The following is a 72,089-nucleotide window of genomic DNA, read 5'->3' as shown; positions in this document are numbered from 1 at the left end:
CCATATAGTGAGACCCTATCTTTTTAAACGGTACAAAAAGTCAAAGTAGGCTATGGAAGACATAGAGAGAGCTCATGGAGAAAGGTCTTGCTCTTCCATATTAGGGGCCAGGCAGGCTGAATCAAGATGGTGACTTCAAAAGTAGGTTTAAAGGAAGTGAAGAATTCACCACTGGTGGGAGGCGATAAGTACAAAGATGCTGAAGGCCCTGGTGTGTGTTTGAAACAGTGGGGGAGGCTAGCGTAGTAGGCTAAGCAGAAGGATTGGCAGAGAGGAAGGATTGGTGAGGCGGGGGTGGAGTGGAGAGAGATAGCCAGCCAGTTGTGGGTAATTAGATCTGCCAGGAAGGGTGCCTAAGCACCAAGATGAAGATTTCCCTTTGTAACAACTGAGATAGACAGTGTTGGTGGGAGTTATCAGAACAAGAAGAACCAGGTCCTTTTGTGTGCTATGGTAAGAATATCCTGGGGCAGCAGGGCTAGGAAGCACACTGTAGTTCAATGGTAGAGCACTTGTCTCCTGTTAGGAGCAAATACAAAGCCCTCAGTGTGATCCTCGATGTGACAAGAAAACAAAGAATGTCCCCTGTAATGCAGGGAGGTCACCTGGGAGGCTCCAGGCACAAGAGAGTAGAAACATGGGGTGCGATGAAACATGCTTTGATTTTAAGAGTTGTTTAGAAGGTGGATCTATCAGGGTTTCCTAGCAACTTGAATGTATGGAAACAAAGAGAAAAGAGGAAGAGTGAAAGGAGAGAGGAAGAGGAAGAGGGCTGGATATGAATGACTCTAAAGTTTTGGTCTGAGTGATGGAAAACTAGAGAGAATGGTGAAAGAGGAAGACTTAAGACTTAAGTGATAGTGAAGAGGGCGAGGGGACATCCCTAGGAAATAAGCATCAAAGAAAGAAAATGGAGTCTGATTGCCTAACAAGATTATGGCCTGTCTCCATGTCTGTGGCTATTAATTTTAAGTGACATCATGGGTGAGTATTTTATTTTTTTGCTCATTGTATTTTGATTCTTTAGCCATTTTAAACTGCATATGAACAAATCTGCAGTGTCCAGACAAGGCAGGGAAGGAATGAGTTTACATGCACAGCAGGAACTGGGGAGTGGGAGTCTTGGCTGATAGTGAATGGAGCATGCATTTTAGTAAGGTAGAAGAATTGTTGGGGTGGGCATAAACAGAAGGAAGGATCTGGGTGGACAGAAGGTTGTGGGTGGCCAGAGAATAAAAGGCTTAAAATAGAGATTTGATGGAATGTAAAAATCAGTGGTTGAATGCTCAAAGAAATTAGAATGGCAGTGAGTGGCTCCTGGAACCATCTTCTCAGACACCTCCTTCTTGGATCCAATTCTTTTTCTTCAGCTTCTATGTGTTTCTAATACTCCATTTCTGCCATTCTGCTGTTCATTATCCTTAGCTGATATAAATTTAGCTTGTGTCCTATATCCTACCTGGGTTAGTCTGGTAGCTCATAAAAGATGGATTAACCACACAAGACTTGTCATTAGGGGCATTATTAGTGCGGAAGGCAATAGGTAGAGAGCGGGAGGAAGCTGACTCAGCTCTCATACAACTGTACAAGCTTATCCTACCCCAGGCAAAGGAGAATGGATGATTATGCAGTCTGAGGAAGGTTCAAAAGTTCTACAAGTCTACTGAGGAGTCCTTTAGTGGAAGGTATCTGTCAGAGGATTTTCCTTCCCAGAAATAGTCTGCCTTTCCTGCCTGACACAGTTGTTTCTAGGCTCGGGGCAGTCTGTGGGAAGTATGAGGTGGAGTTTCCTTGGGGTCCTGAGTCCAGCCAAGGGAGAGCTTGGTCCATTTTGCTGACCACCCATGGGGAGCGTGCTTTCACAGATACCATATTGCTCCAGTGCCGGAGCATGCTTAGGAGTGAAGCGACCACTCTCAGCCCTTTATTGTCATCTAGCCTTTCCTGAGATCTGGACGCTGAGAGCTTCTCCATAGAAGCCCAAGATGATTCCCTCACACACAGCAGCCTGGATACTGACTCACACTCTGGAAAGTTTATGTGCCTTTGACAGGAGCACTACGTACAGGCTGCCTGTAATGCGAGTGTGCCCCACCACTGTGGAATTGGGCATAAACCTTGGATTTGCACAGCTGGGCTTGGAGATTATGGCAAGGTGTGAGAGACCCAGCTGCCTACCGAGGCAGCAGAGAACTGTATTTGCTATTCCTCTGTGTACGCTAGCAGACTCCATGAAGATGGAAGGGCTGTTTTTCCTCTCTCTCTTTTGTATTCTTTGTGTCCTGCCAGATTCTTGGACCCATTATTTCCTCTTCTGACACCTGAAATTTTAGCCCTCACAAAACGGTACTTAAAGGCTTTGTCCTTTCCTCTCAGCCTGATTTCTGAGGCCCGGCATCTAAAGAAACGCCCTCCTTCGCCACCCAGGCGGTTTGCATCTTCCTCACAAAATACACCTTTGATTCCTCTTTCCCTCTGGAACCCCTTGCACTCCACATTTCCAGACAGATCCTGGTCTGTTATTTGTGCAGCATTTCAAGTCATCCCCGCCCTTTAATGCCTGCTGCCAAAACATGGCTTCCGCTCTGGTTGTGCCTCTCCTCAGCTAACACAATTTATTGCTTCCTGCCGTTAGCAGTCCTCTTTGAATCCTTTCCCTCACTGCTACATGTTCTCTGACTCAGAGCTCAGTGCTCCTCTGTCCACATCCAATTGGATCTCACTGTTCTATGTGACCTACTCATTTTCTCCTTTTACCCTTAAATAATCATGATTCCTAGAACTACTTTTCCCAACAAAAACAAAACAAATGGGGGAAAAAAAACCCTTTCAAGTCTGAGCACATGAAGACAGCAGAAAAGCCACTATTCAATAAGCCTGAATTGGCCCTTAAGAAGGGGGTGTGTAGAGGATTAGGATGGAGTCATAGTAAAGCTAAGAATGGCCACTGTGGGTCGACTTCCCAAGGTTCCACATTAATGATTGGCAAATCTGGAACTTGAGTATGTGATGTCCTATTCTAACCAAGTTATCAGTGCTTTCAATGAAGTGAAATTCAGCTTTGGTGTAAATGTGGCTTTCAATACCAGAATCTTGTGGGAATGCTGACCAAAAGGGCAGAACCTTGGCCTCAGTAGGCTTACTGAGTCACAAGCTGCATTTCAGTGGGATCCCCAGCTGATTTGTAGGCCCCTAAAATTTAAGAAGCCAAATCTGGAGAGCCACAGCTATACCTCCACCTCCCACTGAGAAGCTACAGACTCTGGAAAAACAGCTAGCAGTTTGTAGTCACCTAGAGAGGGCTCTCTCTAGCACAATAGAGGTGAACCAATTTTATTTACAGACAAACTCATTAAGTAATCCTGTGCCTTAGTTATTTTTGTCTTCTATATAATGACTCACCAAGGTATTCATTGTGCAGGGATTTTTTCCAAAAGAAGGTATTCTAAGGATTAATTTAGTGCATATTTTGTAGTTTGGGTACCATCCTTGGGTACTAAGAGGCCATGGGCAACACAGCTGAGGAGTATAGAAGTTGGTGGAATAAAAGAAACAACAAAAAACAGTGAATCCAGGTAAATGCAGAATCCCACTCCTGATCTCTGCCCCACCCATCTCCACAAGTGCACAGTGCCCCAAGCTATTCTTAGACTGACATGCTGCCTCTGGGTTCTCACCTGTCAGTATTCTCTATAATATAAAGAAAACGAGTGTTGGAAACATTGGTTTCTGATAATGTGAGCAACTTCCAAGCTCCAGACTTCTGGGTAGAAAGACAGGCCTATTGTAGATAAGCAGTCTAGGCTCTGCCTTGGTAAATGAGGGCAGGAAAACTAATCTGGGGAGAGGGCAAGATTTGGGTATCTCTAGCTAAAATGAGACAGTTATAAATGCACTCAAGAGGTCTTACTTTGAGACAGTGTCTGTGTATGTGAGAGCACAGGTGTGGTGTGTGTATGTGTGTGTGTGTGTGTGTGTGTGTGTGTGTATGTGTGCAAGCACACACACACACTCTGTAATTCAAAAATATTTGAGGGTTGGTATGGGTGCACCTGCCCAATAGACACAGAGAACATCTGGAGCCATAAAGTGTTCTTTCTGTATTCCAGGGCTGTTCTGGATCAATACCAAATGAGGAGGTGGATTTCTTCTTCCTGCTCAGGATGAAAATGTTCACAAAACACCTAAAACCCTCTGACTCTGCCTTCATTGAAAAAGCACCATAATTCCCAAATTGTTCAGTCTACTAGCACAGACAGCGTCCTACTCCAGTATGGCAATCCAAAATATCCGCCCATAATCCTCAGCATCTGCTCTGCGTGTAGCACCATATTTTGACATTCCAAAGAAATTGTTTAAAGGTTTTTTTTAAAGGAAGGAGAAAGAAAAGGGGAAAAAAGAATGGAAGGAGAGAAGACCAAAATAAATATCTTTTAAGGATAATTTCTCCTCTTGAAAGGGTAATAATATATAAGCTTTAAAAATATTTATGTTGGCAGAGTCTTGTGTTAGTTCATTGAGAGTCGACATATTTTCAGTAGAGGCCTGTTGGCAACTGCAATTGGAAACAATTAGTAACACATTCATTACATATCAATTTACTGTAAAGGTTAATAGCACTTTGTGGTATATAAGATCTCCACCAACCCTTCTGTAATCCGCAATGTTTCTTTACACTCTTTCCAAATCTTAATAGTCTTTTTTATATCTTGTACAGTGCTTGGTTCAGAGGCATCGTTCAATTAAAAGATTGCTCACTAAGTGAATGAATCAATGTTTATGTTTCTATGAATATTTCCTGAATAAACGTCTATAAAATGTTTGAATTTCATCACCCCTGCATTTATAGCTAGGATAGGATGTAGACTTAGTTTATACCTGGCTATTCCTATCATCTTAATGAAGCTATACATATTGATCTGTCATCAGAGAAGTCTTTTTGAACTACACATCAATAAACCAGCCAATAGACAGATGAAAAAAAGACATAAAATGAAGAATACAAATAAGCATACCTAGCCATCAGGAAAAATGCAAATTAAAACTTCCAGAAGACATAGTGTGCAGTCTACCCGGGGGACAACGACAATGACAGCAACACAGAGTGGAAGGCTGTGGGTTATAACATCAAAGCTCATGGCTCCTGAAGATAACACGGTGAGCACACAAGCCAAACCCACAAAGTCAAATATGTCGTACCATTCCTCACACATGGAACAAAAAAAGGAAAAGGAGACAGAAGGGAGAAAAACAATGACTCAGAATTCAAAGAGTGGCTCATAAGGCCCAGGAGGTACCAGGCTGCGAGCACAGAGTGGAAAGGCAGGAGGCAGGTAGGCGGAAGTCATCAATGCACACTGTAGGCACTGTATGCAGAAGTACCAGTGAATCTCATTAATTTGTACAATTAATACACTAAGGAAGAGAATGGGGTGGGTGTAGGGGGCCAGGGAGGGAGAGAGTCTGAGTCCAAACCCCAACCCTTCCACTGACTTATGTATGCTCCAGGACAAGATTCTTAACCTGAAAATGCCCTGTAATGGAATAACGGCAATATCTATCTCATTAAATGATTTTAACATAGACAAAGAGAGTGTCCAGAACTGTGCTCAGCAGGAAGCAGCCCTTTGATAACGTGAGACACATAAACTGTCTGATATTGTTGCTCTAATATAAATTAATACTGTCCACTTCAGAAGGTGTTCTAATACCTTCTGCTGAAAGTAAGTGTGTCCATCCCACAAGCTTGAGATGGTTTCTGAGTGCCTGATCCTCAGGAATGTGTTTCTTTGTTTTATTTTCAGGCATCTTCCAGCATCAGGGATTATGAAAATTATCTGGAAACCACTTAAGACTGGCCAACTACAGTATAACTGATTATATACTATGTAACATTTAAAATAACATCATAGATGTCTCTGTCCTGTTATATCCTTGTTTCTAATATGCTTTAATAAAAACAGCCTATATCCATAAAACTTGTGATAATGTTTGGATAACAAAACCATATGGATGTATGTGATGGCTAATATATCATTGTCAACTTGGTAGCATCTATAATCACCTAAGAGGCAAGAATCTGGTCACATCTATAAAGGATTATCTAGATTGAGTTAGCCTCTGAGCATGCCTGAGGGGTTATTTACATCAGATTAATTGAGGTAGGAGGAGCCACTTTACTTGTGGCTGGTACCATTGCTCTGAGATCCTACATGTAGTGAAAATGAGATAATATGAGTACCACTGTCCATCTCCATCCCTCTGTTTCTGGACAGTGGATACAATGTGACCAGCTGCCTGGAGCTTTTACAACTGTGCCTTCCTCCCCTCAACAGGCTACATCACCTAGAACTGTGAGCTGAAATAAACTTTCTCTCTCAAGTTGTTCTTGTCAGATTTTGTCAAATCAATAATAAAAGTAGCCAATACAATGTATATACACATAATAAGCTTACGGTTCTTTCTGTGTGCAGACCTACATACAGGTGCAAGTCAGTATACAGGGTAGCAACCCAATAGGATTTGAGATGATTTATACCATTCTTTGAAAGAATGTATCCTTCTTTTTCCATAATTGAAGTTTGGTGAAGAAGACATGGGAAATTTGTGGACAGTGAGCTTATGTTTGAAATGATGAGATCTTTCTAGAGAAGGGTAGACAGTAATGATGGGCATTAGGTACATGCACATTAAACTATACACTTAGAAATGGAAAAGTGGTAAAGTTTGTTGTCTGTACTTCATCATTATAAAAATAAGATTAAAAAATTAGATCTATGCTATAACATATTACAAAAGACTAGACAGATATTAGTCTATGACATAGACAATCAGATTCCTTTAAAGAAATCTAGGTGGGTAAGGGAAACTCGGTGAACAGAGCACATGTCTGAGAAAATAAAGGAGAGTGTTGTGGGGAGAAGGAGACTGTAGGTTAAAGTCCAGCGGTGGCCACTGATGGAACACAGCCTTAGTCTATTAGGAGAGAGAGAAGGGCATTATGCTCATTCCTGACTTCCTCTTTCCCCAGTCAGAGATCACCTAGAAACATCTTCACAGATGGGGAGGAGCTGGGGCAGGAAAGAAATGGGTCATAGAAAGGAGCATTACATAATGGCTTATCTTCCTGCTGCTTCTCTTTCAAGAAGCCTCTGCACACCTGGAGGGAGCTTGATTTCCTTGGGAGAATATGCCTTTCAAGTAGATTAAAAACTATTTTCATGAGTTGAGGTCGTTTACATGCAAACCTGTCATTCAGATGATGTGTGCCTTCACAGATGCCTACAGGGGCCTATTGACAGTTCCCTTCGCTCCCTTTAGGTTCCTATACATGTTTCTGAGTAACAGAGGGGGAAAAAGACAGAGGATGTTTTCTGGCCAACATAAGAAACAAAAGCACAAAGAGGATAATGGGAGTGGACCTAGAGCAAAAGTCTAGTGTGTTCTCCAGCAGGCACAAGGAAGGGACGTCTCAGAGGTTGACTGTGCCAAGCCAAGCTCATCTTTGAGTCAGGTCAGGTTCACTCTGTATTACAGACATGATGAAATCCTTATCTCATGCTGGAAACTTCTACCTACTCCTCAGCACCCTAATGCTAACTTCACTCAAAAAACAAGGTAGATTTGACACAAAGGACATACTAGTTTTAGGAAAGCTGGGCAGACATAGAAGAGTCTTAAATTCAGCCACTGAAAAACTTTTATTTTTATTTATTTTTAAGATTAAAATTTAATAACAATATTTCTCCCTTTCCTCCCTCCAAACTGATATATATATATATATATATATATATATATATATCCTTGCTCCAAACCGATCTTTTATATATATATATATATATATATATATATATATATATATATATATATATATATATATATATATACATATATATATATATATGTATATATATATATATAAAATACTCTTTATTCAACCTGTATTTGTTAATATCCTGATTATATCCCTTGCCTTTTGACTCTAATTGTGAAATAGTATTGATAAAACTCTTGCTGGAGTCAAGACACATTGTCTTAGGACTGGGATGTAACTTAGTGGTAGAGCACTTGACTAGCAGGCAAAAGGCTCTAGGTTCAATCCTCAACACTTGGGGTGTGAATCAAAATACACAAGAGCCATGTCATTTGGTATGGCCATGTTGTAATATGACATTTTTATATATATCTGTCTTTCAAATTTATGGCCTTTTCCCCCACTAATTGTTATTGTATACATATATGTATGTAGGCATACATCCCTAAATATCCCTCTGTCTTTCAAATCTATGGTCTTTTCCCCCCACTAATTGTTACTGTATACATATATGTATGTAGGTATACATCCCTAAATATAACCTATTCAGTTCATGTACTTTTACATATATTTTTGTCTCCTAGAAGCTATACTCAGAATGTCTCACCAACATGACTGCCCAAACATGAGCTGAACAAAGGCGACACCAATGAGTAGCTTGTATGTAATGCTATTGGACATCAACCCTTCACAAAAAACTAAAGGCAACTGAGAAAAGCTGGGAGTAGTAATGTGGTTTTTCCTTGAGCATTCTAATTAGCTGTCTAGCACCAAATGGTCAATCCTGAAAACACGCACAGCAAATATTAAATCCCTTATAATGATAGATATAACTGAATGTAAAAGCATTCTCTACAATTAGCATTGGTTTTCATTCTACAGAAATGAAGGAATTAATGGTCAACCTTTGGAAAGAAAAGGCTAAGCCAATGGCAGGGGAAGAAACCAATAGATGGGGCAGGGGAGGGAGTTGTGTTTGTCTGAAGTCATTAAACTGATCTTAGAAAAATGTCATATTACAACATGGCCATACCAAATGACATGGCTATTGTGTATTTTGATTCACACCCCAAGTGTTGAGGATTGAACCTAGAGCCTTTTGCCTGCTAGTCAAGTGCTCTACCACTAAGTTACATTCCTGTCCTAAGACAATGTGTCTTGACTCCAGCAAGAGTTTTATCAATACTATTTCACAATTAGAGTCAAAAGGCAAGGGATATAATCAGGATATTAACAAATACAGGTTGAATAAAGAGTATTACCCAAAGAATATGAATTATCTAAATCTAGTTGAGTTAGATATTCATGAATATCTGGATATTTCATAGCCTATGGTTACCTTACTCAGAGCAAGATTTTAAAAGATGTTTTCTAAGAATTGTCAAAGCCCAGCCTAGACTTAACATCAAATGTAAGAGACACATTTATAAAGCCAGGAAGACTTTATGGGGGTAGAAAATGTACAGCCTGGATTACAGAATCAGAATTCAAAATTATCACTCTGCCCAGACAATGTCAGCAACATCATAGTTTAAAATCAATGACATAAAATGTAACTCTGTAAAGTTTGATTTTTAAAACTCCATTCCATAAGGTGAATCTATCAGCAGCTCAGATAAAGAAGTCACTGGGATTTAATTAACTTTAAACACAGTGCAATAACAAAGATTGGAATGGCATATGCCAACCCCGGGTACAACAGAAGACTTAAAACAGGGTAGGGTTTGTGAATAAAATACGGAATCTTCCTCAACACGCTGCCCTGACTTTGAATACCATGTTTAGTATCAGGCACTAAGAAGATCATTATCAGGTCAAGACTATCCAAAAACAAGATGGTTGTTGAACATCTTAAAGGTGTGTGGTCAGGACACCTTCCCATCATCATCCTCCCTGTGCTCTGTCACAGCCTCTGTGTCCTGTGGATGTCCATCCTGGCTTGGTCTAATTTGGACAGGAAAACACTTGCCTGATAGTTCTGTTGCAAATCCTTCCTTTCCTGAGTAGGAATCTCATTCTCCACGATCAAATTCTTGGTTCTTGCACCCTGGCATTCACAAATCAAAAAAAAAAAAAAAATTGTTTTTTTCCCATACAGGTCTCATTATGCAGCTCACTGGCCTGGAACTTGCTATGTAGACTAGGTTGGCCTTGAACTCACAGAGATGTTCCTGCCTTTGCCTGCTGGGGGGGAGGGGGACTGAGATTAAAAATGTGTAGTACCACACCTAGCTCACAAGAGAAGCATCTTAAAAAATGCTCAACTTCATTAGTCATTAGGGAAATGCAAATCAAAATAACCCTGAGATTTCATCTTATACCAGTCAGAATGGCTAAGATTAAAAATTCAGGAGACAGCAGGTGTTGGAGAGGGTGTGGAGAAAGAGGAACACTCCTCCACTGCTGGTGGGGTTGCAAATTGGTACAACCACTCTGGAAAGCAGTCTGGCGGTTCCTCTGAAAACTGGGCACCTCACTTCCAGAAGATCCTGCTATACCACTCCTGGGCATATACCCAGAAGACTCCCCACCATGTAATAAGGATACATGTTCTACTATGTTCATAGCAGCCCTATTTATAATTGCCAGATGCTGGAAAGAACCCAGGTATCCCTCAACAGAAGAGTGGATGCAAAAAATGTGGTATATCTACACAATGGAGTACTATTCAGCCATTAGAAACAATGAATTCATGAAATTTTTAGGCAAATGGATGGTGCTAGAGAACATCATACTAAGTGAGGTAACCCAGACTCAAAAGGTGAATCATGGTATGCACTCACTAATAAGTGGATATTAACCTAGAAAACTGGAATACCCAAAACATAATCCACACATCAAATGAGGTACAAGAAGAAAGGAGGAGTGGCCCCTGGTTCTGGAAAGACTCAGTGAAGCAGTATTCGGCAAAACCAGAACGGGGAAGTGGGAAGGGGTGAGTGGGAGGACAGGGGAAGAGAAGGGGGCTTACGGGACTTTCGGGGAGTGGGGGGGCTAGAAAAGGGGAAATCATTTGAAATGTAAATAAATTATATCGAATAAAAAAAAAAGAAAACCAAAAAAAAAAAAAATGTGTAGTACCACACCTAGCTCACAAGTCAATTTTAATCTCTCTCTTGCATAAACAGCCCTTTCAACAAATTGAGGAGACAGGCAGTTAACTACCTCTGCCACCCCACTTCTTGTGAAAGAAAAGAAAAGAAAAGAAAAGAAAAGAAAGAAAAATAGAAACTTTTCAGATTTAACAAGGATGTTTTTAAAGGTGAAGACTAAAGATTCTCTTTGAATGTCCTGCCTTTCCGTGTGTTACAAGCTGTCTGTCTTGGAGCCCCAGGCCTGGCTCTGGTCCTTTCTCCATCATTCAGAGGCAAACACCAATTGAAAAGCTCCTGTGGCTTGATCTTGGCATAGCACCTAACCATTCATCTGAGGCCTAAAGACACCTTTTAGAAAACGAAGCAGTGACTCTCAAGTGTGATTTTTGTCTCGTAATTTATAGCACTTCTGCTTCCCATAAAATTCTTAGACTATTCGTTTAGTTTGCACTAACTTCAAAACTAAATGTATTCTTGACAACACCTTAGGAGCACCATCAACACGCCTGAATCTGAAAGAAGCTGAAATTATGAGCTCGCATTGCTATTCTTATATTTCCAAATCATATCATAACTGTCTTGTATTTTCCTAACACCCTCTGAATACTGCATTGATTTCTAGCCTCTATCTAATGACCCTGTAGATTTTGTAGGCTTTCCATGGCAAATACCCACTGTTTGGTGTTTGATAATGTTTATCTGAGTGCCTGACATGTCTATGACACTTTGAGGCACGTAAAAACTCAAGCAAAACCACAAACAGGGATGAGTTTCCTATATCAATTTATAAAGAAACACTGAGCTACAGACCACCTTAAAAAATAATTCCTATGACTTGTCTTCAAGGATGATAGTATTGGAGCCCACCCCCACTCTCTGTGACACAGGTCTGCAAGAGACCAGGAGATATTGCTGTGGTTCCTGATATTTTCCCACCTCTTTTTAAAAACCTAGCTTGTTCCTAGTAAATAGAATGTTCCTTGTATAAGCAATTAATCAGGAATTACATGGACCATTTATTGGGAGGCCAATAAGAAGCTGTCTCCTGGGGCACTCAGCAAGCTCGCTTTCTCAATAAATAATTATTTAAGTTAAAATTATTTACGAAATTAAGTCATTTCTTTTGTGATATCTCTGAGACTTCAAGTAATTGGTTGTGTTCACTTCAGTTTGGTGTTTTGTAAAGGGAAAAAAAACAGGGCTACATAATGAATTAACTGTGCAATTAACTACAAATTTAGCACTTCAAAAACACATTTTTAATGACTAAGAACAAGTACAAAGAGACCAGAGTATGTTTTCTCTTTTCTCTAACAAAAAAGCAAAACAAACAAAGGAAAACACCCCACCTAAGTATTACTTTCTATCTTGTTTAGTGGAGCAAGTCTGGGCAAGTAGTGGCACAGCAGAGCTTATTATTTTCCTCTTACAGAGAGTCTCAGCAGTACCCAAAAGCACAAATCAGGCAGAGCTCTGGCCACAGTGCCTTAGGCTCCCAGTGACAATTACCTTGGCCAGAGCACAGGCATCTCCTTACCTTCTCTCTACTTCCTGCCTGTATTTCCTGGGGTAGCCTTTCCTAAGGACCCTCCCTGCATAGAAGAAGCAGGAGGATAACAACCCAACCCAAACATCCCTTCTTTACAATTTCATTACACCTCATGAAGTAATGAAAAACAAGATGAGGGTGAACTAGAACCTTAATTAACTTTTCCCCCATTGCTGTTGTTGTGTTCTTAATTTTTAAGAGTCATATGCAAATTCGATTTTTTTCTTAAAGCAAGAAAGATCCTGGATTAATTTTACTGAACATCTTGCTAGGGTATATTCTGTCAGTTCATGTTTTCCCACACACTTAGGGGTTCATCGTGCACATAACCAAATGGGAACATCTATCATGTGTTAAACACTGGCCTTCAAGGTCTTCCAAGCAAGTCACTCATATGATCCTCATAACAACTCCATGCTGTTAGTGTGGCAAGTGTTAGATCACAGAAAAAAAATAGAGGCCCTTTTCCTATTTCATGTTCCTTTGTGACCACACAAGCATAGTGGAAAACCCCTTGTCTACAAATACACACACACACACACACACACACACACATTTGGGGTCAGAGGATAAAAGCACTCATCCCACAAACCTGACAGCTGACCTCAATCCCCAGCATTCTGTCCAAGCTAAATGTGACGGCATGCATCTGTGATACCAGTACACTCCTACAACGGGATGGGAACTGTACACAAGAGAATCTGCTCTAAGCTCTTGAGTCAGCTCACCTGGAGTGAGGTGGCAAAAACAAGAGACACTGCCTCAATATGGTAGGACATAAGAACTGGATCCTGAAAGTTGTGAACTGACTTACACACACACACACACACACACACACACACACACAAACACGCACAGACATAAATAAATAAATAAAACAATATATACAAAAACAGATATTTAAAATATATTCAAAATCTGTCTAAAGTACACTCTTCTTTTGCTCCAAACATCAATTGTAAAAGTCCTTAAGAGCCTAGAAAAATATCCCATTTACTAATTAGTTAAATTCCTGAAGACAGTTGCTTCATACAATTTCTAGAGGAAATACATTTTTTCTGTAGAAAGAAATAATTTTGCCAGCAATGGTTGAAACTGAAAGACTTGGCTCTTTAAGGCAGGCATATTGTTTAGCTCATTCTCTTAGTGTGTGGTAATCGGAGCCTTGCTTGCTCCTGGACATCTTTTTGCTCCTAGCCACTGTGTCATGCCTATGACATCAGTCTTTTTCTTGCTCATGCCAATTCCTATGACCTCTGTTCAGTCCTCTTGGCATCCTTGCAACCATGGAGACACATGGAGGCTAAGACTGCATGGTAGAGCTTCAAAGGCATAGCAAGGATTGTTTTGTGGACCACAGCAAGGACAATGAGAATCTCTGGGTTTTCATGGGGAAAATCAATAATGAAGCACATACTTTTCAGATACTTGATTATGTTTTAAAAAAAAAATAGTTATCTCAAGTCTGGGGAGATGTTCCAGTGGAATATAGACCTTGCCATGAAAACATGTGGATCTGGATCTGGATCCATGTACACAGAACCCATGTAGAAGCTAAACACAGTAGCATGTATCTGTAATCCCAGTAGTGAGGTGGGGCAGAGATGGGAGAAGCCCTAAAAGCTGGAGATCCAGAAACTAACAAGAGATTCCACCTCAAAAATGGAAGAAGGTGGAGATCACCAATATCTGAGGTTATCTTCTGCCCTCTATACATGCCCACACTCACAGACACCGAATATGCACACCAGGCTGTGTGCACGCGTGCCCCCCCCCAACAGGGATTTTTAAATGAATAAATTACACAACGTCACAATGAATTGACAGGAGAATTGTAAGAAGGTGAAGGCAGATAAGAGAAGGAAATGGATGCTATACGTACATAAAGCATGGTGCATAGGGTTTCCTGAGTGAGTGGAGTGTGTGGAAGAGCAAGGCCGGGAATGACCTGGGCTCCTGAGTTCCAGGCCTTCATTTCTGTTCGCTTTTCTAGTAATTGCTGTACTAATTTTCGTAAAGCCTAATTCTTTTCTCCTTTGCTTCCTCTAAAATCCTTCACTGTCACCCACTTCCCGCCTAATAAAACCCAGTCACTCCACCTGGGAGCCGAGCCCCATAATGCCATAGACCCGCCATGGCTCATGTCATCTACTCTGCTCTCCTGCGAAGGTGGCACATGCGACCTTGATTAAGTCACCTCCTCGTCCACACCTTCATCCTGTACATCCTTCAGAGGATTCTAAAAGACTGGAATGTTCAGAATGAGAGAGGTGTGGTTCTGCCCTTAGAGACTCCTGGGCACAGTTTCCCTCGCTCTGAGTTCAGCTGCTTTGATGCCAATAAATAAGTGAATCATTGATTCAGGGAGATGCCAAATGACAAATGGGACTCACTGCAGATCTTAATAAGCATGTCAGCTTACAAACATCCAGGCCAGACAACTGAAGCCTTAGTTCATTTTGAAAGAATATTATGGAAGGAAATTCTACTTGTGTCTTTAATTGTTTGAGTTATTGTGGTCAATCACACACACACACACACACACTAGTCTGGCACTATAAGCCAACCTAAAGGAGAAATGCAACTTACAGTCCTTCTAGAACTAAGATGTTGAAACAAATGTCCCAGTGCACACAAAGAGAGCTTCAGTGGCATAATGCCTGGCTAACAAGTAGTATGAATGTCGGAAGACTCACCTGACCGCAATGCTGCCATCCACTACATCTTCAGAACGATTCTAGACAGTGGACAAAGGAACAAAGCCAATGTGCTCATGGGACTAAAGTCAGGACAGGTGAAAGCATATTCAATACATTGATCACACACTCTATCAGAATATGCAAGTGCCACATAGAAAATACAGAGCCAAGGCTGTGAACCAGGGGGTTGCAATTTGATATAAAGTCTGTTTTATAAACACTTAGATAAAGACTATAACTTTACAGTTGTCTGCTCTTATTTGTGGGAGACATGTTTCAAGACTGTCAGTGGACACCTGAAAATACAGAGATTAGCAAATCCTTGTTTGTCTCTTATGCACACCCAGCTACAATGACATTTAAGTTGTAAAATAAGCACAGTTAGGTGTTAATAACAATAAGCCAAAATGATCAATTATAAAAAGACACTCTCATAAAACTAGCAGCACCACTACTGTTATATTTGGATGCCATTGGTAAGTAAAGTCAGGGTTTTCTGAGCATTGTGATTCTACCACAGAAGATCTGTCAATCAAGGTAGCTTGATGAGTAAGTAGCATATACATTGTAGATATACTAGACAAGGCTACGATTCCCACAACAGGAAAGAATGGAATGGTGCAGGATTGGATTACACTACTTAGGATGATATTATTCCTGAGTCACGCTGGATGACATTCGACTATGGGTAACTGGAATTCTGGCAATAAAAATGTGGATAAGGAAGGGGCTATAGTACCACAAAAGGTATTATTTCATCAAAAACTGGCCTGGGGTGAGGGATGATGCATTTGCTAGCGTTGGAGAGTGTTTCAGCACTAGGCACAGCCAGGCATAAGGCCCAGCTAAACCTGACCAAGAAACAAGAAGGAAGAGCATATGTCTACCATAGACAGTGACAGAGAAGAAAATGGGAAGCTTGAAAAAGTGATCATGGTGGGATCAGAAGGCTTAGAAGACAGGAGTGATCCCACTTCTGTGGTACAAGACAACCTCTGGCTGACATGAAGACAACTCCTGAAGAGGATAGAGGAGATGCAAAGGTGGGACAATGTCTGCTGTAGAGACCCTGGCGGGTGACAGTGGAATGGCGCCAAAGGAGCAGCAGGGGCCAGAGGGCTAGTGAGAAGGCTTTGAGGTCTGGATGAAGTTTGCAGGTATGAAAAGTAAGGCTTGTAGGTGAATTTGGTGAGGAATCCATGGCTGAATGAGAGCAGGCACAGCATGAGAGTCACCATATTAAAAAGGGATCTTTATGCGTTCTGTAGGAAAAACCGAGTGGGCCTGTTAGGGAGACAGAAGATAAAGAGGTCAATTCTGAGCTTATTGAATCTGTGATGACTATTCACCATGCAGGAGAGAATGCTGTGTGACAGATGTGTGTATGTGACTCTGGAGTTCAAGAGAAAGTGGGAGCCAGAGCTGTATATTCTAGTCAGAACTGTAGACTTGCCTCTGTGATAAGAGCCAAGGAGCAACTTTCCTGCTCCCTGCCCTCAACACCCTCACCCACTTTTAGCAGGTTTTATATGCCAGGCCCGACTCACAGCAAGCCCGCAAAGCAGCCGCCGGCAGTCCCGGATGAACACTCTTAGGTGAAACAGACAGCCAAGCTTACGCAGCTGGAGAGAACCTGCTGCTGCAGCAGCGGGCAGCCACTAAAACTTGAGAACACCACTGTCAAATGTTTGTTGTAGATAAACTTCACTGAAGCCAGCACAGCAGCCCGAACAGGAGGACGATATGAGGTCTGTGAAGTGACCATTGCAGCCAGCCAAGAGTCTCAGCAAGAGGCGCTGTGGAGTGAGCTCAGACTGTCAGCAGAATCAGGAAGAGGAAACACAAGACCCAAGAGTTGCCAGGTAGTACAAGGCTTAGGGACCGTGTGACTGGGGGCCTCGGAATGCCTTCCTGTCAGGGAGCTGACTCAAGGGTGATACCAATAACCAATGCAGGAGACACAGGAAAACGGTAACAAAAGGAGCCAAGCAATGGGTGATACAACATGGAAGTTGGAAAAGCAAGGAGAGAGGTACCAAGCAGGAAGCTGGGATGGATGGAGGAAGACCTGTTTTGTGATGTTTTGGGAACCTAAATTAGCTTGCAGACAAGCAGGCCCTTAAGACCCTAACCAGTTAAGCCCTGTATGTGTGAGAATCAAGGCCTGGTGTCCCTGTAGCTCTGTGAGCACAGAGACTTGGGCTGCAGAGTGCAAGGCCCTGGCAGCCATCTCTGCACAGCAGCTACTTACCACAATAAACTGCACTCTCCTCTTATCCCCCTTTGCACCATTACTGTGTATACACACAGTCTTTTTTTATTTTTTTTTTCTGATGCAAGCACATTGTACATTTGGATTGAGTGTGTTGAATAAATCCACTCAGGATTTCTATGGAATTTCTTTTTTTTTCTTCTTCCGACTTAGAACAAGTAACAGCCCACTTACTTCTCCACCACTCGCTTCTTCCTACCACCCCATTGTCTGCCCCACTGGAATAATGGGTAATTGTGTTTGAACATGCATTACACTAAAACGCTCCCTTTTGCCCAGCTTCAGTCATTATCAAACCCAGATCCTAATCTAGCTTCCTCATCATTAGGCAGGCAAGCCAGCTGCAGCCCTGAAAACAGGCAGGCGAAGGGAAAAGGCTGAGGGGAAGAACAGAATGCCGGCATTTCTGTCAGAAACAAAAGAATTCCTCTCAGATCAAGTGACCCAGCGCAAGCAAAGGAAGAGCACAGCGCTCCAGCTCCGAAGCTGACGAAAATAAAATTGCCGGGTAGACCCTCTTCTCATCAGTTTTTCTTTCACACTTCCCATTAGCTCGGTGAAAGGAAGATGAATTAAGAGTTAAATGCAGCAAAATAACTTAAGCAGTCATTAAAACTCAAATGTGCCGTTTCCCACAAACTGTCTTTCTGCTTCGTCTATGTCTTTCTCACGGAGTTCCTGCTCACTTCCTCACCCCTGCCCTGGTTCTCTCTGTTGCTTTCTAGCCTTTTTTCCTTATCCAGAGCACTGTCTCTGTCCTCCACTTTCTTCTCCAAAGATGCCTTCATCCTCCAGAGTTGACCAGCCTTCAAAGCCTCTGCCCTCTCCCAGCATGCTCCTCTCTGTCTCAGGCTCTCTCCTTCTGCAACCTTCTATTTCCCAGCATGCCCACACTCTCCGGCGTGTCTGGCCTCAGAAGCTAAATTTCTAGTGAAGGAAAAAAACCCATGTGGCCTGATGAAGGCAGACGATATAAACGAGGCAATTGCTTCAATACACAATTAAAATAAGCTAAATGAAGCAGCAAAACAAGACAGATTCATGGGTTGGAGCTCGAAGGGCGAACCCTCTGCAGAAGACAGACCTCCTTCTCCCCACTCCAGCTGGCACTGTGCCCCAGAAGCACATTGATTAACCGATCAATTCTCAGATTCCAGAGAGATGGGCTAATGATAAATGGCCATCCCCCCCATAGCCACCCCCCAGTGACTGCCAGACCCAGCGACTGCATCCTGAACTGTCCCCCATTTTGAAATACCTTCCTCAGATTGTATTTTTCGCTCCCCTCCCCACTTTTGTTTCCAGCTACAGGGAACTCCTAAGTAGAAAATCAATAGGCGCTTTAATTACTGGCCCCCAATTCATCAGGGCCTCAACTGTAATTACTCTGCCTGAGCCAAGAGCCTCAGGACCCAATAAACCGAGACAGCCAGGCCCACGGCAATGTGCAGGGTGTTGTGACTCTGGCTCAGGCATGGGGGAGCCTTCTGAGACCACCAGCCCACCTTCCTGTTACCTGCTTCCTGATCCCCTTTCTGTGCTCTGACTATAAATTAGGAAGTACTCTTAAAAAGTTCAGGGCAAACTGGGTGGGCCCTTGGATGGGCACTAAGACATTATTCCTTTAGCTCCCTCTCCCTAGCTCCAGATTCAGGAGCCTTGTATCACAAAGCCTAGTCTGGGCATCTTCAGCATCCTGATGGATGCAGACAACATAGACACTAAACAGGATTCTGCAGTTAACACAATCCCTACACTAAGCATAAGACGCACTACTTTAAAAGGCTTGCTACCCTTTGCTTCACTGGGACTCACAGGAAGTAGAAACCATGTTCCAGACCAATTCCATGGCCAGCCAATATCCATGCCACCCAGAAAGGTTTCTGGGGGCCTTCTCATCTTAGGTATGAGGGAGGCTCACTGGTACTAAGGTGTACTTTCTCTGTGGCATCACTAATTTTTTCTCTCTCCACTTCTGCAGATTGTTTTTAGGAAACTAGGGTACTGATGATTAATCATCGATGCTGGGACCTTGGCTCTTCTTCTTCTCTAACATAAAACCCTACCCTCTGCCTTGACACAGGTTCCCATTCCCATCTTCACGACTGCTAAAGTCTTCATTTCTGCCCTCTTCAACTTTCAGAACCCTCAAAGAATGGGTCTCTCAGAGATCTTCAGGGGTCTGCTTAAGCTAAATTGGTCCGATGACATGATGTCAGGTTATTAGAATAATGCTCTGGTGGGGTTCCCTTAAAATAATGCTGGTGGAATTTTTCTCCTGCTGGCCAGGAATCATCTTGAGTCTGGTTCAAAATAAAGGACTTCACTGGGATGGGGGATGGGACGGGTCCATAACCTATGTGTGTTAGAGATTCATTCCTCCTTCAAGGGAGTGGCAAAGCCAGTTCGATTTTTCTGCCAGAAGCCTGAACTGGCTGTTTCTGGTTAGGGAGAACGAGGCTGTATCTGCCCCACTTTCAGCACATATCTGAGCCAGAGCTCCTTGTCTGAGCACGGAGCTATTGACTCGGCTGATCAATGTTCGAGTTGCTGGCAGCCAGAGCCGTGAAAAATGACTCTGTTGCCCATAACCCGCCCCTCCAGACATTGGCCTTGGCTCATGCAAATGAGGCATCTCCATTATGAATAGTTTCTAAGCTTCTCATTGTCCTTCTGCCTCCTAAACAGAAGCACAACTGTCCAAATCCTTCACTCTCTCTTCCTCCTCTGTCTCCAAGTGTGAATTCTGTCACCTCGGGTGACACATCTACAGAGAGGATTGCTCAGAATTCTCCCCTGTACATATTCCACACCTGAGTCTTTGATCTGAATAACTTGCTGGGAATTTATGCAGGATAGTGCCATAATTATAAACCATTCTTGTGGATAGTGATGCCCTTCGTGTTCACGGCTTGAATAGTCCAAAGATAGTGCTATAGACACTGCCTTTCAAAGAACATTAAGCCACCCTATCCTTGCTTTGGTCCCTATCACCACCTTGATCCAGATCCTGCTTGTGACAGCTACTGTAGGGCACCATCCCTTTAGCATCCTGTCTCAGGCTTTCCCTTCTGCCAATAGGTCTCAGTTCAAGCTATACAACAGAGTCATGTAGGGAACTTTTCATAAAGTGCCAATGACAAGACCAGTGTCTAGAACCATCTAAACCAGAAGAGCTGGATGGGAAGCCAGACACTTCCATCATTGTATAGGTCACTCAGGTGTTGCCACATTGTCAGCCTGAGGACCACCATTTAAGCCAAGGTTTGACTGTTTCTTGTGTGCAACCACTTCTGTCCTCCCCACCTTACTCTGCCTAGGGCAAGTACCTCTTCTCTTCACCAGTGAAAATCCTCTCTACTCACCTATATTGAGTCCAAACATCATTGTCTGTGGAAGTTTCGGGATCCCCAAAATTCTGATAGCCCATGCTCATACATATCTCATGGTACATGTTCTGTCCTTTGCTGTTGCATGGTCTGTGGTTTTGTCACATCCACTCTGCCTAGACATCACCTCCTTGAAATATTAAGCTATTCTCGGAACATTGATCTTGGAGTTGGAGGACCTATGTTTCCATCCCAGTGTCTCATGAATAAAACCGTGGCTATGAGATATTGAGTGGGTTACTTAAAAAAAAAATTCTCAATTTCCTGTTCTGTAGAATGGGAATCATGATTACTATCTCTTTCATAAAAATACCAATAATTATTATTATGGTATGATGTGTTGCTTAACAGTGACTTGGACAAATTAAGTACTTACTGAGTGCTAGAGAAAGAAATATGTTTAGGGTTTTTAATTACAAACATTTTTCTCCTCTGGAAAATGATTGCATTTTAGAAAAGTGACTGTGTTAAAGAATGACATCAAGGGTCCTAGATCCTGTGCCTCCTACAGTAGTCAGGTACACTGCTATCTGCTTTCCTAAATACCTCTGCCACTGGCTGTTAAACATTGAGATTTGAATCATGGTCTTTTTGTCACATGTTGAAACCAAAGACATAGATATCACTATTTTTCTATATATACAGGCTGGACTCATGGGTTACCACTTATCCTATTACAAATGCACAACCACATATACATGTACACACAGAAAAAGGCATGTGAGTGTGAAACTAACAGGCACCTGCACCATCAGGAAAGGCAGGTTCTGCAGAAAACAACTCATAACCAGCACTTTACATAAAGGCTCAAGGCAAGAAAGATCATGGCTTACATCTGTCTGTAACCCACAGCAAAGTACTCCACCCTGTGTGTGCCGTGTGCTTCCACTCTCAGTGTGTTGCGGCTTGTCCCTTCTGCTGCAATAGCAAGTAAGTCAATAAAATATGCTTTGCAAAAGAGGGGTGTAAGACTGCAGCAGGGAAGCCAGAGCTCTAAAAACCCAGCATTATAGGTCAAGAAGAATGCCATGGGCAGCAGAGGGTACCCACCAAGCAATTCCCAGAGCGCCAGCCAACCTCCACAGCCAGCCTGGCCTAGTTTGGTTTCATCCTGCCTGCTTCTGCCTTTGCTCTCATTGAAATACACATTTATGTTCATAGATGAATAATATCTCAGAGCAATGAGATATTATTCCATGAAGAGTGTGAGGAGCCCACCTGCATAAAACCATAAGAGGAAAACAAGGACTACGGTGAAGTAAAGAATCTGGAAACCTGGACTAGGGCATGAGGTGGCCAACATCATAGTCAGACAAAAACAAGAGGTGAGCAGACAGAAGCCACAATGTGTCTCTTGGGAAGATCTTCAAGACAGGGCAGGCTGAAGTCTGGGTTCCTTGAGAAGCATGACAAAGTCACAGGGACTCTCATGCTCTCCTTAGGAATCTATTAAAACTCATATTAAATCCTAAATAAACTGATGAGTCAAGAGTGTAGTAAGAGGGTCAAACCCAGCATACTGGGGAAGTAGGGTATCAGAGAGCTGCCTCACGGCCATTGCATATAAACAAGTGAAGGGCTGTGATGTAATTTGTCTCAGGGTATATACGTTCATGACCAAGGTGGAGACATCTAGAGCTAAGGTCTACTGGCTCTGTTCAGTGCCTCTTCGAGATGAATGGTGACACCTGTAACATGGTGTGTAATATCCAACTGCATCTCCATCTTACAGGCTGGACAAGGGAAATGTTCCTCTGAACTCTGGGCAAAGACATCCACTTCTTCCTCCTTTCCTTGTCTATGGTATGCCGGTTACTAGCGGTCATGAGGTCCCTTGTGTGGTTTGACTCCAGTAGTTGTTTCTGCTCCCTGCCATGTTTCTTCTTTCTCTGGCTTCCATCACAGAGGCTTGGCTGAGGGGGAAACCCCAATCCAAAGGAGAGGTTATAAGGTCCAGCCCTCCTGTCTGGTCCACCCAGTCCCAGAAGGATTGGCTGTGCCCACCTGGCATTACCTCCTGACTGTATCTGTATACAACTCTGATTGGTCCAAGCAGCCCAGGCTATTACTTAGCACACAGTCCTCAGCACCCATTCCACAAAGCCATCCTTTGGATGGTAAACAGGATAGGGAGGCCACAGCCTTGAGTAGCACTCTACAGTGACTAGAGTCTCAACCACAACGTTTGAGCATGAGGCTCACAGGTGCCCCCACCGTGAGCTGTGAGGATGCAGCATGGGGTCATGAACATGAGGCAAGCTATCTGAGGATGCGGTGTGTTGCCTAGGTGAAGGAGCATTGTTGCAAAGGGCATTCATTCGTTTTGCTTTTACTCTTGCATACTTGCCAGCCCAACATCTGCTCATAACTATAGGCTTGTGATGAGGGTGGATATGATGAGCATCCCTGACTAAGGTGGTCCCTTGTGAGCTAGACCAAGTTCTTCTCTGTAATCTCCCTATTGTTTTGTTCTGTTTTTGTCCTAACTGCCTTTCAATGACCCTTTCCCAGCCTTGATCCTACTTGCAAAGCCTGCAGCCACCAAGTGTGTTTTCCTCCTGCATGTTCTCTTTCCCATCACAGTTCTCAGCCCTGGTGTCCCGCCTGGCAAGTGATTTCCTTACTGCTTATCCAGGACTACCTCACTGGGCAGCACATTTCTGCCATGGAGGGCTATTCAGACTGCTTCAAGCAGTTTCTCACTCGTGCCTTTGCCTGTTCCTGCGAACTGTGCCCTCCAACTCTCTTCAAATTTTTGTAGTTAGAAAATAATCTAAATGTGACTCTTTAGGTTTGTGGAGTTAGCTGGGATTTGGTGAAGTCATAAGGGTAGGGTCTAGTCAGATGGAAGTCATTCATATTCTCTTACACGGTAGGAGCATAAAGAGTGAAGATCAGTCCCCATCCACTCTCCACAGGCGATGACAGTGTGAAAAGGCCGCACTGCCTAGCTGCTGCTCTCAGGGACTTCCCTGGTACTTGGGGATCTAGCCTCTCAAATCCAGCCTTCCCCTCAGTAGACTGAGACTCGCTGAAGACTATGTCACACTGAGCAGGTCCTAACACCAAGCCTTCCCATTCCACAGACTGAGAATGGACAAGGGCAGGCCCAGATTAGAATCCTTGATGGTTCACTCTTTCCTTCATGGCCTGCATCATGCTGAGCTCTGAGCTTCCCCAGCCTATGGCTGACTCCTGAGCATCCTTCAGAGCTCAAAGAACACCTCTTGAGCAAGGTGCAGCAGCTCCAGCCTGTGATCCCAGCACTCAGGTGGCTGACAGGAGGGATGCTGGAAATTCAAGGCCAGACTGGGCTAACTAATGAAACTGTTTCAAAAGCAAAACAAAAGCCACACTCTCAAGAAGTCTTTTCAGATTACCTCTTCCTCCTAACACATGTCACAGTCTCTCAAACTCAGAGTTTCCACATTTGTTTTAGCATTTGAAATAACTTGCTTTGTCCCTTCCCCTACTTCCCCCTTCTCCCTCTTTTAGGGGCCAAGACTGAGTCACAGTAAAGATTCAAGAAGCAGCTCCAGGGCCCTCAAAAGTATATCACTGTCTGCCCCAAAGATTTTAAACTAGACAGGTATGTCCACACTCCACCTGACTAGCTCCCAGCTTGAAGGGCATTAGCTATCGTCCTGGTTTAGACAGCTCCTTGCCTGGCTGCTCCCTTGGCCCCTGAGCTGAGCAGCTCCTGGCCTTGAGTTTTGACCACCCTCAGTACTTCATCTCTTAAGGGGTTCCCTTTCATTTTAGCATAACCCAGGTCTGTCACTGATGTTGAGAGAGAAAATAAAACATTCCCCCTTTCTTCCCCATACTTCCCTCACACAGCCAAACTCAGCAGGGGCAAAGTCCATCACACGACAAGGTGACCTCCTCTTGCCCTTCCTCTCTGGGCCATGCCCCACTACATCAGTGCGCCATGCCCACACTCCCCCACCTCACTGCCAGCCCATGCCAGCCCAGCAGATGTGCTTTTCCTCTCTTGCAATCACAGGGCAGCAGTAAGCCTGGCACCAGAATTTATTTTTAAACTCAATCATGAGCTGCCCAGCTGTATCCAGCTTTTTGACTTAGGGATATCCCTCACTTTACACACAAACCACTCTCTCCACCAGGTATTCTCAGTTTACCTATTCATGTAGCCACCTGGCCTTTCTGCCACTGAGAGTCTGGTTTAGACCCCTGTGACGGCGCTCTCTCTGCCACCTCTGCAACCTCAGCCCCTTCCTGGCCCCAAGAGCTTCAATTCCTGGTCATTCCCCGCCCTCCTCTGTCCCCTTGCCTGGTTTGAATTGTGAATAATTCATGTGTTTTCATGATCCTGCCACTGTTTTTTTCTTCCTCATGAATCAAATTCCCGAGACACAGTTTATTTTCTCACCATCTCCTTGTCTGAGTTGCTGACAGGGACAGGGTTTATTCCTGTAGGTCACGAATGGGGGCCAATACTCATGCCTGCTTATGAGACAGCGACCGTCTCCCTACCCTGCTCTTTTATGAGCTCAATTCTTCTAGTCTGCCTCAGTAGATGTATGTTTGTATAATATTACACGGTTGGCTGGCCAGTTAGATAAATAAATGAGTGGTTAGATACACAAATAGATAGATGCACAAATAGGTAGACAGATGTAAGCACTTCTCCACATAGCTCCCTCAGTCACTTTTCTTATTTGAAGTTGTCGGGAAGAAAGTGGTATGCGATTTTGAATGTTTCTCCTATGCAACAGATACCCCAACACTCGGTTTGCAGTTACCTTTTGAAAGGGGTTCACAGTTGGAGTTTCATAATAGCATGCCCTTTATCTAGAGTCAATGTGGATGCCGCCTCTAGTCATTTAATCTCCAAATAGCTATTGTGGATTTAGTATGCTCCAGAGTAAGGTAGGACCCTGGGGATACAGGTGAGCCAAAGAGACATGAGCCCTGTTCTATTGATGGGATCATGTATATCAAATGAGGGTTCTTATGCATTTATGATTGGCATATGTGCATCTAAACTGCTAAAACACATAAATTTGACATGCATATGAAATTTGATATTTTTTAGTATTCTGATACAAAGTGACAAACTGGCATTAGATATATAAATTATGCATATGTCTAAGCTGACAAATACTAAATCCTGCAAAGTGAGGAAATTCATACTGACAAATTCAAGAAGGCTCTTTGTGGTGGGAGTGGAGGGGCTTACAGAGAGGAGAGGCACCCGGGGATGCCATGGAGTCTTATTGGTATCATTGCTTGACCTGAAGTATAGTTATAGAGAGCCCAATGTATTATTATTTATTTAATGTTTATGCTATATTTATGCACCAAATGTTACAATATAAAATTTGGAGGTTATAAAAAAAAACTTAGAAGGTTCTATGAACACATGTAGCGCATGGCTTGGTCTGGGGAGCCAGGGATGGCTTCCTGTATAAAGAGGCATGTGAGTTGAGACCTGCATATGCTGATGAATTCGGCAAAGAAAAGAAGGGATGGAGAGAGGACATGAAGAAGGGGAAGACCACAAGGTAAGAACATAGGACCAAGCAGACGCTCAGGAGCACACAGGATGCTGGACCTAACACTGCTGCAGCCCAGAATTAGGATGGAGTAAAGCTTGAAAGGCTAGGTGGACCTCTTTGAGGACTTTGAGCTTTAAGGTCTATGGGAAGTGTTTAAATGGTTTCAGCAGGAGAGTGACAAGCTCAGATGTGGTCTTTACTAAAAGTATAGAAAATGGATTAGTACAAGGGAACCCCTCCTCTCTTGCTTTCAAAACATGAGGACACATAAGAAGTTGGTATATTTAAAACTGTTTTATGCTTAAAAAGTCTTCACTGGTCACCAAATCTACTGGCACCTTGACTCCACAGCCTCCAGATTATAATATCCAGCCAGCGCCTTCTATCTGTACAAATGACTCTACCAACAGCATACAACGCTATCAAAACATAGCTCTTCTTAGCCTCAGGTCCCTAAAGTAACACTCAATGCACACCTAAAATGGAACATTAGGCATCTAGAGAAATATGATTTCTACCACCCTACAGTTTATACTGCAAATAGGCATTTACAATGTCTGTTATAGCCATCGCCCACAAAAGTTCAATGGCACCTGTTACTTCATTGATAACAATAATGAGAACTAATCACTCTAAAAGAAGAAGAAAAACCCTAAAGGACCAAAATTTGAGAAAAGAAAGAAGAGAAAGGGGGAGATGGAGAAGAAGGAGAAACAAGACAATGTTCCCCTACCCAGTCAGGTGCCTGTGCTACATATGTTCATAGAACCTTGTAAGTTTTTCTTCATAACCTCAAATTTTTATATAGTAACATATGACACATAAATATAGCCTAACATTAAATGTAACCCATAATAACAGAGAAGAGTAATGTCAGTTTGAATAACATGTTAGCAAGTGAGAGATGGAAAGAAAGGTACAGATGGAAGAGGAAATGAAAAGGTAAAATAAAGAAAACTTGGCAATAGATAGATTGCCTCGCTTCTGGGTAACGTTTGTTGTGAGCTGATAGAGTTTTGTCTCTGTAGAACCTAGGATAGTGCCTGAACCTAGGTTCCCCTTACCTCAGAAATCGTACTCTTATTTAGATTTTCACATTCAAGGATATGTCATGGAAATGAAACTAGATTCATGAGAGGAAGCTGCAGAGTGAAATATATTTTTTTAAAAACTCACAGTGAGGACCAGGAATTCATAGTATTTCAGAGCCACCCCGAGGATTCCAACACTTCCTTCATGAAATAAGCAAATAAATGAAGCAGAAAATGGATTATTTAAATGATAATAAGCATGATCAAAGAAAAACACATAAAGCTATTAGTGGTATTGGAGTATGCTAAAACACTCATCATCAAGAACATCTCAGAGATTTCCCAAACAAGAATAAAAGACCAAAATAATACCTATCTACCAGTAGTCTTTACTAAAGATTATATATATAATATATATTATACTTTACATATATAATATTTTATATTATGTGTGTGTGTGTGTGTAGTGGTGTAGGTTTACAGGAAGTCAGAGAATATAAGAGAGAGTGGCTGTATAATTAAAGGGTTCTTTGGAAATAGAATGATGTCCAACTTGTTGCTGATGTTGATAGTTAATGTCAACTTAGTAGGATCTCAAATAATCTAAGCTAAATCCTTGGCCAAGTGTGTGAGGGATTTGCTAGGTTGGGCTAGTTGAGATGAGAAGCCTCATCCTAAATATGGGCTACCCAAGAGAAGGAGTCCTGAACTAAATAAAAGACGAAATCAAGTTGAGCACCAACAACATTTATCCCTCTCAGCTTCCTAACTTTGGATGCACTGTGACCAGCTGCCTCATGCCCCTATTACCATGCTGTTCCATCCTGACAGACCACACTCTCAAGCTGTAAGCCAAAATAAACGCACCCTAGGGTTGCTTTGGTTGAGTATTTTGCTACAGTCAGGAGAAAAATAAGTGTGTTGGTTATTTTTCTGTTGCTGTGATAAAACCCCATGACCAAGGCAACTTACAGAAGAAAAGGCTTATTGGGGCTTACAGTTCCAGAGGGGTAAGACTTCATCATGGCGGAGAAGCATAGCAGTGAGCAGCAGGCATGTCTGCCAGGGCAGGAGGCTGAGCGCTCACATCCTTAACTGTAAGCATGAAGCAGAGAGAAAGTAAACTGGGCATAGGTGAGGTTTTTTCATCCCAAAGCCCACCCCCAGGGATACACTTCCTTCATCAAAGCCAAACCCACTAAGTCTCTCCAAACAACTTCACTAAGTAGATTCAAATATCTGAGCCTACGGGGGGGCATTTTCATTCAAATCACTGCAGTAAGTAATAAAGTGATTACTTTTTTTTTTTTTTTTGGTTAAATATTTGAATGGATATTCTCCACAGTCAATGCCTAAATCTTACTATAAAAGAAAATTTGATCCAAATACCCCCATCTGCTAATTTTCAGATTACCAAATAAGAGTCAGAGCATATTCTTGAGAGTAGGGTATACCTTATATAAATTCCAAGGCTGACATCTCTACTATGTCAAAAGGCTCTGTAACTCACAACTGATACACCATTCAAAGGCAGAAATCACCCAGCATGCTGGAATAGAACAAGTAACAAATTGACAGTCTAGATTCCTTTTTAAAAATCTCTTCTATTGTTCTTTATGTTTGAAAGAAATGCATATCTATACAACTGTTTAAATGCACACAAACACACAGCTACATATATATAATTAAAGAAGGCATTTCACTTAACATTTGATAATTAAAAATTGATTCAAATCACCCCCCTGAAAACAGCAGGGCTTGCAGCACATTTCCCTCTGACCATGTAAGAGGTGGAATTAGACAGTCACAACTTTCACATCTTTTCTTCTTGCAGAGAAGGAGAAAATAAATCAAAGGATGACAGAAGCCACTTAAGTACAGTTCAAGCCCTGTTCAGGTTTGGAAAAAATCATATCCAGGTGATTGACAAGAGAAGCTTCTCCAGACAAAATTCTGAGGTGGCAATAAGTCTAGCTTCTTGGGAGACCTGCTGTGGTTCAGGAGCCTTAAAGCCTGTGTGCTGACACCCAGTCCTTTGTGGCTGCTCCAGTGTGGCTCCATCACTCTGTATCCCACCCCAGGACCAGCACCCAGAAGATAAGCAAGGAACACAATCAAGAGTCTTGATTTGCTGTGAACTGACCCTTCCCTGGCATTGATCTCCTCTTTGTCTACATAATGGGGAAATTGAATGGTACACATCCCAATATATTTGTGGATTCTAGAATCTTCGTCATCAACTTGATTGGATTTGAAATCTTCTAGGAGACATAACTTTGGGTGTTTTGATTTCCAGAGAGGCTTAACTAAGAAAGGAAAACTCACCCTAAATGCACACTTAAGCACCAACCCATGGGCTGGGGTCCTAGAATAAGTAAGAAGGAGGACATGAACAGAGAACACATATTACAAAGGGACTGGCGGGAGAGTCATAGCAGCTCACCATATCTCATGCATGGTTAGGAAGCATGAAGAATGAACACTGGTATTCATCTCCTTTCTGCCTTTATTTTCAGTCCAGGGTCCCAAGCCATGGAATAGCATTGCACACAATCAACGAGTCTTTCCATGCCAAAAGACCTAATCTAGGTAATTTCTCTTGGGCATGCTCAAGGGATTAAATTGATCGTCAATATTAACCAGCACACAGAGTCAATGTTTTGGAGGTTGAAGACAGTAAGAGAAGCCAGAAAATCTGTGTCTTTCAAGACAGAAGGAAAACCTAACAAGTTCAAGCCACAAAGTCAATAGAAGATAGTGGTTTGTAGATAATAATGATTGCTCCATGATGCAAAGAGTTGACCAAATATACGTGCACATGCGCGCGTGCACAAACACACACACACACACACATACATACACACAAGCACACATGAACACATACATGCACACATGCACATATATATGTACACATATGTACACACATGCACACATACACACTCACAAAAACACACAACAAGGTGAGAGTCTTGCAATTTGGGAGCATGAAGGTCCTGGGAACATTGATGATATGTGGAGTGTCTTTAAAAGGATAGCTGTAGATACCTTAAGGAGTAAAGACAGCATAGAGTAGTAGGACTAGGATTGGTTCAGTTCTGCTGTAGATGGCCATTATGAAATGAGGTAGAGACGAGAACCAGAGCAGACTTCACTTTCTCAGAGAAGGACATTGTCAGGGCGCATCCCTCTCCTTCTTAGGAAGACAAATTAATGAGGGGGAGGAACGGTGTTGTGTACAAAAGCCAGTTGCTTGGAGACCATGGAAAAGCAGGACCATAGTACTTCAAAATGAACAGGGTGGACCAAAGGCTGGGCATAAAGAATAGTCTGGAAGGGAGGCGTGGGAGGGCCTACTGTAAGTGCAAGGCAGAGGAGATTTAAAAGAATGGGCGAGCTGTCCCTGCAAAAAGGTGGCATCAAATGATGAGAGTGAGAGTTAACTCACCGGAGCATGGAGAGATTGCCAGGGAGTTTGTTTCTCCTGCTCATTTGGGAGTTATGGTCTTTGCTGTGATAACAGGGAGCAGGACACCAATTCTCTTCATGGGTTTTACTTGTTTGGATATAAGCATGAGAGTGGATGGAGAGCCAGCACCGGGTTTAACCAGGCACGAGTTTTGCAGGGTGAGCCCAGGAAAAATGTTCAGAGAGGTTTTGCAAGTCATTGATTGATGATCATGATCGAAGGGATTATCAAGTTCTGGTAAAGTGAGTTACTGGAGAGAAATGAATGATGGAGACAGGCAAAGCCAGGGTCAGGAGAACTAAAGCTGGGGAGGGGGGGAAGGTGAACAGCCAGCATGAGAGGCTGGACCAGGCACTGAAGAGAAGATCAGAGAGCGTCACAGGCAAGGTTAAGGGTAAGGCCATGGAGCCATGACATGCTATCCTATGCTGACCCGGCTCTCTGGTTTCGTGACCTTGTGCATCACCTGTCCTTTTTGGGACCCAAGAGATAGTTTTCTAATGGGCATGATTCAAGGACCTCTACAGCAGACCTGTCACTGAAAATGTCCCCTCAGAGGCCTATATCTGGTTTTTGACATTTGCTATTAAAGCTTCTTTCTTTTCTTGCCTGCTGCTCTCCATAAGTGCTACCACCTAACCTATTAATTCCTTATCAATCATTTATGTATAGGTGTGATTTAGTGCTCAGAGCCCTTCAAGTAAGACAGCGGCTGGCTCGCTCAGATTTTAATAGGCTACAGGGCAGGACATTTTGAGGAAGGAACTGAATAAGCGATCTTGTGAAACACAAGGGGTAAGAAGGGACATCTTCGGAGCACCTACTATGTGCTAAGGTCTGTCCACGAAAGTTGCATGTGTGATTCTTTCGCAATGCCACTCTTTTCTTCTATTTATAACAGGAAGGGTTAGAAAGAAATACCTGCTCTCGAAGCATGTTCAGTACTATTCAGAGTGGAAACCGGGGTCTAGATCAGAGCTACAGAGCCAGACAGAGAAGTCCATTTCAGAGAAGAAGCATTCACAGATAAGCAGAGACAGTGAGGCCCATCAGAGAGGGAGTCATAACACTAGCCCCCAGCCCCCTCCCCAAGGCTCCTGTGTTGTGGGTGTACCTGGCTTTGCACTCTGCTTAAGAGGTTCCTTCTTGGTGATGTTTGTGTCTCACTGTATCTATTTTTCAAATAATAATTTAAATTTTTATTAGGTGTTCAACCTCAGGGTAAACACCAACATTTGAGTTATTGATACTCAGATCAATAGTGAAACATTTTCCTAGACTGGGATCCGCTGGCATGGGAGCCTCCGGCTTTATCATCTTTCTCCAACAGAAAGGGTTGAGTAAACAAAATGGACAATTTTCTTCAATAACTCACAGTTAAAGGAAACAGAATGGGCATTCAAGGCTTCTGCTGTGAGAGATCCTTTCTCTCCCCTCCCCCTCCCTCATGCTTGCTAAACAGTCTTGTCTTTAACTTATGTGATACCAATCACAGTGTTGCCATTTTCTGAGGACACTGGAGGAATCAGCATAGAAGGCTGAAAACTGGCCTCTTGTTAAAGTGTGAAGAGCCTTCCCAAAACAGGAGGGGCCTGGAGGTTCTGCAGCCTCCCCCACCCCCAACAGCCGCACGTCCACAGTCTCTGGATTTAAGACAATGCAGAAAAGATGTGGTTCATATAAAAGAACACCTCAATTGTGGGTAGAATTTGGTTAAGCTGTGCCTTTTGTTCTCTTATGAAAGAGGTGACAAGCTTGCATGAACAACATAGTTTCACATTTCACAGCTAAAGTTCTCCAAGCTGTTGGCAATTTTCCTTCATGCATATTGTTAGAGTAAAGATGAATTCTAGTCTCCTTCAATGACATGATCTCCCATCGTCCCCATGGTCACCCAACCATGACCCAGTACTACTACTCAATCTACAGCACCCTGGTAGGCTTCCCAACCCCCACCATGCTGCAAACACTTAACACGAATAATCCACATACCACATCCTTTTTTGGAAGCTAAGTAAAGTGAGTCTTTCTCCCCCCCTCCCACCCTATGCCGCCTTCCTACAACACATACAGTTGTTCCTCCTGAAGGGCATTAGCCCTTCACACAGTGAGGAAGTTACCTAGATGTACCCCTCTCTCCACTGTATCCAGACAAGACGCCCCTCAAAGACAAAGAACCAACTCATAATCTAGCCAGTGGCAGAGTGCCTGGCTCAGAGCCAGTCTTGAGCAACCACTGGCTGGAACAGATCATCCTGTTCCTGTGGGTGAAGACTCACTCACTCATTGACTCAGTCAGCCAGATTCTACTGCTCACACCACTCAGAACAGGGAATGCAGCTATAAGACAGATAAAGGCCAGGTCTTATAGGGTACATTCTACAGGGAAGAAATGAATAGTAAAAAGTAAATCATAGCAAGACACCCTGTGTTGACTGGTGATAAATGTGCTGAAGGAAAACACAGTGGAAGGTGCATAGAGAGCTGTTATGGGAGCAGGCTTCTCTGTGGGGTGACACCTGAGGATGATGACCTGCTGACTTCCTGACCTCAGGTCTGATGCAAGGGAGAGGACTAGGTTCCTATGGAGGTGCTGCAGTATGTAGTAAGGGGTGGGGCTCAAGATAGCCTATGCTACCCAGGCCACAGGAGGCAGCCTCATCATAGAAATTCAGCAATAATCTGTCAAGGGGCTACCTTTGAAAATACTGAAAATAAAAGAAGTGGGGGTAACAAAGCCTCTAATGATGCCCCTGGCCATGGAGCTGCTGCAGTGCCTTAGGGAATCAGTTCTGTCCTCTAGGTGCAGACAAGTGAGTCTTTTGACCATTGTAATTTTGTGTGCCAGCTCAATCCCAGCACAAGAAAAGGGGCTATACATAATTAAACAGAAAGGTACAAGGTCAGGTGGCCATAATCTCCATTCTGCAGCATATTACCTGAACCACCTTGGACAACTCACTGAAACTCTAGAAATAGAAGTAACTAAATGGTCACATTGTTGAACTTGGAAAATGTAAGAGTGTGTGTGTGTGTGTATGTGTGTGTGTGTGTGTGTGGTGTGTGTGATATGCCCATATCACTTGGAAACCAGAAGAGGATCCCGATCTGTCACTCTCCACTTTATTCCCTTGACACAAGTTTGGAGCAAAACTAGTCAGCAAGCCCCAACCACATCCTGTGTCTGGGCCCCCATCCAGGGGTTACAGATAAGTACAGCTATGCCTTGTTTTCTGTGCATGTGCTGTGGACAGGAGCTCAGGTCCCTGCACTTACATAGTAAGTGTTCCTACTCACTGAGTCATCTTCTATGAAATTTTTACAGGACTGTGAAAAGTAGGAAACACAGCAGGAAAGGAACACTGGAGCCCAGTAAGTGTTTCCTTATTCAGCTGCGAGAATCATCCTCCTTATCTAGGGTTCCTCCTTACCCACATTTCCTCATCACACAATACTTGAAACCAGGAATTCGAGGCCCAAAGGGGCTATGTGACAACACTCAAGGGGCAAAGCTAGGTGGAGGTAAGAACTATTCTCAAGTTCATAATGTCCAGAATGCATAGACTTTTATTCGCGAGTCCGCATCCTCCTGCATGCAAGTAGTTATTCCAACCCTGTGATGGTCCTGTTTGCGTGAATCTTCTCACCTTGACTTGTGATAAATCCCTCCCCAAAAGTTTCCACCCAGCACCTGATATAAGAACTAAATTCCCGCTTCAGGCCAGCCCTGTCCTCAAGTATGTCTACCCTGGGATGAGTCTGCTTTGGCTCCATTCGCACCATGTCTGACACATGGTAGGTGACCAGGAAGCCTGGGACAATCTACCTACCTCTTTGTCCCTCTCTCTGCTGTTGTCTCCACTCTTCACTGCAGGGAAGGGACATGACTGAGGTACCATGAAGCAGCTCCACACCCCAGACAGCACTACCTGCCTTCACCGTAGCCTTCTGCGGGTCCTGGCTACCACTGGTACTCCATTAATAAATTCAAAAGGAGCAAACTGAGTAAAGTGGCATCTGCCATTCCCCCCCCCCATCCCTAAACTGTATCAATAGTTTGGGAATACACCGTGAGAATCTCATCGTGCCCCTCCCCTCATCCCTAAGCTGCATCAATAGTTTGGGAATACACCGTGAGAATCTCATCTTGCACAATGTCAGTTCAGAGTTGAAAGAAGCATTCCACACACAAAGGGTTAGTTACAAAGTGTCCCAGATGATCCCCCAGGTGGCCAAGACACAACAATGTAAAGGAGGCTTTGTCATTGGATAAGCACTGCACTCCTATGAGGCCGTGTGAGGGAGAAATTTCCTCATCTGGTGGAGGTGCTTGGTTTTAAAAAAAAAAAAATCCACAAAGGTCAAGAGTTGCTATGACTGTCAGAGCTCCAGAGAGAAAGCACAGCTGCTGAGGTCTTCCTTTCAACAAACCTTTTGCAAGAACTGACTCTCCAGCTTCCTGCCTCACTCAAGAACCTGGGGATGCGACCATGTTCCCAAGTGAAGCAAAGAAAGCACAGTCAATAGGAACCAAGGAAGAGCCTGGGTTCAAATGCACATTCTTCTATTTGTGTGATCTTCAGGGAAATCAGAAACTGTGTGCCATTGTTTTCCTCATATAAAACAGGAAGTACAATAACAGTGCACTCAAAGGCAATTGTGCAGACTAGTCTGTGTTCACACAAGAAGTACTGGAGTCTGGTGCGAATTCTTGCTAACAATGACTGGGCTCCTGAACAGTGGGTAGAGATATCTGTGGATCTAGCTGGTGATGCATGAGCCCAGGGCACCATGAACATCTACCTCCAACATGTCTAGCCGCCACTCCCCAGGCATCCTGTCTTGTCATCGGCAGGGCCTACATAGGTTGGTAGCTGGGCCTGACTCCAGAGTGAGATGTGAAACTTTAAACATGAACAAGGGCCTTCCCATGACAAGGAATCCTTTTAGCAACTTCTGGAGACTGAAGGGAAGGCCACCCAGAGACTGTCCTACCTGGGGATTCATCCTATAAAGTCACCAAACCCCGACACTGTTATGGACAACAAGAAGTGCATAACAAAAGAAACCTGTTATGATTGTCTCTGGAGGGGCCCTGCCAGTACCTTACAGATACAGAGGCAGATGCTAGCAGCCAACCATTGGACTGGGCGTGGGGTCCCCAATGGAGGAGTTGGAGAGCAGACTGGTGGAGCTGAAGGGGTTTGCATCTCCATGGGAAGAATGACAATGTCAGCCACCCAGATGCCCCAGGACTCCCAGGGACTAAACCATCAACCAAGGGGTACACATGGTTCAAGCCAAAAGTGTGGCAAAGGAATGCCTTGTCAGGCATTGGTGGGAGGAGAGGTCCTTGGTCCTGTGAAGGCTCGATAGATGCCCCAGCATAGGGAAATCAAGGGGTGGGGTTGGTAAGAGTGGGTTGGGTTGGGTGGAGGGGCATATACTTGGAGGCAGGGGGTAAGAGAAGGGGTTGGGGGTTTTCAGGGAGGTGGGAAACCAGGAAAGGTTTTATGATTTGCAATGTAAATGGAGAATATATTCAATTAAAAAAAGAACTAAGAACAGTGCAGTTCAAGATGCATGAGCCAAGTGTCATATCTTCTCAATAGTCACAGAGTCCCAAGATATCATCTATGTCTTCTCAACATACTCATATTTCAGAGTTTGAGGATGTTAAGTAAGCTTCTATGGCCCCTCAGTCTAATGTGGTCACTAGAGCCCACCAGACCCTACTAGGAGAACAGAGAAGGAAGGAAGGGTAAGCATACAAGGGGCACCTGCCCGCTGTCTCCTGAACGTCTAGCCACAAAGGAGGGTAATGTTGGACATCCCAACAAGGCCTGGTTACACTAAGGGAAGTCATTGTACTCTGCCTAGGGTTTGATTTTCTTCCTTCATGGTCCCTAAGAAGAGCTGCTGTCTTCCATTCTCACTATAGGAAGCTGACAAAATACAAATAAGAAAAGGAGACGTCCGACAGGGATGAGGGTGGGCACAACATGTTCTTACTTTGCATTCTAATCACTCAGGCACTGTGCCTCGGACCATTTTTAATAAGTGATGGACTGATAGGTGTTTATACCCTATCTCCTATTCAGTTTCTATCAGATTCCATATCAGCAGCACCTGGTCCTTCTTCCAGAATACTCTACCCTGTCCCTCCCTCAGATGGAAACTCAAGAAGAAATCCGTAACCCAGGTATAGTTTCCTGCCTTCATAGTCAAATTCAGAAGAACATGAAAATTTTCCCTGTCAAAGAAATGGTGCTCCTGGAAGCTATAATGTTGCCTCTAATCCTTCCAATGAGTCAGTTAGGACACTGACAGGTCCTCAAGATGAGGGTGACCCCTACTTCCACTCCTCTGCATGAAGATAAACGCTCTTTTGTTTGATCAGGGAAACTGCTGCATCAGGTATCAGTCAGCCCAGGGTCTTCTGAACAGTAAGAAAGTGGCTGGCTGGAGATGAAGAAGGGATATTAATGTTCTTGTAGAAGACCTGAATTCTAGCCGGCCAGTGGTAGTGCACACTTTTAATTTCAGCAGTTGGGAGGCAGATCTTTGAGTTCAAGGTCTACAGAGCAAGTTCATGGTCAACCAGGGCTGCACAGAGAAACCCTATCTCGATAAAGCCAAGAAGTAAAAAATAATAGTAATGGCAGTAGTTGTAGTAGCAGTAGTAGTAGTAGTAGTAGTGATGATGATGATGATGATGATGATGATGATGATGATTATGATGATGATACCTGAGTTCTGTTGAGGTAACTGTAACTCCAGCCCCAGGGGATCTGACTCCCTCCTCTGGCCACCATGGGCACCTGCACTCATGTGAACACTCATACACATATCCTTTAAAAGGTCAATAAACCTTACAAAGAAAGGAGAGATGGTTCAACGCTGCCTGGAGGCTATAGCTCCTGAAGCCAGGTTGGGATCACATGTTGCATCTCCAGCCTGGAGGGAGAGAATGTGTCAAGGCAGTCTGAGCCCTTAATCCTTTCTCTTAAAATGCATCTTCTCTGCTGTGGGCATTCCCACCAGCTGAGAACTCCATGGGTTGAAGGCCCTCACTACCTACAGGCTGTTAATAAGTCTCTGTGTGGAAATTGGCACCTTCTTGAACACAGTCAACAATTTGTAGAGGCAGCAACTATTTGCCACACATCCCAAGTGAGAGGAAGTGGAGGCAACTGATTTCCCCCAGACAACTCAGGGATAGCTGGCAGAGTGAGGAGGCAGCTTCTGTCAGCCAGGGTTCCACGGGGTTGCCACACACCCAACACACATGGCAAGAGAGGTGGAGCCGGAGGAGGCACACAGAGCACTCGGACTGCTCAACGGGGCTTTGCAATTGTATCCCATCTGGAGCTATGAGGAGCCGAAACTGGCAGCTTCCAAAGCAGATGAAAAGCCAACCTTTCTCAAATTGTTTTATTGATAGCCAGACTCCTGACTGTTTGAAGCTGCTTGATTTAGGCAACGCTTCTGCCTGTCTATGCTATTTGCTGCTGCTCTTAAACAGCCCTGGATAAAAAGGGGAGTGTGCCTTTGTTGGGTGCCCATCTGAAGATGCTCAAGGGACCTCTGTCTCCCTTGCCCTGCTGGTAGTTCCAGAGTCAGAGCGGCTGGCTCTCCACAGAGTGTGGGGGTGTGCACCCTCCGCTGGAAGCGGGCTAAGAGGCCCTGTACTGATCTGCACCTAAAGTAGATACAGATGAAGTCTTTTGCTTTTATAGTGAGTTTCCCCAGCATTAAACTTCATTTATATCTCTATAAATATATACGGCTTTGAGCAGGAGGCTTGATGGCTGGCTTTATAAGTTCCATCCCTCTGTGGTACAACCTGGGTCACCGTGAGGGGAAATCCCCTTTATCCGTGGCACCGGCCTCTACCCTTTTCAACACATAGTCATTTGCAAGGCCCTCATCTGCTGTTTAGGACACTGTCCCTCTGCCCAGCTGGACGTCCACGTCTACCAGCACAGGACAAGCAATTCTCTGGCCCTGGGGCTGCCAGCTCTTCAGCTTGCCCGCACCTTCACCCCTGCTCACAGCTGGCCAGCTGTCAGAGGAGGTAAAGAGGGGACGATTCTGTCAGCTGACTCCCTCCCCACCTGTCCCTTGTCCAGTCACTGCTGTTGACCTTGGCATTGACACATCCACAGGGGACATCGGGAGGCACTTACACAGGACAGGCAGGCAAACCCTAGCTTATTAAAGTGTGCGTTCTACAGAAATCCGTTTAGATAAAGAGTCCATCGGCACCCAGCAGCTCCGTGGTTTACATTACTCCGTCAGGCGGCTCCTCTCCCGATGCACTTGAGGAGATAAATTCAAGGTAATCTATATAAACCCAAGGCTTTGAAATTGCACACCGTCAAAAAATTCAAACAATTACTAGAGCCCAGCAAGGAGGTGGCTGTTAGATGTTCTTCTTATGGAAAACATAATTATAAAAGGAAGAGAAATGTTTCAGAAATAAAACTCAGAATGAATGGTAGAAGAATCTGGAGGGAGGGAAAAGGAGGAAGAAGGAAAGGCAAAGGCTGGAAGTCTCCAGCAGCGCAGGGCTCAAACCCCAAGCGTCTCCTTAAGGTCCAAATTAATTTCAGTCTGGTACAATTTCTCCATAATTAATTGTCAAAAGGCATCTTTCAAATGTTTTTAAATATCAGCCTTCTCTCTCTCTCTCTCTCTCTCTCTCTCTCTCTCTCTCTCTCTCTCTCTCTCTGTGTGTGTGTGTGTGTGTGTGTGTGTGTGTGCGCGCGCGCGCTAAAAGAGTAAAAAAAATAATCCAATAGATACTCCTAAAGTCAAGATAATGTAAAACAAGGGAGGCCTAGCCCATTAGCACTTGAGTATACAATCCAGGTCAACCCAGATAATTGTTCACCTGTTAAGATGGCAAGTATCCATGGCCTGCACCCAGTCTGCAGGTCACATTAAATAGCAAATGATACCGTCAATCTTAAGGAACAGGTTCCATGTCAGCACTGTCCTAGGCACTGGGACTTGTTCCTTACATAATTCTCATGAGAACTCCTTATAGATAACATGATAGTATCTATAGCTTTGGAAGGCTGACAGAGGAGAGGAAGTTTGATAAGGAATCTCAGACTACAGTAGATTCAGTAATTGTCTGAGGTCATAATAGGTTAGTGTGTGGTAGAGCAGTAACTTAGAGTTTCCAAGTCGGTGCTTCTTGCTGCTTTGTGTGCATATGTGTTTATTCATGAATACACCGATTCATGTCTGTCTGTCTGTCTGTCTGTCTCTCTCTCTCTCTCTCTTTCTGTGTGTGTGTGTGTGTGTGTGTGTGTGTGTGTAGAAGCCCAATTGCTCTCCACCTTCTTCTGGAAACAAAGTCTTTCTCACTAGCACAAAACTTACTTATTTGGCTGGACTGGCTGTAAAGTGAGCCCCAGGTATCCTCTTGTCTCACTCCCCAGGGCTGGGATTGCAAGCATGCCACTGCACCCTATTTTTTACACGGTGCTTTGGATTGAACTCAGTTTCTCCATTCTCCATTCTCTGTACTCCATTCAGTACAACTGTTTTAAAGAATGGGCCATCTTTCCAGTTCCTGAAAGGTATTGCCCAGTCTGACCTCAAGTCTGTGATCTTGCTGTCTTTATCTTGTCAGCATTAACCTACTGGTATATTCTGCACATGTGTGACGTAAGGTGAAAGAAAGCATTGGCAAGCCACAGTCTGGAGAGAAATATGAGCTTAGTCCGTGGTTCAAGCCAGCCCTGTGCCCATTAGCCATGTGGCCTTAGGCGAGCTAACCTCTCCGAACCTCTCAGCTTCCTCCCTCTCATCCATGCGTTCTCTTTCATGACCAATATCAGGGTTCAAGTTTGGGGTCTCCCCTTTTTCTTTGGCTAGGTAAGGTTCTACTTGATGTTTCAACTCCAACATTGCAAAGATTAAGTAAGAGAATTACTATGTAACATCATCACAGTGAATCGCATGGAGCAACTTCAGCCTGAGAGTAGATGAACTTAAAATTATGAGAACCAAGTGAAATATAACACTGCAGGGCCTGGGCCAGAGCCAAGCAAACCATGAACCCTCCATAAATCATGGCTGTTATTACTAAAAAGGGGGGACAAGTGTGAAAGCTCTTATATTTTAGCTGAGTAAGGCATCTGAGTCCACAATGCCTCAATTTCCTCATCTGCAAAATGGGGATAATAATATCTATCATCATGACTAGCCAACAGATACAGATGTATTAAAAGTGTTAATAAATGATACAGAGTATTAAAAGTGTTTTATTAATTGTAATAATAAAAACATAAATCAAAAGCATTCTTCACACCAAGTACTTGACTAACATGCAGAGTTAATACTCAATGAGTGTTGGCTAATCTTATAACTAATCAATAGGAAGATTATAAGCAGCTAGGGCCCAGCAACAAAACCTTTTTAGCTAAATTTGTATCATAGGCCAAATTCCAGTTTAGAGATTTTGTTCAGTTGCTGTCAGGTACTAGATATCCTGGTTGCTGCTGTCTTTGAATCAGTGTTCCAGGTGTCTTCTTATTTTGTCTCTTTCACACCATGCAACATGATCAAAACACATCCCTACCTCCTGGGTCTGAGTAATGGCCTTTTATTGAATCATCTACAGCCAATTCATGACCATCTATTAAACCAAATCAAGTGAGCTTGGAGGTTCCCTTCCCAAAAGAAAAGAGTCTCTGGGTGATCAGGATAGCACCCTTCAGAATACTGTAGTGAGTGTGTAAACTCCCTTGTGCAGACCTCAGAACTCCCTCTGCCATTAGAACCTTGGCCTTAAACTAAACAGTCCAAACCTCAAGCAGGGGTAATGTGCCTCTTTCTGCCTCCAAGAACCTCTCTGGGATACAGCTGGGGCACTTCAGGGAATGGAGAATGAGGACTCTAGTTCACATAAACTGTCTCTGTCCCATATACCAGTGATTCCTAAGCACGGGAAATAGACCCAGGCCATTCATACACACTAGCTCAGTGTAGCCTCTCCAGTTCGCTTCTAGGAACTACCTGTTCATGCTTATCAGGAAAGGGACTGACTTCAACTCAGATCAGTGCTTTGATTAGAGAGGTGCCCTGCCTTGTCTGGCGAGAAAGACAGAAGCAAAAGACCAAAACCACGTAAGTGTTCATACCTAGAAAAAATGATGGTGATATTTGTGTGTGTGTGTGTGTGTGTGTACATATATATGTTGTAAAAACAAAGAAAATTCTGATGCCTGCTGTAAAATGGCTGAATTTTTAATATATCATACTTGGAGATAGATAGTGTGGAGTCCAGAGAGATATCTCAGTAGATAAAAGTACTCAGTCTGATGACCTGAGTTTGAGTCTTGGAACTCACATAGAAAAGCTCTATGGGGAGATGCATCAGTATCATTAATCCCATCATTCCTGTGGCAAGATGGGAGGTGGAAATGGGAAAATCACTCAGAGGCTCACAGGATCCTGGAGTATGCTGTATGACAGAAACAGAAAGAGATCCTGCCTCAAAAGCAAGGTGGTAGGGAGAACTGACTCTCTTAGTTATCTTTGACCTCTATATGTATATCATGGGATGTGTGCCCCCTACGCCATACACACATGCTAATAATAAATATAATAATTTGTAAGTGTGGGATACAAAAGGATAAAATTAGATGATTCCATCTGTATGGTATACCTAGATCAGACTTGCAAAGTAGTGGTTGGCAGAGATTGGGGAAGGGGTAAATGGATGTTATCCTCAGAGTTTCCGTTTGAGGTGATGGAATGGTGTAAATGCGTGTGCTGGTTATGGTTACACACTAAGTGTAGGCCACTAAACTGGAGTCACCCCAAAGACAAATAAATGAATAAGTAAATAAATAAATGAATGCAGATTGGGACGAATAAAAAGATGCAAAGCAAAGAGAATATGGCTGTTAAGGTCCATTGGTCTATCCGCCAACTGATGTACAAATATTACCCCCTATGGTAAAGATGTATCAATACAGTTCTAGCTAAAAATAGCATTTAAGACAAAGCTTTAATGAGCCCTGCATGTGGTTGGAAATAGATTTGAAACTACTTTCTTGCACTCCCTCTTGCCCTGCTCTTAAGATGCAATACTACTTAGGTGGCAAATCTCATCTTTATCAGTGAAAACCAAGAGCGAGACAAAGTAATGATGACTTCTGCTAAGTCATCCACTCCCAGTGCCTTTGGAGACATCATTCACCTTTTGAAATTTTGCACAATCTTCTACCTAGTTTTAGGGAATCTGCCCTTTGGCCATCTTTTAGTTCTTCATACTGTGTAGCTTAGCAACTTACTCTGCCCATTGTGAGAGATCATCTGAGAGAGATGACCCAGGACCCTTCCTGTAAAAGAGCTGGCTTGATGTATCCTCTGAGGAAGGTGAATTCAGAAGGACAATATCCTGAAAGAAAGCACTGTAGGAACATCTTCAAATCGAGGGATGCAGAGGGCTTAGCTATCTACTGACCATGTAAATGGATCCATGATTCACATAGACAAATTGTGAGGACTCTCGTGTACTGGTTGATCTAGCAGAAACTTTGTTCTTAGTTGAAGACCTCAGGTTCAATTGTGTACAATGCCTGAACACCTGAACCATAGAATAGAGATAGGATAGAAGAGAATTAGCAAGGTGCCATGATAACACACACACACACACACACACACACACACACACACACACACACACGCGCGCGCGCGCGCGCGCGCGCACGCACGCACATGCACATGCACACGCACACACATATCTGCACAAACAAAAATACTTAACAACGTCACAGAAAACCTTCTGATGACTCCATTATTTCTTAATGAATGGGAAGCTGTGTTTCTTACTGGAGCCAGAAGCCCAGAGATGGAAGCAACGTGAATGGGGTGTCATGGATAGAACTGGAAAGATAGAGATACATGAGGTCAGCATATAGTTTCAGGTTTTAAAGCCACTCTTAAATAATGAGGACAAATGCACACACCCCACCCAGGTCTTTGTGAATTGGACGGGCGTCTATGGTGTAAGAACTATCACTGTGAATGAGCTCTCGTTTTTTCTCTCTCTACTAAGCTCATACGGGTCGTCATTCCTCTGCTCACTCTTAGGAGACCAGTCAGAGTGACTCATGACCATACACCTGAAACTTAATTCCATATTTTTAATAATGATTTCTAACTCATATTCCTGAGTAGTACCATCAAATGAACTCAGATTAGCTCAAAGGCAGGAACTTGCAGGCTCTCTTCCCGGGGTGGGAGACTATTTGGACTTAACTGTTGCCTTCCATACACACAATTGAAATGACTATTTTCTACCACCATGACAACAAGCTGAGAGGCAGAAAACACCCCTCCCTTACCTTTCCTGCCATCCATAGAGCATCAGTAAACATAGAACTGAGATGTCCATATGAAAGTCCAAGATCCACATAACACATCTACCATGTAATACAGTCGGCATTATTTATATTGCACAGCACAGCTGTTTGAGTTATGAGGGTAGCATTGAACACACAAAGGGATTGTGGAAGAAAAAGGGTTGACTAGAAAGAAGCATGCAGGAATTTTTATATATTTTATTTGGGGTAAAGGTCAAATAATCATTTTGACACAGTTGTCAAAACTCTCTAATCCAAGTAGTTACCTTTTGTCCATGTTGTTAGACGCAAATTATAACTCAATTATAAAAGGGAACGGTTGCCCAGGTGAGGTAAAAGATGGTCACTTAAAGTGATTTAGAGAGAATAGATCAGGATACTGGCTTCATCCTTCTCTCTATCTTTTCCTAGCATGTCTCATTTCTCAATACCTTAGAAGCAGCCTAGCAGCATTTCTTTTGTTCAGGGAGGGGAAGACAGAAGTAGGTATGCAGTAGCCTTCTCTCCAGATCCTGGCAGGTGTGAAAGAAGAGGCTTCTGGGAAAGTAGAGGCTGTATGTTTACAGTGGGTTTGTGCCATTCCCCACTCCTTTAGGTGGTAGAAGCCCAGCTGTTTCCTGATCCTTGGTCATCCTCCTCCATACCATCTGTGGTTACAGAGGACTCAATAAAGGCAGCCCCATGAAGGACCCCATGTCAGCAAAGTGAGTAAACATTTCAAACTCATACGTCTATGGCAAAGAGCTCTAGGAAAGGGCCTCTGCCTGGCATTCTAAGGTAAAGGGAATGTGAACACTGGGCATATGACTTCAGTTCATCCCAGAGGCTGGCAGCCCAGGGCCTCTTGTCACCATCAGCACAGAGAGCTCTTCACTTGGTTTCTGGGCATCAGCAGCATGGCAAGGGGTCTGGTTGATTCTAATTCTTCTCCAGGGAGAGCCCACCGTTTCACAGTGAACTCACTAACAAGCTCTGCATGCACATGTGAACTGCATGGTGGCAAGTTTTCACTCTCCCACACATGACCACTTCCACACTTACAGGTGAGGAGATCAGTACATCAGAAGTTATGTTTCTGCTTTTGCCACTCTGTGACCCAATGCTTGTCTCTGCTGTTTAAAAATGGACCCAATAATGTTACTGACCGCTTTTTTTTCTTCCAGAGAGAATGTACGGGCATTAATAAGATAACTGTGACATCTGTAACAAATGGCATCTTTAAGAGAGGCTCCTTTGCAAGGGCACAGCTTTTTAAGCATTCAGGGACATGGGATACAGAAATCTATCCACTTACTGGTACAGCTGTGGTGATGTGAAGGGAAGGATGGACCTGAAGGAGTCTGTGTGGGCCTCTGGTTCTCTAAAGTTGCATGTTTCAACCTTTTTCTACCATTACATCCTCTTACATCTCTGTCTTTCCATCTCTATAATCTACTTTCTGCCATTCATTTGAAAGACACACTGAACTGTCTAGATCTGATGCTGATAAGCACAGGGTCGGGGTGGTGCAAAGGAAGGTGGTACTGTTTCTTTCAGAACTCTATATCCCACCTAGGAGGTTCCCACAAACCAAAGTAGAGAGCACTTTCCTCATCTCAGAGAAAAGTCCAGGATTTTGAATTAAAAGCATAACACAAAACATCACAGGAAAAAGGTCTGTGTCTAACTCCACCTGCCCACCCGTCCCCCACCCCACTAGGAATGTGTGAGCAGAACCTCAAAGGGTTAGAAGCCAACCAAGTTGAGGCTTTATCTTGCAAGAAGCTGCACATTTCTCTAGGGATGCCGGCTCCTGGGAAACTTTGGTGATTGAAGCAAGCCCCCAAGGCCACTTGTTGAGTAGCTTCATGCAGTAGGCTTCAGTAGAAATGGGGGGACATGAGGGCAGGCAGATAGTGTCTCTAAGGAACAAAGCAAGACAGGTAGAAATAACTTATTGAAAGTAGTTGGAGAACAGGAGATGGGAGAGGAAAGAGAACAGACAGCAGAGAAATGGAGAGGCAGAGAGAGAGAGAGAGAGAGAGAGAGAGAGAGAGAGAGAGAGAGAGAGAAGAGAGAGAGAAGAGAGAGAGAGAAGAGAGAACATGAAAAAAGCAGTAGAATGTAGTAATGAAAGTCTCCTATCTTAGGAGCCTCTGGAGCCCCTGGGTGGGAGCTGGAGGAGACACTTTCACATGTGGGCCAGTCTATGTTTTTTTCTGACTCTTTAGACAAGTGGAGACAAACCCTTTTCTATGGGGTATTTGTCATTGAGAAATGCCCCAGGAAACAGGGGAGAATAGACTTTTTTCTCCCTCTTTCCAACCAAAGATAACAGAAAAGTGGATGGTAGCCCCTGCCTGCATTCAAATGTAGTATAATGTGAATCAGCCAGTCCTCGCCAGGCTAAGTATTTTCCTTGAAGCATGAAATTAGAGACCTCAGCCCCAACTTTATCCCCAGCCTGGGGCTAACCTGTTGCACCTGCCCACCATGAACTGACATGGGGGAAAGGAAGCAAAAGGTCAGATTAGGCTGTCACCACAACAAGAATCCATGCAATCCTAGGGGAAATGGCATTTTAAAATATTGCCCCTCCAAGCTCCCTCCTGGAACCACAACTTTTAACTCTACCTCCACTCCTATCTCCCAGGTTTGCCCTGTAACACTTTCCCACCGCCTATGGCTGGTTACAAAAGAGTTAATTAAGGAAAATCCAGGACTCTTTCCCCCAAACCCTCCCTCTCAGCTACATATAAAAAGGACAGCCTCACACGGAGACTAGCACAATTACAAGCCTGCTAGCTCCGACCTCACCTGTCTTATGCAACAGTGCACACACATACATTTGCTCGGGCTCATTCCCAAGGCCAAGGTCTACATCCCCCTCTAATTCGGTAGACACAGTTTTGCGCCTTTCTCCTTTCTTTTTTCCCTACGCAGAACCCAGCTTTACAGGCAGCTAAAAGAGATGTAACCTTACAGCCAAATGGATTGAAGAACAGACAGGCATCTGATCGCTCTCCGTGGTGCTGAAATCGCTAGCAAGGAAACAGGAGCGCAGCACTCCGGACTTACCCAGGTTGGGGGGTGGGTAGCCGGAGCGAGAGCAGCTTCCTAGGCAGAGAATTCTTGTCTGTTCGAGCTGGAGCCAGCTGACGCGCTCACCTAGAGAGCCCACCTCTTTCCTTCCCCTTTTTTTCTGAGAGGAAGAGACAGAGAAGGCTTCACGAAAGAAACGAAACAGCAGCTGGTAGGTCTACCAGTAGAAGGAGAGAAGAGGCAACCAAAATAAGACCAAAAAGTCAGATGGCTTTACTCCACTCGTGGTAATTTCTTGGGTCAGGGAGGATCTCTTCTTTCAATGTCTCTGAGGCTGCTCCAGCTCTGTCTCTGCGTGTTGAGACAACAGCCTTAGCAGGGTCGGTTCTTGCCTCTGACGTGAACGAGATGAGGAAGCCTGGGACCGCTCTGCTGTCTCTCACAAGCTCTCTCTTTTCCCCTCTTACTGAAATTTCAGCAGCATATTTTTAAGCCGTTTTCCCAGCCTTCTACAAGTAGCCCCCTAGTGGACAGAAAAGCAACGTGTCTTTGGTCCTCTTGAACAGCCTGAGTTCAGGCACTGGGATCTCCCCGCACCCACAAACTCTTGGAGGCTGCTTTTCTAAAGAGCCAAACAGTCCCGGTCCTAATGGAGACAGAGACTTCCCTCTGGTGAGCATATAAAAAGACAGAGGGAGAATCTGGGTCTTTTGCGGATCCTTTTCCTGTGGTAGCAGTAGGAAAACATGATATGGTATTGGAGGGGGTGGGGTATGCTATATCTTTAGGATAAATGTTTGGAACAGGTTCAGCTGTGAGGGTCTCAAGTGGTTTAAAGCCTCAGTAAAACCCCTAAAACTCAATTGACAGCCAAGTGAGGACTACATACCCAGCATAATTCAAGGAGTTATACCTGAAGAGGCAGGCTATGTAGAAGAGGTCATCAACTGATGCTCCACTCAAGCCTGTGATGTGGGTTTTAGGAAAGCTAAGAAAACCAGGCAGGAAGACATAATCTGATGGTATCTCAGACACAGAGACAGGACTGATATTGACAGTATCCATGGAGAAAGTTGGCAGAAGAGGCAAAGGAGATCTGTCTCTGTTCAGACTTGCAAAAGCTAGGTTTACACTCGCTGTTAACTGCCCAGTCACTCAGCCACCTGGAAAGCACTTTGGAATTTACGTCTACAAAGTCAGTCTTAGTTTTCGGCTGCCACTTGTGCACGATATATTTTGCTTCTCTGTGGCTCAATTCCACTGTTTGTAAAATGTGGATAATGCTGCCCCCTCCCTACTGAATAGAAATGCTGAGGGATCAGAGTAATATGCAGCTGACAGGAAATTCAAATCCAGTCTCATCCAAATGCTTTTCTTATATTTGACTTACCTTGACACATAATAATAGCTAACTTTATACAGCATTTGTACCAAGTGCTAAGCATTGCTACTAATCCTTACAGACAACATCTCATTTAACTCATACATTAATCCTACAATGCTACAATGCAAATGCTCCAATTCCATCTTTTAGACTGAGGAACTGAGACAGAAGGGATAAAATTACTTGTCCAAGATAACAAAGGTAGTGCAAACCAGAAGGCTGGACCATTGGTCATAGACCCTGAAGCTGCTTCTTCTGGGGCTAAATTTTATTCCACTTTAGAAGCAACAACATTTAAAGTAAATACAAGATAATACATACAAGTGATCATTGTTGGTATTCTAAATAAAGTGCCTAGGTTGTTACAATGAATTTGCATGTGGCTGAGTTTTAAATAAAATATTTAAAACTATATGTGCCAAATGAACTGTAGGGATTGCTATTGCTTTTGAAAATCCACTAAGAAAATACATTCTCTTAGAGATTTGGGCAGTCTCACAGATACAAAAACCAGTTGTGAATCTCATGAAATTGGAAAGTACTGGGTATTAGTAACAATTCAGAGGACACATTATTTAATTTCTACACCTAAAGCAGATCATTGCCTGGAGCCTAATACAGTACTCAGATGGAGCCGGCAATTTGGTGAGCTGAACTCTTGCAATGCCAGCTAATGAGAACTGAGTAAGATGTGGGCATTTTCTTCAGAATTTCAGTCATGAATTCCTTACCTAATATAGCTTGCTTTAAGAAATCTTTGGATTAAAAGGAATGAGGAAGAGCAAAGATGGGATTTGATGTTTTGCAAATCACAGTTCCCATTTTTATGGAGTTTGCAGTTTCTCCAAGTGGCGAGAAAGTGCAGAGACCAGACAGTTCAGAGGCTGATGCTGAGACACGGGCAGAGGCAATGTAATAAATGAGAACACAGGCAAGAAAGCTAACCTGACCAGAGGATTGCAGGCTTTCCATGGAGCACAGCATCTCAGCTGAAACTGGAAGCACGAGTGTTATCTCAGCAAAGGGCGGATGAGAAACTGAAGCTGAAGGCATGGCAAACTCAAGGGGCTGAAGAGAGAGGACTGTGACCCTTCCAGGCTGTTACCTGCCATTCACAAACGAGTAGGCTAGGGTCACACACATTAACTAGCTTTCTAATGGTCACTGGTGCTGTAAGAGTAGACTCTCAAATCAAAAGCATGTGTGTTTGACTCTAAGACCTTCCTGTGTAAGATGGGCTTTCTCTTTTCTCTGGAGTGCACTTACAGCTCTGTAAGGATTCTAGGACACACATAGCAGCTGAGCAAGCATGTGGCCCCTGCAAAACCACAGAACAAGTGGTCAGTGATCATCAGAAGAGAAAGCCACAAGGAAACACTAGTTCAGAACAGGAGCAATTGAAGGTAAAATACTTGTTTCTACTACATGTGAAATTACCAAACACATTAAAAAGTGGGGCTGTTTTAGAACAGCAAAGATATTGGAAACTTGGATTTGAGTGGGACAGGATATAGAGAGGATTAGAGAGTTTCACGTTAAATTCTGGTGGATACTTAGGAAATAGCTATGGATGTGAACATTGTTGTCTCATAACTGTAGCCTAAGTATATTAAGCTTAATATTGGGTTGATCGCAATTACTGGTTCCTTATTTTCTGGTCCTCCTGACAGATGAGGCTCCTCTGGTACACTGTCCTCTCTGGAAGCTGAGATTCGATGGCCAGTATTCCAGTGGCCAAACCCTCCTCTATATTGTCATTCTCCATCTATGCATGCTGAACAAATAGAGTATCACCCTTGGTACCCAGCTACCTCCAGTCTCTGGAGCCATAGGGTAGTTCATCACCATGGTTTACCTTCCTAAGAAGGCTATGCCCCAGCCAACATTCCAGAAAGTTCTAGGGTCCACGATTGAAACTTAAGGGTAGACATAGAATTCAGAAGATATGACTATGACTTTAATAAGAATAGGGAAAACTGAGGGTTCCACTTTGGAGCATGGTAAATATAAAGTAGACAATGAAGCTCTAGGCTTCAAGGGTAACCAAGGAAAACCACTGTCCCTGCAGTTTTAAGAGCTAGAAGAAAACAGCTTGTTGTAAACCTAAGTCAAAGGGAACAAGAAAACTCGGCTCTTAGACAGTCTTTGTGATTACCACCAAAGGGTATCTAATGGGAGATGTTGTTGAGAGCAAGCCTTCCTCTTTTCTATGTAATGTCTTTTTCAGAATCTCGTGTTTACATGGCCACAATGTTATAGGATTATAAATACTTGTCCTTCTCTCCTATGAGGACATAAATTCCATGATGGCTGAGACAATGTTTGACTTCAGGGAGTATTTGAAGTACTGTGGAATTCTGTGGGTCCAGGATACAGAAGAGGGAAAGAGCACATGAGCATGGAAATAGAGGGAGGGGAGAAGTGGAAATTTTCTCTCTTGTGTTTGCTGCATCACAACTTTTTTCCCCACAGGAAAGGTGAGGGACCCTGCATACCTCGTGCCACCTTAAAATGGCTCTACCCATCACTAGGAAGAAAATCCCAGTTATACCTGTACCTTCTTCCCTGACTATAGTAGACCACCTGCTCCCATATTCTGTAGGTAGAAGGCCCAGGGTGACATTATAAGGGTAGAGAGCTCAACATCCAGTTCCTCTAAGGCAAGGAAATAACCTGGTCCTATCTTGGGCCATGAGAGACAAGAGTGTGCAATGCCTACAATCTCTGAATTCTTACGTATTGTCCCATGCAGCAGACCCTGGCCATAGGCACACATGGATAAGTTCTACCTCTGTAATGACTGTGAGTCCGTGGGTGCTCAGTATCCATAGTACAGGTAATCAAGTCACAATGCAGGCCATGCAGTAGAAACTGCCCTTGGACTCCTTTAGCATAAGGAACTCGCCCTTCTTTTTTCTCTTGTAGTCTGATTGAAAAGAAGAGATGAAAGTTGTCAGCATGGAGAGTTGTCCAATAATGGAGACTTCTAAACTCAAGAAGAATGGCCACTTATTAAGACATTATAGGAACATTTCGGCATTGGAGAAAATGGCCCACTCATTCCCTTTCAACTCAGACGATGTAAGGTGGATTGGCCTCATCTAAGTTGTGCTTAGAAGGAACTATTTCAGGATCCAGGATCTTGGAGGTAGAGAGATGAATTTTTAAAGCTTTCCATGAGGACAATGTGCCTCAAGTGCTCACCCCCACAATGAGGCAGAGAAGGTCCTGCACGCTAAGACTGCACTTGGGCTCTGTCCCAGCCTGACTCAGCAGGACTTGCTGACCTCATTGCATGATGAGGACAATGTCTGGAGAGAACTCCGAAGGGACAGCTGCTGGCTATGGAGACAGGAAGGCTGGAGCTACAGAAAGACACTGGCTAGGGGGAAGAACTGTAGAAAATGCCTCAGGAATTTTTAAAAACAGCACTGAATTGAAAGAACCTAGGAGAGTGAGTGGAGACTTGACTGAATAGAGAAAGTGCTGTTGGACAGCTCCAAACACAGCCAACTCCAGGAAAAGATAGGATATGCTGTTGTTTGAGGCAACAGTTAAAAAAAGACCCTTGCCCAAATCCTTCACTTACTTTGATGCCATTGCAATAGACTGTGGGCCTATTACTTTGCCTGTATAACACATCTAAAACTGGATCCAAGGCAGATCACATGCCCCAAACATAGCCACACAGAATCTTAGAAGGTGAGAAAGCTTACCAAACAGGAACCATGTGAGCCTAGAGTTACCCATAGTCATTTCCCTGGTTTTATAAAGTGATCCCATTCCCAATCACCCAGAAGGAAGTAGAGCCAAGGACAGGAAGAAGGCTCCAGACAAGACTGTCTGAGAGGTTAACTCCAGCAGGGCTCTGAATCCTGGTAAGTTGAGTAATCTATGCTCCTTTACTTAAGCCAATTTGTGGTGGTGTTTATTTGATTAACTACTTTATCCCTTTTGTCTCTTAGGATGCCATCCCTATATGTAGCTCAGGCTGGCCTCCAAACCATGATCCTATAAATCAGAAAGCTAATTATTTTCTTTCTCATCCCACTGAGAATAAGTATTGAGACCCCAATCTTTCATTGGGACATGTAGAAAACATCCCAGGAGGAAAATAGGCAGCTGCTCCTGTTTCCACATAGGAGAAGGTACAGATGGAGCTGTCCTGGAGTCCATATTAGTTTTGGAATTTGTTTGGTTTTTGGCTTTCAAAGGAAAGGATACTGTGCTCAGGACCTGCCAGCATAGGGGGCTGCAAAGCCCTTTGTGGAGTGCTTCCCTACAAGAGGACAGCAATCCCAGAGTGCCTGTTAGTGTACAACAAACTTCTTTCCATCCAGATTTTCAGCATGCCCAGCCTGGAACACCTCCTCCCTCCTGGTTCCTCTGAGGGCAGAGCTGGCTCAGAAGGTTCTGAGCAGAGTCTGTTCTGGGAACTGCAGCCCTGTGCCTATGAGAGCAAGTATGCAGCATCTCCCTGAGTCACTAACCCTGCCCTTTCCCCTGGCACCTCAAGCTTCTGTGTATAGGGCCTGGCCAGCTGCAGCCTGCCTGGGGAGGGAGGACTGTGGGGTGATGGAATGCTAGCTAAGGAGGGATGCAGATGAGCTCCTGGCTCCCCAGCCTGCCTGCCAGCTAGGAATTGTTATCTATACCAGAGAGCGGAGAGCGAGCCAGGCTTCCTACACTAAATTAGAGAGAGCAAAGCAGATGTCTGCCTTCAGTGCAGCAGAGGATTAGATTGGCGGTCTCCTCTTGCTGCAGACAAGGGCGATGGTGTGGACCCAGGATAGGTGTCGCTCCTATTCCAGGACTTCCTCACAGCTAGGCAGCCTGCCAGCAACTCTATACCAACCCCCACTGTCTACTCTGAGGAGGGTTTCCTCCCCTCCAAGCCTCTTTGAGTTTTTGTTTTTAGAATTCTAATTTTCATTTCCTGTGGCCTCTGAATGAGAAACAGAGGCCCAATTTTAGGTCCTACCTTCCGCATTAGCCACTTTAAAAATGTTAAGTCCTTGCCCCACCTTTCTCCTAGATGGATTTTTGCCCAGGGGAGACACCAGTCCCTCTCCCTTTTTGGCTCTTCTCCTTTTGCTTCATAGGCTAAGCTACTCACCAGGAGAACAAAGATCTGCTGTGATTAGAAGTATGGGGTCCCTTTCAGCACTGAAATTGATACTTAGTTCCCGTTCTCCATACAACATTATGAAGAGGTAAGCCCTTTGGTTACAGAGCACCACCCCTAAACAAGACAGAAATGGGATTAGGTATCTAATAAAGTGGCTTGAGCAAACTAGCTAAGCCCCTTTAAACATCAGTCTCTTCTGCCTGGTTCTGCTATGGGCAGGGAGGACTGTCATCCTAGAAAAAGAGACCAGAGATCTTCATCAGACACTGAATCTTTGGCAGCATGATGTTGAACTTTAGCCTCCAGAAAGGAGAACAGCACATTTCTATTAAAATTGTTCATAATTCAATGACAGGGCTAATTTCTGGGAATTATTGGGCAATTTCAATGTTGTATGCATACTAGGAAGTGTGCCTATGCAAGCGAAGACAGCTAGAGTATCACTAGGAAGTATAATCTTAGAGAATCATTGTCCTGTATTGATTCATCAATGACATTTTGTAGTCCATGACTATATTCACAAATTATACCGTCTGTGGTAGTTTGAGTGGGAAAATGTTGTCCCCTCGACATAGGCTCATTTATTTAAACACATAATCCCCAGTTGATGGGCTATTTAGAGGGATTATGAAACTTTTAGGATGCAGAGACTTTGTGAAGGAAGTGATAGTCTCTAGCTTTGCCAACTTCTAGGTTTCTCTGTTTTCTTTGTGCTGGTAAATGATGTGATCAGCCTGCTTCCTGCTCTGGTCATTTATTGCCATGCCATTATGGCCTCCCGCCTCTGTAACCATAAGCCAAATAAACTCTTTCCTCTGTAGACTGCTTTGGTTATGGTATTTTATTACAGCAAGAGAACAAGTAACTGAACTGAAACAGTCTTTGGTACATTTCTATTTTGTTTTATTTTTACAACAAAAATACAGTGCAGGGATAGAGAGCAAAGTCCGAGGGGCCATTGTGGATTATTGGCATTGTTCTGTGATTCTCTAGACTTCCCCTCTTCTTAGCCAGAGTTCCAGCAGCTGAATCTTTCCCTTGCTATGCCCATGTTCATAATTCCTTCAGAATTTTCACTACACGCGAGCAGAGTAAGTTTCATGCTTCCTGGAGAAAACATGGCTTCCTAGACTGGCCCTTGCAGCAGGTATTAGACAAGTTTTTCCACCAAGGAACTACATCCCCATATGGATCTTTATTCCAGAACTTCTCTGGAAGTCTAGAAAAAGGTGTTTTCAGTTCCCTCATGTATCCTAAATCAATCCCAATGGTCCCATCCTCATCTTAGGACATCTGTGCAGATCCATCTGTAGAGAGCCGTAGAAGGATCTTGCCCCTGTTCTTACCTTAGGTTGAGCTTTACTTTTTAAATCAATGTCCTTTGCAAGATTTAGCAGTTTCCGACTTGTCTCTTGCTTAGCTATGACTTTGGTTTTGGGGATCTCTGTCAGATTCTACAAGAACACCTCTGTGAAAGGTAAAATAGTAGCCTAGGTCTGATGTGAGTGGAGCTGGATTTAAGCTTCTGTGAAGGCACTGATGAGCTATGTAGTTCTGCCCCACGCATACCTCTCTCCATCTCCCAGTCCTTCATCAAGAAAGAATTCTGATGCTCTTTGCCTCTCATGACAGTGCACTAGTCAACTGAGGCACTGGATAAGAGCTTGGGAGCATCAAAAACACAGTCAGAACTCAATAGATGTATGAATGAACAGTTTCCTGCATAAGCCTGGTCTTTCACCCTCAATGCAGGAACACCATTCCTCAGTTAGGTCTTTCCTAATGGTCGGCAGTGCTACCAACTCCCCAAGACCTCCCCAAGCCATATTTTCCGTCATTGCCATCAGCAACAGTCAGCATTTACAGCCCATCTCTCCTTTTATTCATCGTCCAATCTTCTACCACATTTCCTCTCCCAGAGGGCAGGGCCTTGGCCTGAGCCAGGAGGCCATAATCTAGAATAGCACCTGATTCACACAAACATGCTTCATAAATATTGCCACTTGAGACATATTTTATATCCCAGTCATTTTTAGTTCCCTCATAGCATGTTTTATAGCAAGCAGCAAGGTTTTTGAGTTCGGCAGAACAGAATTTAAGCCTTCTCTTTTTTGACCTTAAGAAATGCACTCTGAGCTCCTGTGTTTTCTTCTATAAAATAGAAAAAAAAATAGTATGGGTTTTGGGGGAGGCAAATGGAGATGATGATGCTCAGAAATGAGTCACACCCAGAATCAACTCACTGTATTTTTGTTGAGTAGGTAAATGAAGGAAAGACTGGATGAGTTCATTCTTCTGATCCCTCTCACCTAAGGGATCTTACTTCCGCCTTTCTTTCCTCTGATAATCCTTCAGCTACAGGGCATCTGTCTCACCAAGTCCCTGCTGGCAACAGCAATCTGGATCAGTGTTAGAAGTTATTACCCTTTGAAGCAAGGGTCGACCACTATTTTAGCTCAAGTGCCACAAATATGGAACAAATTTTGCCAGAGGCACCAGAATAGCCAAAGGAACATTTTTCCAATTTTCACAACAGTATCACCAACACCCAGTGGCATGTTGACTCTACATTGGGCTTCCTATGAGATTGTTAATGTTTATATCTCTTTTCATCTTTTTATCTATCATTCTTTAGCAGAAGACTCTTTTCCTCTTATTTTTATGTCTTCTACGCTTCATGATTTTTTATTTAATATTATTTTTAGCTCTGGTCCTCTTATTCCCTCAAAAGGCAAGCTCCCCATGCCATTCTCAACTCCCTCCATTGCTCTCCCCTCATTTTCTCTCTAGTGTAAGGAGTGTGGTCAAACTCTAAGCTGTAGATGTGGCGTGAGGTAGAAGATTCAATGCTACAAAACTCAAGTAGGAACAATTGGCCTTAGAAGACACTTTTCTCCCCAGTTGAGATATTGAACAAGTGAAAGCACAGGACTGCCTATGCCATTGGATTTTCTTCATTAGTTTGTAAATAAATAGAAATCCTTATAACAAATTTATGGTATGTGTTTTTCTTGTTGCTGTGACAAAATGCTGGGCATAGGCAAATTGGGGTAAGGATGATTTATTCCAGCTTGAGTAGTCCATCATGGTGGCAGGGAGCATGAGGCAGCTGCTCATGCTGCACTAGAAATCAGAGACAGATGGGTGCTGGTGTTCAACTTCATTTTATGTCTTTTTATTTATTCTAGGACCCTAGGTCTTAGCACAGTGCCACCCACACTTAGGGTAGGTCTTCTATGCTCAGTTAAACCTTTCAGGAGATGCCTTTAGAGACTCATCCAAAGCGATGCTTCTATGCTAGCAAGATGGCAGTGAACATCAATCATCATAAGATACAAAGACTAGGTGCTTTCTTGGGGCTTCTGAAATAATGGAAGAGAGTTTCTGGGTCAAGGCTAGCTTTACCCTAGCCTTCCCAGGTTACCTGAAGCACCTTTAAGACCTCTACAAACTATGCTCAGCAAACTTGGTCTAACTAGGAACTGCTACTGTTCCCAATGCTAGTTTTTCTTGCCCTTATAATTCATTTATAGCCTCTTGAGTCCATGCTTCCTTTTCTGAAAAATGAGAACAAGGATCTGCACTTGGGTCTACACCCCTGAGAGTGTACTGTGGTTTCAGTAGCCTCACAAAGGGTTGGTAAGAACATTCTGATTTCCCTGCGGTTCATACAGACCACCCCATATTTTCTATCAACATGAGGAAAACTTAGAATCAGAGGTTTAAGCTCACTTGAGATAAATCTGTGTCTTCTCATATGCAATACACTGTTGGAAGGTATCAGCAAAACAGCTCAGAGTTAGATTTTGACCCAACAAAGTTCTCTTCTTTATCAGCAGCCCAACATCACAAACCTATTTGAATTGAGTCAGGGTTGGATATCCAGAAAACACATATTCCTAATATCTTTGTGCAGCAATCTGAAGGCAAAGCTTTGTCCTTTTGAGAACCTGATTTGGCATTGAGGAGCATCTAGAGACTAGGACCCATAGTGCAGTGTTCTTGACTATATGAGCTGTTTGGAGTAACCAAAATAAACCTTCTCCTGAAAAGAATAGTATAAATGACCCTGTGTTTTACAAAATAAAGTATTTTAAGTAACATGGGTATTTAGACCCGAGGAAAAAAATTAAAGGATGAAGTATTAGGAAACTGTACACACATATGTATGAGTACATTATTATGAATGAGACATTGTGCTAAGCACTTCACATACCAGATTTCATTTATTTCTGTGCTTAAGAAGAAAAATCAAAGAAGAGAGTTTTCTAAGTAGCTGAGAGCATACATTTATCCTGAACCAGAAAATGAAGATGAATGAAAAGCCCTGTAAGAAAGTAGGTAAAGTAATCCTTCATAGAGACCATTTTTAGTCTGGGCTGCTAGCCAGGGGTATCTAGAAGAAAGGAAATAATGAACTTGTAGAATGTTGGAGCTACAAAGTGCCCTGGAACACATGTAGTCCAGCCATTGTGGGCTTCATTTTACAGATGAGGCCCAAGAAAGGAAGTGATATATCCATCCAAGACATATTTAGTGTCCACTTCCTGTCCACTCATCTTTCAGGAAAATATGTCTACATTCATCCATCAACCAGATTTTTAATTCATCATGTTTTATGGACAAAAGAGTACATTTTTACTAGTACCATACAGACCTTTCTTATCCACCCATAAGCCTGTATATTGGGTAATCTCCACTGCCATTCATTGGATGAAGAGGTCTTACTGGTGGTGCTAAAACTTACTTATCCAGGGGCTTATGATGAAAATCTTCTCCCTAGCTTCCATGCCCATGTAATCTTGGGACCAACCAGCCTCACACTGCAGTATGGCCCCAATGTCATCACTGAGATCTGGCATAGATCCAGAAAGACAGTTATGGCATTTGCCATTTGAATGTGGTGATTACTCTCTAGGATCTTAGATTCTAAGAACTTTTTTGCTGGTAGAATCTTCCTAGCATCTGGCTCAAATACACCAATTACAGATCAGTGAGCTGACTTACCCAAAGTGACATAGTCACTAAAATGTCAGCCTCTCCCCTGGCTTCCTAAAGAAAAGTACTGACACTACTCACAATCATTTGCTATTACAAAAGTAGGGGTGCAGCACACTACTCGTTAAGCTCAGTGAGGCTGCTGGAAGCACCCCTATCTGGCATCCACAGGGATTCAGGAATCACTTTACATTGTACAGCCCGATCACACCTCATTTGACCTTTATGAAGGGCACAGCAAAGCAGTTCTTAATGTCATTCCCAGTGAGGTTGCAGAGGTTTCAAAATAGCAAATAACTGATAATAAGCAATATTATTACCAAAACGTAGGCTTAATATAATAAATAATAATGACCTAGTATTAAATAATGTATTATAGTAAATGCCACAAAACCTGAGGTCCAATATTTCTGTGAAGTCTTTCTATGTAAAATAGTTATATTGATTAATACTTATTTAGTATCAATATCCACCAGGTACTACCATCATTCTAAGTATATGTATATGTATGTGTAAATATATATATATATATGTAAATATACATATATATTCACACAAATTCAAATATATGGTAAATATATATCCTGTTCATTTTTCACAAGAGGCTTTTGAAGTCGGTAGGTGTCCATTTCATAGATGAGGATACTGAAGGATAGGCAAGCTAAAATAAAGCTCAAAGCCGTATTCAAACAGCAATGCCTTGTTCAGGGCTTTTATTCCTGAAATACACCTGCAGCATTGTGTTCCTGCGCTGTCAAATATAGAAATTTTCTTCTCTTAACATTTTCCACCCAACCAAACACACACTTTTTTTTTTTCATTAAAAACGGAACTAAGCCAAACCCTTGAAAACATGTCATGAAACCTTTGTCATTTCCTTGGGTCACCATGGTTCTGTTGTTTAAAGCTTAAAAACAACAAGAGTAAAAATTCAACTGCAGAAAGCTGGCAGTAGAAACCTCTGCTCAGTGTGAGTCAGGGAGGCTTGGGATCTGGTCCCTTTGTTGTTGCCCACCAACCAGGCCCTTCTGAACACCTGTCGGGACTCAGAAGAAAGCCTTGACAGAGAGCGCCTCTTGAGGCCAAAGAGGGAACTGGCAGGGTCCATGGACGCGTGAGCAAGATGGGGGACTGCATTTAAACATTCAACGGAGCTTTGGCTATAATCTAGAAGGGAATAAACTGACATCTTTAAATCCTTCTAATGCCTACAATCAAAAATCAAATGATCTCGTATCAAGAGCAACAAAGTAGATAGTAAGTGATAGACAAGGTAAAGGTGGGTGGCAGAGTGAGAAATCTGGGTGGGAAAAGAATGTGCCAGTCAACAGGTGGGAGAGAAAGAGTAGGATCAACACAGGATTTGCAAGGCGACCCAGGAGAGAAAATTAAATGTGTGAACAGAGCCAGGCTGTGGATGGGGGAGGGGATAATGTGGCTTCATGAGAACAGTCTGGTCCTGTACCAACTTGATAGAGCCAGCCAGCTCCAGCAGGGATCTGTCTAGCCATCGGGACTGCAGACAGAACTGTATGGGGATCTGTACTGAGAACACCATCCTCAAGAATAGTACGGGCCACATATACTGGTGGTCTCTAACCCGAGTGAGGCTCCACCCCTGAGGAGGAGCTAGAAATAGAAACTGGTGGTAAAGGAAAAAAAAAAAGCAGGAGTAAAAATCTTCTCATTTCTATGTGCTCCCAGGTCACTACATCTAATAATAAGATCATGCGCCTCTCAATCATGCTCCACCTCAGGCATCTGCGCAATTCATATGTTTGCAGAGTGGGAGAAATATGTGACCTGAATATCCTCCAAAATGCTAGCAGCTTTTAAAGAGTCTTCTACTCCAAAGAGCTCTCATTTTATATCTGTCACTAAACTGGTTCTGTTTTGTGAAAGAGCCCACATGGGTAGGAGTCATTAGGCATCAGAGGGAATCGAGATAGCACAGCGTGTGTAATACAGTCAGAATCTCAAGCCAAGAGTTTGGAACCTTTAGTCATGGGAAATGGGAGTCTCTCAGCCTCCCAGATCAGGAATGGTGGTGCTGCTGCTGGTGGGGTGTGTGTGTATGTGTGTGTGTGTGTCTATGTGGATGTGTGTGTGCGCATGTGTGCATGTCTGTATGTGTGTGTGTGTACACACGTGTGTGTCTATGTGTATGTATGTACATGTATGTACATGTGCGTGTATGTATGTGTGTGTCTATGTGTATGTATGTGTGTGTGCATGTGCATGTGTGTATGTGTGTGTCTATGTGTATGTGTGTGTGCACGCATGTGTTGTGTGTGTGTGTCTGTGTGTATGTATGTGCGAGTGTATTTGTATGTGCATGTGCATGTGTGTCTGTGTATGTATGTGTGTGTATGTACATGTGTGTGTATGTGTGTGTCTATGTGTATGTATGTGTATGTACATGTGCGTATGTGTGTGTGTCTATGTGTATGTGTGTGTACATGCGTGTGTGTGTGTGTGTGTGTGTGTGTGTGTGTATCTGTGAGGGTCTGTGTGTATGTATGTGTGTGTGTGTACACGTGTGAGACAGAGACAGAGACACAGAGACAGAGAGAGACAGAGAGAGACAGACAGACAGACATGTATGCTTGCTTTACTCTGCCTCTGCTCCCAGCAAATCGTAAAGCCCCTGGGAGCAAGAACACAGTGTCTAGCTTCTTTGTGTCATCTCCATATTCCAAGCATAGGGCTTGTTTGTACTCAATAAATATTTGTTGAATTCAGCTGGACAAATTTAAAATAAGCTGTGGGGAGCACATTATGCCAATGTCCCTTCAGTCTCTGGAACGTGAAAAAAAAATCAGGAAATTGGTTAAAGTCTGAGCAAGGCCAGGAGAGGAGAAAATTCTTCTCTAATGTAAAATGTAAACGATGTGGCCTCCATATTGTTTCCATCTGCTTAGCCTGCCCTTTATATTATCTTTTCAAGGGATCCACTGCCCCAGTGCACTTCTGTGTACACTGTCTTTTCTTTTTTTTTTTTTAAAGTAAAATTCTTTTTTTTTATTGTTATTTTTTTTATTCGATATAATTTATTTACATTTCAAATGATTTCCCCTTTTCTAGCCCCCCACTCCCCGAAAGTCCCGTAAGCCCCCTTCTCTTCCCCTGTCCTCCCTCCCACCCCTTCCCAGTTCCCCGTTCTGGTTTTGCCAAATACTGTTTCACTGAGTCTTTCCAGAACCAGGGACCACTCCTGCTTTCTTCTTGTATCTCATTTGATGTGTGGATTATGTTTTAGGTATTCCAGTTTTCTAGGTTAATAACCACTTATTAGTGAGTGCATACCATGATTCACCTTTTGAGTCTGGGTTACCTCATTTAGTATGATGTTCTCTAGCTCCATCCATTTGCCTAAGAATTTCATGAATTCATTGTTTCTTATGGCTGAATAGTACTCCATTGTGTAGATATACCACATTTTTTGCATCCACTCTTCTGTTGAGGGATACCTGGGTTCTTTCCAGCATCTGGCAATTATAAATAGGGCTGCTATGAACATAGTAGAGCATGTATCCTTATTACATGGTGGGGAATCCTCTGGGTATATGCCCAGGAGTGGTATAGCAGGATCTTCTGGAAGTGAGGTGCCCAGTTTTCGGAGGAACCGCCAGACTGATTTCCAGAGTGGTTGTACCAATTTGCAACCCCACCAGCAGTGGAGGAGTGTTTCTCTTTCTCCGCACCCTCTCCAACACCTGCTGTCTCCTGAATTTTTAATCTTAGCCATTCTGACTGGTGTAAGATGAAATCTTAGGGTTGTTTTGATTTGCATTTCCCTAATGACTAATGAAGTTGAGCATTTTTTAAGATGCTTCTCCGCCATCCGAAGTTCTTCAGGTGAGAATTCTTTGTTTAACTCTGTACCCCATTTTTTAATAGGGTTGTTCGGTTTTCTGGAGTCTAACTTCTTGAGTTCTTTATATATATTGGATATTAGCCCTCTATCTGATGTAGGATTGGTGAAGATCTTTTCCCAATTTGTTGGTTGCCGATCTGTCCTCTTGATGGTGTCCTTTGCCTTACAGAAACTCTGTAACCTTATGAGGTCCCATTTGTCAATTCTTGCTCTTAGAGCATACACTATTGGTGTTCTGTTCAGAAACTTTCTCCCTGTACCGATGTCCTCAAGGGTCTTCCCCAGTTTCTTTTCTATTAGCTTCAGAGTGTCTGGCTTTATGTGGAGGTCCTTGATCCATTTGGATTTGAGCTTAGTACAAGGAGACAAGGATGGATCAATTCCCATTCTTCTGCATGCTGACCTCCAGTTGAACCAGCACCATTTGTTGAAAAGGCTATCTTTTTTCCATTGGATGTTTTCAGCCTCTTTGTCGAGGATCAAGTGGCCATTGGTGTGTGGGTTCATTTCTGGATCTTCAATCCTGTTCCATTGATCCTCCTGCCTGTCACTGTACCAATACCATGCAGTTTTTAACACTATTGCTCTGTAGTATTGCTTGAGGTCAGGGATACTGATTCCGCCAGATTTTCTTTTGTTGCTGAGAATAGTTTTAGCTATCCTGGGTTTTTTGTTGTTCCAGATGAATTTGATAATTGCTCTTTCTAACTCTGTGAAGAATTGAGTTGGGATTTTGATGGGTATTGCATTGAATCTGTATAGTGCTTTAGGCAAAATGGCCATTTTAACTATATTGATTCTACCGATCCATGAGCATGGGAGGTTTTCCCATTTTTTGAGGTCTTCTTCCATTTCCTTCTTCAGAGTCTTGAAGTTCTTGTCATACAGATCTTTCACATGTTTGGTAAGAGTCACCCCAAGATACTTTATACTGTTTGTGGCTATTGTGAAGGGGGTCATTTCCCTAATTTCTTTCTCAGCCTGCTTATCCTTTGAGTATAGGAAGGCCACTGATTTGCTTGAGTTGATTTTATAACCTGCCACTTTGCTGAAGTTGTTTATCAGCTGTAGGAGCTCTCTAGTGGAGTTTTTTGGGTCACTTAGGTAGACTATCATGTCGTCTGCAAATAATGATAGTTTGACTTCCTCCTTTCCAATTTGTATCCCTTTGACCTCCTTATGTTGTCGAATTGCCCGAGCTAGTACCTCAAGTACAATATTGAAAAGATAAGGAGAAAGGGGGCAGCCTTGTCTGGTCCCTGATTTCAGTGGGATTGCTTCAAGTTTCTCTCCATTTAGTTTGATGCTGGCTACCGGTTTGCTGTATATTGCTTTTACTATGTTTAGGTATGGGCCTTGAATTCCTGTTCTCTCCAAGACTTTAAGCATGAAAGGATGCTGAATTTTGTCAAATGCTTTTTCAGCATCCAATGAAATGACCATGTGGTTTTGTTCTTTGAGTTTGTTTATGTAGTGGATTGTATTGATGGATTTCCGTATATTGAACCAACCCTGCATTCCCGGGATAAAGCCTACTTGATCATGGTGGATGATCGTTTTGATGTGTTCTTGGATTCGGTTGGCAAGAATTTTATTGAGTATTTTTGCATCGATGTTCATAAGGGAAATTGGTCTGAAGTTCTCTTTCTTTGTTGGATCTTTGTGTGGCTTTGGTATCAGCGTAATTGTGGCTTCGTAGAAGGAATTGGGTAGTGTTCCTTCTGTTTCTATTTTGTGGAATAGTTTGAAGAGTATTGGTGTTAACTCTTCTTTGAAGGTCTGGTAGAATTCTGCACTGAAACCATCTGGTCCTGTGCTTTTTTTGGTTGGAAGACTTTCTATGACTCCTTCTATTTCTTTAGGCTTTATGGGACTGTTCAGATGGTCTAGTTGGTCCTGATTTAATTTTGGTATTTGGTATCTGTCAAGGAAATTGTCCATTTCCTCCAGATTCTCCAGTTGTGTTGAGTACAGGGTCTTGTAGTAGGATCTGATGATTTTTTGGATTTCCTCAGTTTCCATTGTTATGTCTCCCTTTTCATTTCTAAGTTTGTTAATTTGGATACTTTCTCTGTGCCCTTTTGTCAGTCTGGCTAAGGGTTTATCTATCTTGTTGATTTTCTCAAAGAACCAGCTCCTGGTTTTGTTGATTTTTTGTATGGTTCTCTTTGTTTCTACTTGATTGATTTCGGCCCTGAGTTTGATGATTTCCTGCCTTCTACTCCTCCTGGGTGAAATAGCTTCTTTTTGTTCTAGGGCTTTCAGGTGGGTCATTAAGTTGGTAATGTATGCTCTCTCCATTTTCTTTTTTTTTTTTTTTTTTTTTTTTTTTTTTTTTTTTTTTTTTGACTTTTCTGGGTTTTTTCCATTTTCTTTTTGGAGGCACTCAGGGCTATGAGTTTTCCTCTTAGCACTGCTTTCATTGTGTCCCATAGATTTGGGTATGTTGTGTTTTCATTTTCATTGTGTTCTAAAAAGTCTTTAATTTCTTTCTTTATTTCTTCCTTGACCAAGGTATCATTGAGTAGAGTATTGTTCAATTTCCACGTGTATGTGGGTTTTCTGTTGTTTCTGTTGCTATTGAAGACCACTTTTACTCCATAGTGATCAGATAGGAGGCATGGGATTAGTTCGATCTTCTTATATTTCTTGAGGTCTGTCTTGTGACCAATTATATGGTCGATTTTGGAGAAAGTACCATGAGGTGCTGAAAAAAAGGTATATTCTTTTGTTTTAGGATAGAATGTTCTATATATATCAGTTAAATCTAATTGGTCCAAAGCTTCAATTAGTTTCATTGTGTCCTTGTTTAGTTTCTGTTTTCCTGATCGGTCCATTGAGGAAAGTGCAGTGTTGAAGTCACCCACAATTATTGTGTTAGGTGCAATGTGTGCTTTGAGTTTTAATAAAGTTTCTTTTATGAAAGAGGGTGCCCTTGCATTTGGAGCATAGATGTTCAGGATTGAGAGTTCTTCTTGTTGTATTTTTCCTTTGACCAGCAAGAAGTGTCCCTCAGAGTCTCTTTTGATGACTTTGGGTTGAAAGTCAATTTTATCTGATATTAAAATGGCTACTCCAGCTTGTTTCCTGAGACCATTTGCTTGTAAAATTGTCTTCCAGCCTTTTACTCTAAGGTAGTGTTTGTCTTTGACCCTGAAGTGTGTTTCCTGTAAGCAGCAAAATGTAGGGTCCTGTTTACGTATCCAGTCAGTTAGTCTGTGTCTTTTGATTGGGGCATTGAGTCCATTGATGTTAAGAGATATTAAGGAATAGTGATTGTTACTTCCTATCATTTTTGACGTTATTTTTTAAATTTGATTGCTTAACTTCTTTTGGGTTTGATGAAAGGTTACTATCTTGCTTTTTTCAGGGTGAAGTTTCCCTCCTTGTATTGGTGTTGTCCTCCTATTATCCTTTTTAGGGCTGGGTTTGTGGATAGATATTGGGTAAACTTGGTTTTGTCGTGAAATATCTTAGTTTCTCCATCTATGGTGATTGAGAGTTTTGCTGGATATAGTAGTTTTGGTTGGCATTTGTGTTCTCTTAGAGTCTGCATGAGATCTGCCCAGGACCTTCTAGCCTTCATAGTCTCAGGTGAAAAGTCTGCTGTGATTCTGATAGGTCTTCCTTTATATGTTACTTGGCCTTTTTCTCTTACTGCCTTTAATATTCTTTCTTTGTTTAGAACATTTGGTGTTTTGATTATTATGTGACGGGAAGTATTTCTGTTCTGGTCCAGTCTGTTTGGAGTTCTGTAGGCTTCTTGTATATTCATGGGCATCTCTCTCTTTAGGTTAGGGAAGTTTTCTTCCATAATTTTATTGAAGATATTTGCTGGCCCTTTAAGTTGTAAATCTTCACTCTCATCTATGCCTATAATCCTTAGGTTTGGTCTTCTCATTGTGTCCTGGATTTCCTGGATATTTTGGGTTACAAGCTTTTTGCATTTTGCATTTTCTTTAACTGTTGAGTCCATGGTTTCTATGGAATCTTCAGCATCTGAGATTCTTTCTTCTATTTCTTGTATTCTGTTGTTGATATTTGCATCTCTGTCCCCTGATTTCTTCCCAAGGCTTTCTATCTCCAAAGTTGTCTCCTTTTGAGTTTTCTTAGTTGTTTCTACTTCTGATTTTAGATCCTGGATGGTTTTGCTTAGCTCCTTCACTTGCTTGTTTGTGCTTTCCTGTAATTCTTTAAGAGATTTTTGTGTTTTTTCTTTCATGACCTCAGCCTGTTGACCAAAGTTCTCCTGTATTTCTTTAAGAGATTTTTGTGTTTCGTCTTTCATGACCTCAGCCTGTTGACCAAAGTTCTCCTGTATTTCTTTAAGTGTTTTTTGCATTTCCTCCTTGTTGGCTTTTGTATTCTCCTGGATTTCTTTCAATGATTTTTGTGTTTCCCTTGCAAGGGCTTCTAACTTTTGATCCATTTTCTCCTGAATTTCTTTATGTATGTCCTTCATGTGTTCCTGTACCAGCATCATGACCAGTGATTTTAAATCCAAATCTTGTTTTATTGGTGTGATGGGGTATCCAGGACATGCTGGTAGAGGAGAATTGGGTTCAGATGTTGCCATATTGCCTTGATTTCTGTTAGTGACGTTCCTGCGTTTGCCTTTTGCCATCTAGCTCTCACTGGTGTTACTTGGTCTTGTCAGTGCTGGACTCACCAGTGCAAGCTGCCCCTTCCCCGTTGGCCTCTGGTGCACAGCTTACACCCTGCACTGCCTGTAGACAGGGTGCTGCTGTCCAGGCTGTTCAGATCCCGAAGCAGGCACCTGAAGGCTCCCGCTGGGGCCCGCAGGATTTATTGGAGCACACCGACTTCTCCCAGCTGGCCGCCCGGAAGCCCCCACTAGCCTCTTGAGGGACTTGGAGATGTGGTGTGGCCGCCCAGGCTGATCTGAAGTGGAGAGAGTTGACCTGAGGGCTTCTGCCTGAGGCCTTGCCCCAGATTGTGTCTGTGGACCAGATGGAACCCGTGTGCACCCCCAGGGAGCTCCGAAGGTGTATGCTGCTGTGACCTCCCCTGTGTTCCACTCACTCCGCTGGGCAGCCGATTTCCCCAACCGTGCTGGCGCACACTAGGTTAGCCTTGTCGCCCAGGCCCTGAGTCCAGGCAAAAGCCTGGGAGGCCAAGGTCTGAGCAAAGTTCCCCTAGGGCTATGACTGTTAATTGGGTCTGCCAGGTGACCCGGATGGCGGGCGTGCGCGTCCGCGCTCCCCAAAAGCACCGGGAGAGTCTGTTGTGCTAATAACCTCCTGGGCGGGTTGACACACAGATGGCCCACCAAGCCGCCCAGTTCTTGGGGTCAGTCCTGTGCCTTTTGGGGCCTAGACCCCCGTTTTGTTAGCCTCAGGCTATGCTTGTTAGCAGTCTCTGCCCTCCCTAGCACTCTGGGTCCTGTAGGCAAAATGGCGACTTGTGCGCCAGCCAGGGCAAAAAAAACTCCTGGCTGGGTTGGCGCCCCGATGGCCACTCGAACAGCCCAGGGCCTGGGTGCAGGCCAACGCCCGTCAGGCTCAGACCCCTGCGGTGTTGGGCCTAGGATTATGTTTGTGTACCTCAGTCTGTCCGATCTCTGGAGCCCGGAATCAAGATGGAGGTGAGTCTCTCCTGACTGGTGGGAAGCCGAGTTCTGAAGTGGCTCAGTAAAATTCTTTATAATGCCTGCTCTGTTACTGCATGATGGCCTTAGTTGTCGAGACTCCTGTAAGTCACCGTGGGCTACAGAAAGGTAAAGGTACTGCCACCAACAGAATCCTCAGCTTTACTGCATATGGACGTCCATGGGCAAGCACAGCTGCCCTGGCCAAACCACAGCACTAAGGCATTGCCACTATCCCTGCATAGCTTCTTAGAGCCAACACCACTGCAGAAACTCACAGGTCCAGTTGACAGAGCTGTGCTAAGACTGGGCTCTATATGTCTCTGGGTAGGCCCAATAGGAACCAACATGGAAAGAATGTGAAGCCAGTGTTGATTCTGTGTCTCAGAGAAGCAAGGTGCTTCAGATACAGCTTCTATCTTCAGGAGGCACAAAGTTCTTGAGTGAATTTAATAACCAACAAGACCCGTAGGACACTAGAAAGTATAAGTGAGTGAATGAATGAATGGGCACAAAAACTAAGCTCTCAACTCCTCGTTGTTTGTCTAATACACTTTATTCTAGACCAGTTTAGGTTCTCAACAATGCTAAAAAGAGTGAGATCTTCCTTTCACCCTATTCCCACTGTATGCACAGCCCCACCCCCCATCATCACTCTTAATCTCTTAAGTGGAGTTGGTTATTGTTTATGACAACTGTTGAGCTCCTATTTCAACACATCCTTATCTCTCAGAGTCTCTAGTTTGCATCAGGACTCATTCCTGGGTCTGCACTCATTCCTGGTTCTATGGGTTTGGACAAATAGGTCCACTATTCCAGTATTAGCACGGCATAGTTTCATTGTACAGAAATTCTTTCTACTCATCCTTTTCAAATTTTAATTGCATCAGCAAAAGGTGAAAAACCAGGAAGAGTACTGGTGCAAAACACATCTCTTGCCTCAAAGGTCATAAGATACAGTGTACTCTGAGCCCAATATGAGTGGCTATAACAAGAAATTGGACTTGTGCTATCCCAGATAATATATTTTAATAAGAGATTTTCATATTTCATAAAGTTTTTATAATTCCAAAACAAAATAAAATCCCAAATCAAGGCATTTTCCAAATATATGTGGTGAGAAATGTCAGGTAGGTATATTACAATGAAGTGGAAAGCCTCTGCTATAGGCTTTCCACACTATCTGATGACATACGTAGCTTTGCGGTTAGTGAAAGCCAGTGGTCTGCTCAGGTAATATATTCCAAAGGTTTTATCTGATAGTTGCAGGGATGTTAGGTCGATACAGAAGTTCAATGCTAAATGGCTATTAAGGGAAAAAATAGCCTAAGATAATTTGGGGTCTTGACCTGCAGCATTCTAACTCCTCACGATCACAAGATTCTAATCAGTCCATTAACCCTGTAAGATTGTTCACGTAGGTAAGGCCTTTTGTTGTTGTTTCGCTGAACTTTAGTTTACAAGCGATATCTTCACCTTTTACTTCTCATGCTTTCCTTTTGGGTGAGTCCTCAGTAGGCTACAGAGAGTTTACTGCAATGCCTATATAAAATAAAAGATCATCATGTCCCTCCTCACTGAAGGCACAATATTATTAAGTAGATAATGTCATGATATGGGTTAAATTATGTTCCCCCTCCAAAGATATGTTCAAATCCAACCCTACTTATCTGTTACAATGGCCTTCTTTGGAAGTAAAGAATCTGCAGATGTAATCTGGTGAAAATGAAGTTGTACATGATTAGGTGGACTCTAATTTGATGGTATGTGTCCTTCCTTATAAGGAGAGAAGAATTTGGACATAGAAGTACACAAGGAGCATGCCAAATGATGAGAAAGACAGAAATGGAGGGAGATGGTCATAAGGCAAAGAAACTCTCATCAGTCCTTCTAACCAGCAGAAGCCAAGAAGATCATATCCTCCCCTACAGGACTTAGAGGCAGCATGGCTCTGCATACCTTGAATTTTAGGCTCTAGACACTAGACCTATGACAAAACATAGACTGGACAAAACATCTATATACTCCCTTCAACTTCTCCTTCGTGATCCTCGCTCACCTCAGGTACACACACATGCACAAGCACACATGGACACACAACTAAGATGGTGTTGATACTGAACAAGAATCACAAGAGACACTTGGATGCTGGAGGCAGGGGCCATTGGAAGAACAGCTGTTTATTTGCTCCAAAACAAGATGGCCACAGAGGGCCTCCTAGGCCATTTCTGTCTCCTTGGCTGGAAGAGCCCATAGCACTACCAATGCAAAGCTAGGTCAGACAGCCTTGAAAGGTAATGTGACTTATGGGAGCTGTTAGGGACCTCCCCAGCTTCCGTTCCCATTTTAAATTGGCAGCTGAGGCCCCTCAGTACTCCCTTGTGAGTCTATCCATGCCACTTCATAAAATCAGAGTGAGTAGAGGTAAGACATTCTTAGAGCACAAAAACCTCTGCAGGCAGAGCCCGGCCGCCTGCATACTTGATGGAACCCAGAGGTTTGCTTTCATGGCCCTCATGGAATTTATTTATATCACTCATTCTCTCAGAGTATAATGGGCACACATATAAGCACTGGCCCGTTTTCTAATTCTCTAAGCCACAGCAAGAACTCAAGGAAGGCTGAGGCCAACTCAAGCTCTTCAAAAATGAAGGGGCCTCCCTCCCCTGTCACTCCTCAGAATGCCATGCTCCAGGGAACCTAGTAATGCTGCCAGTTGGCAAGTTTACTGAGCTGGATGGAGAGGAAGCAATGAATCCATACAAGAAGGAATTGTGCAGGTCCAGGGAGTCTGCTTTTTTATGTTCCTAGGACCAGGAAACTGGGATTTTGTTAAGAAACCCATTTTAGTGAAATGATAGAAGAGCAAAGAAACTGACTTAAGTCCAGCATCTTTATTTTTCAGTCCAGAGAAGTGACTTTGGAAGACCATGACTTCTTATGACAGAAATGGCACTCAAGCCTCCAACCTCCACATCTAGTGCCCTTTTAGGGACTGTAGTAGGAGAAAGGAAGACAATGGGTAGCCCATGAGTACCCCAGAGCTGGTATATTCCAAAGCATCACCTTGAGAGGGATGGAGAGTAATTCCCTTCAATTTTTACTACATTACATCATTGCTAAGTTGCCAACTCAAATGGGTCTTCATTGTTGGTATTCCTGCTTGCCTAATATATTAGCTTTTGTTGTTGTGGCAAATAACCTGAGGGAAACAGCTTGAAAAAACATGTTATTTTGGGCCCACAGATAGTTTTCAAGGTTTCAGACAATGGCTGCTGGATCCATTGTGTCTGAAAAAAAAAAAAAAGCCACCGTGACAGTGTATGGAAAAACAAGGCTGCTCACTTCATGAAGCCAAGAAACAAAGAAAAAGAAACAGTAGAAGCCAAGGATTACAGCTGTAATAGAAAGTATGCCCTGAGTTCCTCTTCTTCCAGCCAGGCTCCTCCTCCCACAGTTCTGCCCATTCCCAGACTCTATTCAGATTCCAACTCCATCAGTGGATTAGGATGAACCATTGGCTATATCTGGACCCTCATGATATAATTATCTCTACAAAGATTCCTCAGGCACACCCAGAATTGTGCTTTACTAATGTACTAGTCACTTTTAATTCATGCAACAGGTTAACAAAATTAGTCATCACACAGAAAAAGAGAAATTTGGCTTGTGTGGCTCCAAGTTTCACCTCACCACTCGGGTGTGTGAACCGTTGGGCAGACAAAACAGGGGTACTAGGCCACATTCTATCCTCACTGCCATTGTGAGTGTATTGGAATGCAGCCTCAGATGGGGGACCCCAGCCAGGGTAAGAAACAGCACAGGCTAAGGCTGAGGACTTCTGGG

Source organism: Apodemus sylvaticus, chromosome 12 (genome assembly GCF_947179515.1).
Source record: "Apodemus sylvaticus chromosome 12, mApoSyl1.1, whole genome shotgun sequence".
Lineage (NCBI taxonomy): Eukaryota > Metazoa > Chordata > Mammalia > Rodentia > Muridae > Apodemus > Apodemus sylvaticus.
Note: the sequence above shows the minus strand (reverse complement) of the source record.